The following is a 72089-nucleotide window of genomic DNA, read 5'->3' on the forward strand; positions in this document are numbered from 1 at the left end:
AATTAGTGAAATGCTTGGAATTAGCTGGGATTTACATACACCGTGGAGGCCACAATCTAGTGGAAAGGTAGAAAGGAAGAATCAAACATTAAAAGGACAAATTAAAAAGATATGCCAGGAAGCTCAAATCCAATGGCCACAGGCATTGCCCCTTGCTTTATTGAGAATTCGTATAAAACCTAGAGAAGGGTTGTCTGTAAGTCCCTATGAAATTCTGTACGGTAAGCCATATACTGCACCAACGAAGGGAATGGGAAGTGCAGATTTACACCTCCAAGGAGATCAAGATGTTTATAGTTATATAATTTCTTTAAGCAGATTACTCACAGCCTTACGTGCCGCGATCATCTGGAATCGCCCTTTGCCGTTGGAGAATCAACCAGGAGACCAAGCGTATGTTCGAAATTGGCAAACGGAGCCTTTAAAGGAACAGTGGCATGGACTTTATTTGGTGCTATTGATAACATTTACCGCTGTGAAAGTAGCAGGAATTGATAATTGGATTCATTATACCAGAGTGAAGAAGGTACCATCACAATGGGGGGTAAAAATGATCACTCCTACAAAACTGAGATTTACATCTTGGTAATACTATGCTGGGTAGGATTAAGTAATGGTTTCGCTCAAATAATACATACATATGCTACTGTACATATAGAAGAACGAATGGATGTAAATTTGACTTGTGATTTTGTTGGAGATATGAGAAGTTCAATCCAAGACATTAGTTGCTATTGGCAGAAGAATGAGTCCAAATTGTCAAGTGGGTTTACAATCCGATGGGATAGTGATACACGAAGGGGTACTATGATTTTATCATTGCGAAATGTAAGTAAGACAGATGTAGGAAACTACACCTGTATTGTTTGGATTAAAGAGAGTTTTGATTATGGAAAAAGGGCATTAGAGGTTACTGCAAAATCAGAACCTATGCAGAAAAGAAACAGAGCCAGGAGAGAGTTAAAAGATTTGGAAAAAGACGAAATGCAACCAATACAAATAATCCAGGCGCCACAACAGGAAACACAAGAAAATCCAATGCAAAAGAAAGTTAGCTGAAAAACACCCAGTCTAGAACTGTACAAAAGTATACACTTGTGACACCCCGAAAGTGAAGTTACCTTTCCACCTGTGGTCCTTGCATTAAGGACAGGTTGTGCCTGTAGAGGAATTAAATACTCAATGAGTGAACCTGTAATACAATTCGGAGTGAGAATAGATTGTAGAACTACGATCGGGAGCACAGGAAATTTAGTTTGGGTTACCAGTGATGGACAATGGACGACTCACCTCCCCTTGGATGGGTTGGTGACTGAAATAACTTTAGGGTTACCAACTCTCTGCCCAATTTGGAAGAAAGCGCCATTTAAGGGTAGATTAGAAAATTTATGGATAATGAAGAGAGAAATAAAGGATGATGATGATTGGCAAGAACCATCATCCGGTGTGAAGTTAGGTTGGGCTTTAGAATCATTGTTTGCTCCAATTAGTACTTATCGGAATAGAGAAATGTTGTACCGGTTGTTAGGACAAACGGAAAGGCTAGCAAGAGTGACTAAAGAAGGATTTAAGGAAATAAACTTACAATTACAGGCAACCACAAAAATGACCCTGCAAAATAGAATGGCATTAGATATGCTGTTGCTAAAAGAACATGGAGTATGTGGTTATTTACGAGATAAGATTGATCATTGTTGTGTACATATTCCGAATGTTACAGCCGCGGTAGAACGTGATTTGTCTCAGCTAACGCAAATTGAACATGCAACTGAGGAAGAAAGAGAAGAAAGTGCCCATAATTGGGTTGCTGCTTTAGCAAAGTCATTTGGATTGAACATCTCTGGTTGGGTAGCATCTTTAATTCAATGGTGTATAATAATTATAATTATTATGTTAGCTATTATGGGAGTGTTGCGTTTGATTCAAAATATTGTTAATAAGGAACGGCAACACTTGGGGAAAATTTTAAAAGCTCTTACCAGGAAGAATCATGAACTTCCCCCGAGATATGAAGACATTGGAAATAATTCATTGCAGCTACAATCACCAGTTTGAGACGGTCCAAAGAATATGGAAATCTGCGGAACTGATGATGAAAATCCTTGCAGTCTGGAAGACTTGAAGTATTTTCAAAGGGGGGAATTGTTACATTATATTGATTAGAATAGGTTATACTTGGTAGACAAGATGAAGGTATAATTGCAGGTGTTGGGTACAGTACAATCTGATGAAGTGGGTACAGTACAATCTGATGAACTGGGTACAGCACAATCTGATGAACTAGGTAAATGATAAGCAAATCTTGGCAACAGTAACTGAAGAAACTATAAATGGGAAACAATCATGTAGCTTAGCAATTCTGTTGATTATGTTACGTAACCGAACACTATAAATATTAACCAAGTTAAACGGGGATTTGGGATTCTCAGCTTTGGACATGAGTCCCTGAGACCCCGGGCCCCGAATAAAGCACCGCATATAACTGCTTTCGTAGTTATGTGTTTCTTTACGGGCAACAGTTTTCTGGCGACCCAGATGGGACTTCGGGAGTAGTGTTGACGGTTCGCTTTCCGATTTTGCTCCGTGCCGGCACCGAGGAATTCTCGGGGAGCCATCGGCTGCGCCCGCTCTGCGCTGCTCCTGACGTCCCAAAGTGGTAAGCCCGAAGGTGCTTTATTGTAATATTTGGTCGGGTGCCTGCCTAATAAGACGTGACGGCGATTCACGCAAGGTTGGGCTAACGAGCTCGAGGTCTGGTCTGTGGAAGCCTAGGCGCTGGCCGTCAGACGGAGCGAAAGCCCCGCAGGTCCAGCACTCACGGACATACGTGGCTGTCTCGTGAGTTTGGTTTGGTCTTTTGTTTCCCATCAGAGGCTATCTTTCCGTTTTCTACCCCGTAGATTTAGTGTGTGTGTGTGGAGTGAATGTGTAAGACCATGGTAATACCGGATAATTCTCCGTTAGGATGTTTATTAAAGCATTGGAAAAGTGCGGGATATTTTCAGAGTATGAGTAAAAGTCGATTTATAGATTATTGTACGAATTGGTGGCCACAATATGAGTATGATGGACCCCGGTGGCCTGAACACGGAAGTTTAGATCCGGGTGTTATAGGTCCATTAATGAGATATTGTTAAGAACTTGAAAAATGGGATGAAGTACCATATGTTGATCTATTTTATGATATACGTAATCATCCAGATATGCAGAGAGAATGTGGAATGTTGTTGGTACATCCCGAAAAAAAGATAAAACAAAATGTGAAGGATGTGTAGGTAATAAGAAGCGTATGACTTGTTTGGCAATACAAAATTCAATAAGAGAGCCAGAGGATGTATCACTTTTAGCATCACCGACGGCCCCTGTGATGTCCGATATAGATGCAGGGGACGATAGTGATACTGATAGTATTAAGGCGGTAAAACCGTCAGAATCAATTAATACTGGAGCGATCCAGATTAAGTTAACACCGAAGGGTTCGCCAGGGCATTCATCATGCCCAAGACAAGCGCAACGAACCCCAATTGCACAGAGAACAAGACAAGGGAGGAAGGAACAAGAGCAAAACAGTAAAGTATTATTAGCCCCTTTACGAGAGGCAATTTCGGGGACTGATAAAGTATATGGGAAAGTTCCTTTTTCCCCAGGAGATTTAGTAATTTGGAAGCAATCAGCTGGAAAGTGTACAATAATAGGGAAAAAAAACAAAAAAACAACAAACCACAAAGAGAAATCAGGCAGGATTATTAGCAATGTTACAACGAGTAAATCAAGGAATAAGAGGCAGAAGTAGAGGACGAGGTCGAGGAGGATACAGGGTAGGAGGCATGCGGGGAATACCTCAAAATCAGCTAGGGATAAATCAGTGTGCGTTTTGCAGACAACAGGGACATTGGAAAAATGAGTGCCCAGTGAAAATGAATTTGGCCCAGCAGACTTCAGTAGGAGGAACACCAATGGCAGAAACAATGATGTTAGGACATTTGGGGCAACATAGTAGCTGACTAAGTGATGGATTAAAAGTGACAACAGAAATTGATGGGGAAGAGAAACAATTATTGGTAGATACTGGGGCAACTTATTCTGTTTTAAATACTTGTTTAGGAAAGATAGGAGATACGATGATAACTGTGGTAGGAGCTACAGGAAAAACAGAGCAACGGCCCTTTCTGCGGCCATTGCATCTAAATTTTAGGGGTAAAGAATTAGATCATGAATTTCTCTATGTACCGGATTGTCCTACATCTTTGTTAGGACGAGATTTATTGTCAAGATTTAATGCTAAAATAATATTTGAAAATGGAAAAGCTAAGTTGCAGATACCTGAGGAAGAAATAGCTAGAATATTTATAGTAAAAGAAATAGCTAATACAACAATACCAATAGAGGTAGAAAACGCTGTAGTACCATGGGTATGGGAGACACAAGTACCGGGATTAGCGAAAGCAGCAAAACCTGTCATAGTAGAATTGAAAGAAGGTGTCCAACCGGTAAGAGTTAGACAATATCCTATACAGTTAGAAGCTAGGAAAGGGGTAGCACCATTAATTGCAAAATTTTTGATGCACAATGTGTTAGAAGAATGTGAATCTGAATATAATACACCAATATTTCCTATAAGAAAACCTAACGGAGATTATAGGTTAGTTCAAGATTTAAGAGCTGTAAACGAAATAGTTAAAGATATACATCCAGTAGTAGCAAATCCTTATACATTGTTAACATCTGTGGCAGAACAATTTAGATACTTTTCTGTAATTGATTTAAAAGATGCTTTCTTCTGCATCCCATTGGCATTACAAAGTAGGAAATTATTTGCGTTTGAATGGGAAAATCCGGATACAGGACGAAAACGACAGCTGACCTGGACCAGGTTACCACAAGGCTTCAAAAACAGTCCTACAATATTTGGGAATCAGCTGGCACGAGAACTGGAGGATTGGAAGGAGCAAGGATATTTTCAATTACCATCAAAAGCATACTTATTGTTGCAATATGTGGATGACATTTTCGTGGCGACAGAAAGGTATGAAAACTGCATTACTGTTACAGTTGCGTGATTAAATTTACTGGGACAGAGCGGTTATCGAGTTTCTAAGGAAAAAGCCCAAATTGCCCGGGAAAAAGTGATATATCTGGGATGTGAAATTTCCCAAGGACAAAGACGGTTGGGGGTGAATAGAATACAAGCGATTTGTGCCATCCCTGAACCTAGAAATTTGCACGAGTTACGAACTTTTCTAGGAATGACAGGGTGGTGCAGACTCTGGATTTTGAATTATGGACTGTTAGCCAAACCACTGTATGCAGCTTTAAAAGAGCCACAATTAGTTTGGAGTTTAGAGTGTAAAAGGGCTTTTCAAGACTTAAAACAGGCTCTGCAAGAAGCCCCAGCATTAGGATTGCCTGATTTGACAAAAACATTTCAACTCTTTGTACATGAGCGGCAACGACTAGCGCTTGGAGTTTTAACTCAACGAATTGGATCATGGAAGAGACCGGTGGGCTATTTTTCCAAGCAGTTGGATATGGTAAGTGCCGGATGGCCTTCTTGCCTCCGAGCAGTGGCTGCTACTGTAATGTTAGTCCAAGAAGCTAGAAAATTGACATTGGGAACAAAAATGGAAGTATTTGTGCCCCACATGGTGATTGCAGTTTTGGAACAAAAGGGGGGTCATTGGTTGTCATCCAGTAGAATGTTGAAATATCAAGCAATATTGAGAGAACAGGATGATATATTTTTAAAGATAACAACATGTTTGAATCCCGCTGAATTTTTAGGTAGCAAAATAGAGGAAGGCGAGCTGGAACATGATCGTATTGAGGTGATCGAACAAACTTACGCCAGTAGGGTAGATCTGAAAGATATTCCCCTTGTAAATCCTGATTGGACATTATTTACAGACGGTAGCAGCTTTGTTGAGAATGGAACACGATATTCTGGATACGCTGTGGTTACTAAGCTTGAAGTAATTGAAGCAAAGGCATTAATGCCAGGAACGTCAGCGCAAAAGGCAGAACTGGTCGCTCTAATTCGGGCTTTAATACCGAGTACGGATAAGAGGGTGAATATTTGGGCAGATTCTAAATACGCTTTTGGAATAATACATATACATGGAGCTTTATGGAAGGAAAGAGGATTGTTGACGGCTCAAGGTAGTATTATTAAATATCGAACCGAGATCTTACAGTTATTAGAGGCTGTGGTACTACCTCAGCAAGTGGCTGTAATGCATTGTCGAGGACATCAGAGGGATGACAGCGATGTGGCACAAGGAAACATGAAGGCAGACCAGGCAGCCAAAATTGCTGCACGGCAAGTATGGACTGAATTAGCTCTAATACCTACTAAGGTAAGCCCGATTACTGCTCATCTCTCTGTAAATCCCTTTTATACCCGAGAAGATGAAAAATTAGCCGATTTGGTAAAGGCACAGAAGAATTCACATGGATGGTATGTAACAGGTAATGGACAAGTAGTAGTGCCTGCTACAATTATGAAACGAATAATACAAACTGAACATAATAAATGCCATTGGGGAGCAGAAGCATTGGTGCAGTTTTTAAAGCGGAGCATTATATCTGCACAAATGTTAACAATAGCAAAAGGGGTGAATGCGAAGTGTCCAGTATGTTTAAAGAATAATCCGGTAATACGAAAACAAATTCCAATGGGAACTTTGAAAGTGGGAATAGAACCAGGTGACTATTGGCAAGTGGATTTTGCAGAATTACCTAAATCAAAAGGGTTTAAGTATTTATTGGTATACGTATGTACCTTTTCAGGGTGGCTAGAAGCATTTCCCTGTAGAACGAATCAAGCTAGAGAAGTAGTAAAAACTTTGTTAAAAGAGATCATACCTAGATTTGGGGTACCTTTAGGAATTTCTTCAGATCGAGGCCCACACTTTATAGCTAAAATAGTACAGGAAATTAGTGAAATGCTTGGAATTAGCTGGGATTTACATACACCGTGGAGGCCACAATCTAGTGGAAAGGTAGAAAGGAAGAATCAAACATTAAAAGGACAAATTAAAAAGATATGCCAGGAAGCTCAAATCCAATGGCCACAGGCATTGCCCCTTGCTTTATTGAGAATTCGTATAAAACCTAGAGAAGGGTTGTCTGTAAGTCCCTATGAAATTCTGTACGGTAAGCCATATACTGCACCAACGAAGGGAATGGGAAGTGCAGATTTACACCTCCAAGGAGATCAAGATGTTTATAGTTATATAATTTCTTTAAGCAGATTACTCACAGCCTTACGTGCCGCGATCATCTGGAATCGCCCTTTGCCGTTGGAGAATCAACCAGGAGACCAAGCGTATGTTCGAAATTGGCAAACGGAGCCTTTAAAGGAACAGTGGCATGGACTTTATTTGGTGCTATTGATAACATTTACCGCTGTGAAAGTAGCAGGAATTGATAATTGGATTCATTATACCAGAGTGAAGAAGGTACCATCACAATGGGGGGTAAAAATGATCACTCCTACAAAACTGAGATTTACATCTTGGTAATACTATGCTGGGTAGGATTAAGTAATGGTTTCGCTCAAATAATACATACATATGCTACTGTACATATAGAAGAACGAATGGATGTAAATTTGACTTGTGATTTTGTTGGAGATATGAGAAGTTCAATCCAAGACATTAGTTGCTATTGGCAGAAGAATGAGTCCAAATTGTCAAGTGGGTTTACAATCCGATGGGATAGTGATACACGAAGGGGTACTATGATTTTATCATTGCGAAATGTAAGTAAGACAGATGTAGGAAACTACACCTGTATTGTTTGGATTAAAGAGAGTTTTGATTATGGAAAAAGGGCATTAGAGGTTACTGCAAAATCAGAACCTATGCAGAAAAGAAACAGAGCCAGGAGAGAGTTAAAAGATTTGGAAAAAGACGAAATGCAACCAATACAAATAATCCAGGCGCCACAACAGGAAACACAAGAAAATCCAATGCAAAAGAAAGTTAGCTGAAAAACACCCAGTCTAGAACTGTACAAAAGTATACACTTGTGACACCCCGAAAGTGAAGTTACCTTTCCACCTGTGGTCCTTGCATTAAGGACAGGTTGTGCCTGTAGAGGAATTAAATACTCAATGAGTGAACCTGTAATACAATTCGGAGTGAGAATAGATTGTAGAACTACGATCGGGAGCACAGGAAATTTAGTTTGGGTTACCAGTGATGGACAATGGACGACTCACCTCCCCTTGGATGGGTTGGTGACTGAAATAACTTTAGGGTTACCAACTCTCTGCCCAATTTGGAAGAAAGCGCCATTTAAGGGTAGATTAGAAAATTTATGGATAATGAAGAGAGAAATAAAGGATGATGATGATTGGCAAGAACCATCATCCGGTGTGAAGTTAGGTTGGGCTTTAGAATCATTGTTTGCTCCAATTAGTACTTATCGGAATAGAGAAATGTTGTACCGGTTGTTAGGACAAACGGAAAGGCTAGCAAGAGTGACTAAAGAAGGATTTAAGGAAATAAACTTACAATTACAGGCAACCACAAAAATGACCCTGCAAAATAGAATGGCATTAGATATGCTGTTGCTAAAAGAACATGGAGTATGTGGTTATTTACGAGATAAGATTGATCATTGTTGTGTACATATTCCGAATGTTACAGCCGCGGTAGAACGTGATTTGTCTCAGCTAACGCAAATTGAACATGCAACTGAGGAAGAAAGAGAAGAAAGTGCCCATAATTGGGTTGCTGCTTTAGCAAAGTCATTTGGATTGAACATCTCTGGTTGGGTAGCATCTTTAATTCAATGGTGTATAATAATTATAATTATTATGTTAGCTATTATGGGAGTGTTGCGTTTGATTCAAAATATTGTTAATAAGGAACGGCAACACTTGGGGAAAATTTTAAAAGCTCTTACCAGGAAGAATCATGAACTTCCCCCGAGATATGAAGACATTGGAAATAATTCATTGCAGCTACAATCACCAGTTTGAGACGGTCCAAAGAATATGGAAATCTGCGGAACTGATGATGAAAATCCTTGCAGTCTGGAAGACTTGAAGTATTTTCAAAGGGGGGAATTGTTACATTATATTGATTAGAATAGGTTATACTTGGTAGACAAGATGAAGGTATAATTGCAGGTGTTGGGTACAGTACAATCTGATGAAGTGGGTACAGTACAATCTGATGAACTGGGTACAGCACAATCTGATGAACTAGGTAAATGATAAGCAAATCTTGGCAACAGTAACTGAAGAAACTATAAATGGGAAACAATCATGTAGCTTAGCAATTCTGTTGATTATGTTACGTAACCGAACACTATAAATATTAACCAAGTTAAACGGGGATTTGGGATTCTCAGCTTTGGACATGAGTCCCTGAGACCCCGGGCCCCGAATAAAGCACCGCATATAACTGCTTTCGTAGTTATGTGTTTCTTTACGGGCAACAGTTTTCTGGCGACCCAGATGGGACTTCGGGAGTAGTGTTGACGGTTCGCTTTCCGATTTTGCTCCGTGCCGGCACCGAGGAATTCTCGGGGAGCCATCGGCTGCGCCCGCTCTGCGCTGCTCCTGACGTCCCAAAGTGGTAAGCCCGAAGGTGCTTTATTGTAATATTTGGTCGGGTGCCTGCCTAATAAGACGTGACGGCGATTCACGCAAGGTTGGGCTAACGAGCTCGAGGTCTGGTCTGTGGAAGCCTAGGCGCTGGCCGTCAGACGGAGCGAAAGCCCCGCAGGTCCAGCACTCACGGACATACGTGGCTGTCTCGTGAGTTTGGTTTGGTCTTTTGTTTCCCATCAGAGGCTATCTTTCCGTTTTCTACCCCGTAGATTTAGTGTGTGTGTGTGTGTGGAGTGAGTGTGTAAGACCATGGTAATACCGGATAATTCTCCGTTAGGATGTTTATTAAAGCATTGGAAAAGTGCGGGATATTTTCAGAGTATGAGTAAAAGTCGATTTATAGATTATTGTACGAATTGGTGGCCACAATATGAGTATGATGGACCCCGGTGGCCTGAACACGGAAGTTTAGATCCGGGTGTTATAGGTCCATTAATGAGATATTGTTAAGAACTTGAAAAATGGGATGAAGTACCATATGTTGATCTATTTTATGATATACGTAATCATCCAGATATGCAGAGAGAATGTGGAATGTTGTTGGTACATCCCGAAAAAAAGATAAAACAAAATGTGAAGGATGTGTAGGTAATAAGAAGCGTATGACTTGTTTGGCAATACAAAATTCAATAAGAGAGCCAGAGGAGGTATCACTTTTAGCATCACCGACGGCCCCTGTGATGTCCGATATGGATGCAGGGGACGATAGTGATACTGATAGTATTAAGGCGGTAAAACCGTCAGAATCAATTAATACTGGAGCGATCCAGATTAAGTTAACACCGAAGGGTTCGCCAGGGCATTCATCATGCCCAAGACAAGCGCAACGAACCCCAATTGCACAGAGAACAAGACAAGGGAGGAAGGAACAAGAGCAAAACAGTAAAGTATTATTAGCCCCTTTACGAGAGGCAATTTCGGGGACTGATAAAGTATATGGGAAAGTTCCTTTTTCCCCAGGAGATTTAGTAATTTGGAAGCAATCAGCTGGAAAGTGTACAATAATAGGGAAAAAAAACAAAAAAACAACAAACCACAAAGAGAAATCAGGCAGGATTATTAGCAATGTTACAACGAGTAAATCAAGGAATAAGAGGCAGAAGTAGAGGACGAGGTCGAGGAGGATACAGGGTAGGAGGCATGCGGGGAATACCTCAAAATCAGCTAGGGATAAATCAGTGTGCGTTTTGCAGACAACAGGGACATTGGAAAAATGAGTGCCCAGTGAAAATGAATTTGGCCCAGCAGACTTCAGTAGGAGGAACACCAATGGCAGAAACAATGATGTTAGGACATTTGGGGCAACATAGTAGCTGACTAAGTGATGGATTAAAAGTGACAACAGAAATTGATGGGGAAGAGAAACAATTATTGGTAGATACTGGGGCAACTTATTCTGTTTTAAATACTTGTTTAGGAAAGATAGGAGATACGATGATAACTGTGGTAGGAGCTACAGGAAAAACAGAGCAACGGCCCTTTCTGCGGCCATTGCATCTAAATTTTAGGGGTAAAGAATTAGATCATGAATTTCTCTATGTACCGGATTGTCCTACATCTTTGTTAGGACGAGATTTATTGTCAAGATTTAATGCTAAAATAATATTTGAAAATGGAAAAGCTAAGTTGCAGATACCTGAGGAAGAAATAGCTAGAATATTTATAGTAAAAGAAATAGCTAATACAACAATACCAATAGAGGTAGAAAACGCTGTAGTACCATGGGTATGGGAGACACAAGTACCGGGATTAGCGAAAGCAGCAAAACCTGTCATAGTAGAATTGAAAGAAGGTGTCCAACCGGTAAGAGTTAGACAATATCCTATACAGTTAGAAGCTAGGAAAGGGGTAGCACCATTAATTGCAAAATTTTTGATGCACAATGTGTTAGAAGAATGTGAATCTGAATATAATACACCAATATTTCCTATAAGAAAACCTAACGGAGATTATAGGTTAGTTCAAGATTTAAGAGCTGTAAACGAAATAGTTAAAGATATACATCCAGTAGTAGCAAATCCTTATACATTGTTAACATCTGTGGCAGAACAATTTAGATACTTTTCTGTAATTGATTTAAAAGATGCTTTCTTCTGCATCCCATTGGCATTACAAAGTAGGAAATTATTTGCGTTTGAATGGGAAAATCCGGATACAGGACGAAAACGACAGCTGACCTGGACCAGGTTACCACAAGGCTTCAAAAACAGTCCTACAATATTTGGGAATCAGCTGGCACGAGAACTGGAGGATTGGAAGGAGCAAGGATATTTTCAATTACCATCAAAAGCATACTTATTGTTGCAATATGTGGATGACATTTTCGTGGCGACAGAAAGGTATGAAAACTGCATTACTGTTACAGTTGCGTGATTAAATTTACTGGGACAGAGCGGTTATCGAGTTTCTAAGGAAAAAGCCCAAATTGCCCGGGAAAAAGTGATATATCTGGGATGTGAAATTTCCCAAGGACAAAGACGGTTGGGGGTGAATAGAATACAAGCGATTTGTGCCATCCCTGAACCTAGAAATTTGCACGAGTTACGAACTTTTCTAGGAATGACAGGGTGGTGCAGACTCTGGATTTTGAATTATGGACTGTTAGCCAAACCACTGTATGCAGCTTTAAAAGAGCCACAATTAGTTTGGAGTTTAGAGTGTAAAAGGGCTTTTCAAGACTTAAAACAGGCTCTGCAAGAAGCCCCAGCATTAGGATTGCCTGATTTGACAAAAACATTTCAACTCTTTGTACATGAGCGGCAACGACTAGCGCTTGGAGTTTTAACTCAACGAATTGGATCATGGAAGAGACCGGTGGGCTATTTTTCCAAGCAGTTGGATATGGTAAGTGCCGGATGGCCTTCTTGCCTCCGAGCAGTGGCTGCTACTGTAACGTTAGTCCAAGAAGCTAGAAAATTGACATTGGGAACAAAAATGGAAGTATTTGTGCCCCACATGGTGATTGCAGTTTTGGAACAAAAGGGGGGTCATTGGTTGTCATCCAGTAGAATGTTGAAATATCAGGCAATATTGAGAGAACAGGATGATATATTTTTAAAGATAACAACATGTTTGAATCCCGCTGAATTTTTAGGTAGCAAAATAGAGGAAGGCGAGCTGGAACATGATTGTATTGAGGTGATCGAACAAACTTACGCCAGTAGGGTAGATCTGAAAGATATTCCCCTTGTAAATCCTGACTGGACATTATTTACAGACGGTAGCAGCTTTGTTGAGAATGGAACACGATATTCTGGATATGCTGTGGTTACTAAGCTTGAAGTAATTGAAGCAAAGGCATTAATGCCAGGAACGTCAGCGCAAAAGGCAGAACTGGTCGCTCTAATTCGGGCTTTAATACCGAGTACGGATAAGAGAGTGAATATTTGGACAGATTCTAAATACGCTTTTGGAATAATACATATACATGGAGCTTTATGGAAGGAAAGAGGATTGTTGACGGCTCAAGGTAGTATTATTAAATATCGAACCGAGATCTTACAGTTATTAGAGGCTGTGGTACTACCTCAGCAAGTGGCTGTAATGCATTGTCGAGGACATCAGAGGGATGACAGCGATGTGGCACAAGGAAACATGAAGGCAGACCAGGCAGCCAAAATTGCTGCACGGCAAGTATGGACTGAATTAGCTCTAATACCTACTAAGGTAAGCCCGATTACTGCTCATCTCTCTGTAAATCCCTTTTATACCCGAGAAGATGAAAAATTAGCCGATTTGGTAAAGGCACAGAAGAATTCACATGGATGGTATGTAACAGGTAATGGACAAGTAGTAGTGCCTGCTACAATTATGAAACGAATAATACAAACTGAACATAATAAATGCCATTGGGGAGCAGAAGCATTGGTGCAGTTTTTAAAGCGGAGCATTATATCTGCACAAATGTTAACAATAGCAAAAGGGGTGAATGCGAAGTGTCCAGTATGTTTAAAGAATAATCCGGTAATACGAAAACAAATTCCAATGGGAACTTTGAAAGTGGGAATAGAACCAGGTGACTATTGGCAAGTGGATTTTGCAGAATTACCTAAATCAAAAGGGTTTAAGTATTTATTGGTATACGTATGTACCTTTTCAGGGTGGCTAGAAGCATTTCCCTGTAGAACGAATCAAGCTAGAGAAGTAGTAAAAACTTTGTTAAAAGAGATCATACCTAGATTTGGGGTACCTTTAGGAATTTCTTCAGATCGAGGCCCACACTTTATAGCTAAAATAGTACAGGAAATTAGTGAAATGCTTGGAATTAGCTGGGATTTACATACACCGTGGAGGCCACAATCTAGTGGAAAGGTAGAAAGGATGAATCAAACATTAAAAGGACAAATTAAAAAGATATGCCAGGAAGCTCAAATCCAATGGCCACAGGCATTGCCCCTTGCTTTATTGAGAATTCGTATAAAACCTAGAGAAGGGTTGTCTGTAAGTCCCTATGAAATTCTGTACGGTAAGCCATATACTGCACCAACGAAGGGAACGGGAAGTGCAGATTTACACCTCCAAGGAGATCAAGATGTTTATAGTTATATAATTTCTTTAAGCAGATTACTCACAGCCTTACGTGCCGCGATCATCTGGAATCGCCCTTTGCCGTTGGAGAATCAACCAGGAGACCAAGCGTATGTTCGAAACTGGCAAACGGAGCCTTTAAAGGAACAGTGGCATGGACTTTATTTGGTGCTATTGATAACATTTACCGCTGTGAAAGTAGCAGGAATTGATAATTGGATTCATTATACCAGAGTGAAGAAGGTACCATCACAATGGGGGGTAAAAATGATCACTCCTACAAAACTGAGATTTACATCTTGGTAATACTATGCTGGGTAGGATTAAGTAATGGTTTCGCTCAAATAATACATACGTATGCTACTGTACATATAGAAGAACGAATGGATGTAAATTTGACTTGTGATTTTGTTGGAGATATGAGAAGTTCAATCCAAGACATTAGTTGCTATTGGCAGAAGAATGAGTCCAAATTGTCAACTGGGTTTACAATCCGATGGGATAGTGATACACGAAGGGGTACTATGATTTTATCATTGCGAAATGTAAGTAAGACAGATGTAGGAAACTACACCTGTATTGTTTGGATTAAAGAGAGTTTTGATTATGGAAAAAGGGCATTAGAGGTTACTGCAAAATCAGAACCTATGCAGAAAAGAAACAGAGCCAGGAGAGAGTTAAAAGATTTGGAAAAAGACGAAATGCAACCAATACAAATAATCCAGGCGCCACAACAGGAAACACAAGAAAATCTAATGCAAAAGAAAGTTAGCTGAAAAACACCCAGTCTAGAACTGTACAAAAGTATACACTTGTGACACCCCGAAAGTGAAGTTACCTTTCCACCTGTGGTCCTTGCATTAAGGACAGGTTGTGCCTGTAGAGGAATTAAATACTCAATGAGTGAACCTGTAATACAATTCGGAGTGAGAATAGATTGTAGAACTACGATCGGGAGCACAGGAAATTTAGTTTGGGTTACCAGTGATGGACAATGGACGACTCACCTCCCCTTGGATGGGTTGGTGACTGAAATAACTTTAGGGTTACCAACTCTCTGCCCAATTTGGAAGAAAGCGCCATTTAAGGGTAGATTAGAAAATTTATGGATAATGAAGAGAGAAATAAAGGATGATGATGATTGGCAAGAACCATCATCCGGTGTGAAGTTAGGTTGGGCTTTAGAATCATTGTTTGCTCCAATTAGTGCTTATCGGAATAGAGAAATGTTGTACCGGTTGTTAGGACAAACGGAAAGGCTAGCAAGAGTGACTAAAGAAGGATTTAAGGAAATAAACTTACAATTACAGGCAACCACAAAAATGACCCTGCAAAATAGAATGGCATTAGATATGCTGTTGCTAAAAGAACATGGAGTATGTGGTTATTTACGAGATAAGATTGATCATTGTTGTGTACATATTCCGAATGTTACAGCCGCGGTAGAACGTGATTTGTCTCAGCTAACGCAAATTGAACATGCAACTGAGGAAGAAAGAGAAGAAAGTGCCCATAATTGGGTTGCTGCTTTAGCAAAGTCATTTGGATTGAACATCTCTGGTTGGGTAGCATCTTTAATTCAATGGTGTATAATAATTATAATTATTATGTTAGCTATTATGGGAGTGTTGCGTTTGATTCAAAATATTGTTAATAAGGAACGGCAACACTTGGGGAAAATTTTAAAAGCTGTTACCAGGAAGAATCATGAACTTCCCCCGAGATATGAAGACATTGGAAATAATTCATTGCAGCTACAATCACCAGTTTGAGACGGTCCAAAGAATATGGAAATCTGCGGAACTGATGATGAAAATCCTTGCAGTCTGGAAGACTTGAAGTATTTTCAAAGGGGGGAATTGTTACATTATATTGATTAGAATAGGTTATACTTGGTAGACAAGATGAAGGTATAATTGCAGGTGTTGGGTACAGTACAATCTGATGAAGTGGGTACAGTACAATCTGATGAACTGGGTACAGCACAATCTGATGAACTAGGTAAATGATAAGCAAATCTTGGCAACAGTAACTGAAGAAACTATAAATGGGAAACAATCATGTAGCTTAGCAATTCTGTTGATTATGTTACGTAACCGAACACTATAAATATTAACCAAGTTAAACGGGGATTTGGGATTCTCAGCTTTGGACATGAGTCCCTGAGACCCCGGGCCCCGAATAAAGCACCGCATATAACTGCTTTCGTAGTTATGTGTTTCTTTACGGGCAACAGTTTTCTGGCGACCCAGATGGGACTTCGGGAGTAGTGTTGACGGTTCGCTTTCCGATTTTGCTCCGTGCCGGCACCGAGGAATTCTCGGGGAGCCATCGGCTGCGCCCGCTCTGCGCTGCTGCTGACGTCCCAAAGTGGTAAGCCCGAAGGTGCTTTATTGTAATATTTGGTCGGGTGCCTGCCTAATAAGACGTGACGGCGATTCACGCAAGGTTGGGCTAACGAGCTCGAGGTCTGGTCTGTGGAAGCCTAGGCGCTGGCCGTCAGACGGAGCGAAAGCCCCGCAGGTCCAGCACTCACGGACATACGTGGCTGTCTCGTGAGTTTGGTTTGGTCTTTTGTTTCCCATCAGAGGCTATCTTTCCGTTTTCTACCCCGTAGATTTAGTGTGTGTGTGTGTGTGGAGTGAGTGTGTAAGACCATGGTAATACCGGATAATTCTCCGTTAGGATGTTTATTAAAGCATTGGAAAAGTGCGGGATATTTTCAGAGTATGAGTAAAAGTCGATTTATAGGTTATTGTACGAATTGGTGGCCACAATATGAGTATGATGGACCCCGGTGGCCTGAACACGGAAGTTTAGATCCGGGTGTTATAGGTCCATTAATGAGATATTGTTAAGAACTTGAAAAATGGGATGAAGTACCATATGTTGATCTATTTTATGATATACGTAATCATCCAGATATGCAGAGAGAATGTGGAATGTTGTTGGTACATCCCGAAAAAAAGATAAAACAAAATGTGAAGGATGTGTAGGTAATAAGAAGCGTATGACTTGTTTGGCAATACAAAATTCAATAAGAGAGCCAGAGGAGGTATCACTTTTAGCATCACCGACGGCCCCTGTGATGTCCGATATAGATGCAGGGGACGATAGTGATACTGATAGTATTAAGGCGGTAAAACCGTCAGAATCAATTAATACTGGAGCGATCCAGATTAAGTTAACACCGAAGGGTTCGCCAGGGCATTCATCATGCCCAAGACAAGCGCAACGAACCCCAATTGCACAGAGAACAAGACAAGGGAGGAAGGAACAAGAGCAAAACAGTAAAGTATTATTAGCCCCTTTACGAGAGGCAATTTCGGGGACTGATAAAGTATATGGGAAAGTTCCTTTTTCCCCAGGAGATTTAGTAATTTGGAAGCAATCAGCTGGAAAGTGTACAATAATAGGGAAAAAAAACAAAAAAACAACAAACCACAAAGAGAAATCAGGCAGGATTATTAGCAATGTTACAACGAGTAAATCAAGGAATAAGAGGCAGAAGTAGAGGACGAGGTCGAGGAGGATACAGGGTAGGAGGCATGCGGGGAATACCTCAAAATCAGCTAGGGATAAATCAGTGTGCGTTTTGCAGACAACAGGGACATTGGAAAAATGAGTGCCCAGTGAAAATGAATTTGGCCCAGCAGACTTCAGTAGGAGGAACACCAATGGCAGAAACAATGATGTTAGGACATTTGGGGCAACATAGTAGCTGACTAAGTGATGGATTAAAAGTGACAACAGAAATTGATGGGGAAGAGAAACAATTATTGGTAGATACTGGGGCAACTTATTCTGTTTTAAATACTTGTTTAGGAAAGATAGGAGATACGATGATAACTGTGGTAGGAGCTACAGGAAAAACAGAGCAACGGCCCTTTCTGCGGCCATTGCATCTAAATTTTAGGGGTAAAGAATTAGATCATGAATTTCTCTATGTACCGGATTGTCCTACATCTTTGTTAGGACGAGATTTATTGTCAAGATTTAATGCTAAAATAATATTTGAAAATGGAAAAGCTAAGTTGCAGATACCTGAGGAAGAAATAGCTAGAATATTTATAGTAAAAGAAATAGCTAATACAACAATACCAATAGAGGTAGAAAACGCTGTAGTACCATGGGTATGGGAGACACAAGTACCGGGATTAGCGAAAGCAGCAAAACCTGTCATAGTAGAATTGAAAGAAGGTGTCCAACCGGTAAGAGTTAGACAATATCCTATACAGTTAGAAGCTAGGAAAGGGGTAGCACCATTAATTGCAAAATTTTTGATGCACAATGTGTTAGAAGAATGTGAATCTGAATATAATACACCAATATTTCCTATAAGAAAACCTAACGGAGATTATAGGTTAGTTCAAGATTTAAGAGCTGTAAACGAAATAGTTAAAGATATACATCCAGTAGTAGCAAATCCTTATACATTGTTAACATCTGTGGCAGAACAATTTAGATACTTTTCTGTAATTGATTTAAAAGATGCTTTCTTCTGCATCCCATTGGCATTACAAAGTAGGAAATTATTTGCGTTTGAATGGGAAAATCCGGATACAGGACGAAAACGACAGCTGACCTGGACCAGGTTACCACAAGGCTTCAAAAACAGTCCTACAATATTTGGGAATCAGCTGGCACGAGAACTGGAGGATTGGAAGGAGCAAGGATATTTTCAATTACCATCAAAAGCATACTTATTGTTGCAATATGTGGATGACATTTTCGTGGCGACAGAAAGGTATGAAAACTGCATTACTGTTACAGTTGCGTGATTAAATTTACTGGGACAGAGCGGTTATCGAGTTTCTAAGGAAAAAGCCCAAATTGCCCGGGAAAAAGTGATATATCTGGGATGTGAAATTTCCCAAGGACAAAGACGGTTGGGGGTGAATAGAATACAAGCGATTTGTGCCATCCCTGAACCTAGAAATTTGCACGAGTTACGAACTTTTCTAGGAATGACAGGGTGGTGCAGACTCTGGATTTTGAATTATGGACTGTTAGCCAAACCACTGTATGCAGCTTTAAAAGAGCCACAATTAGTTTGGAGTTTAGAGTGTAAAAGGGCTTTTCAAGACTTAAAACAGGCTCTGCAAGAAGCCCCAGCATTAGGATTGCCTGATTTGACAAAAACATTTCAACTCTTTGTACATGAGCGGCAACGACTAGCGCTTGGAGTTTTAACTCAACGAATTGGATCATGGAAGAGACCGGTGGGCTATTTTTCCAAGCAGTTGGATATGGTAAGTGCCGGATGGCCTTCTTGCCTCCGAGCAGTGGCTGCTACTGTAATGTTAGTCCAAGAAGCTAGAAAATTGACATTGGGAACAAAAATGGAAGTATTTGTGCCCCACATGGTGATTGCAGTTTTGGAACAAAAGGGGGGTCATTGGTTGTCATCCAGTAGAATGTTGAAATATCAAGCAATATTGAGAGAACAGGATGATATATTTTTAAAGATAACAACATGTTTGAATCCCGCTGAATTTTTAGGTAGCAAAATAGAGGAAGGCGAGCTGGAACATGATTGTATTGAGGTGATCGAACAAACTTACGCCAGTAGGGTAGATCTGAAAGATATTCCCCTTGTAAATCCTGACTGGACATTATTTACAGACGGTAGCAGCTTTGTTGAGAATGGAACGCGATATTCTGGATATGCTGTGGTTACTAAGCTTGAAGTAATTGAAGCAAAGGCATTAATGCCAGGAACGTCAGCGCAAAAGGCAGAACTGGTCGCTCTAATTCGGGCTTTAATACCGAGTACGGATAAGAGGGTGAATATTTGGGCAGATTCTAAATACGCTTTTGGAATAATACATATACATGGAGCTTTATGGAAGGAAAGAGGATTGTTGACGGCTCAAGGTAGTATTACTAAATATCGAACCGAGATCTTACAGTTATTAGAGGCTGTGGTACTACCTCAGCAAGTGGCTGTAATGCATTGTCGAGGACATCAGAGGGATGACAGCGATGTGGCACAAGGAAACATGAAGGCAGACCAGGCAGCCAAAATTGCTGCACGGCAAGTATGGACTGAATTAGCTCTAATACCTACTAAGGTAAGCCCGATTACTGCTCATCTCTCTGTAAATCCCTTTTATACCCAAGAAGATGAAAAATTAGCCGATTTGGTAAAGGCACAGAAGAATTCACATGGATGGTATGTAACAGGTAATGGACAAGTAGTAGTGCCTGCTACAATTATGAAACGAATAATACAAACTGAACATAATAAATGCCATTGGGGAGCAGAAGCATTGGTGCAGTTTTTAAAGCGGAGCATTATATCTGCACAAATGTTAACAATAGCAAAAGGGGTGAATGCGAAGTGTCCAGTATGTTTAAAGAATAATCCGGTAATACGAAAACAAATTCAAATGGGAACTTTGAAAGTGGGAATAGAACCAGGTGACTATTGGCAAGTGGATTTTGCAGAATTACCTAAATCAAAAGGGTTTAAGTATTTATTGGTATACGTATGTACCTTTTCAGGGTGGCTAGAAGCATTTCCCTGTAGAACGAATCAAGCTAGAGAAGTAGTAAAAACTTTGTTAAAAGAGATCATACCTAGATTTGGGGTACCTTTAGGAATTTCTTCAGATCGAGGCCCACACTTTATAGCTAAAATAGTACAGGAAATTAGTGAAATGCTTGGAATTAGCTGGGATTTACATACACCGTGGAGGCCACAATCTAGTGGAAAGGTAGAAAGGAAGAATCAAACATTAAAAGGACAAATTAAAAAGATATGCCAGGAAGCTCAAATCCAATGGCCACAGGCATTGCCCCTTGCTTTATTGAGAATTCGTATAAAACCTAGAGAAGGGTTGTCTGTAAGTCCCTATGAAATTCTGTACGGTAAGCCATATACTGCACCAACGAAGGGAATGGGAAGTGCAGATTTACACCTCCAAGGAGATCAAGATGTTTATAGTTATATAATTTCTTTAAGCAGATTACTCACAGCCTTACGTGCCGCGATCATCTGGAATCGCCCTTTGCCGTTGGAGAATCAACCAGGAGACCAAGCGTATGTTCGAAATTGGCAAACGGAGCCTTTAAAGGAACAGTGGCATGGACTTTATTTGGTGCTATTGATAACATTTACCGCTGTGAAAGTAGCAGGAATTGATAATTGGATTCATTATACCAGAGTGAAGAAGGTACCATCACAATGGGGGGTAAAAATGATCACTCCTACAAAACTGAGATTTACATCTTGGTAATACTATGCTGGGTAGGATTAAGTAATGGTTTCGCTCAAATAATACATACGTATGCTACTGTACATATAGAAGAACGAATGGATGTAAATTTGACTTGTGATTTTGTTGGAGATATGAGAAGTTCAATCCAAGACATTAGTTGCTATTGGCAGAAGAATGAGTCCAAATTGTCAACTGGGTTTACAATCCGATGGGATAGTGATACACGAAGGGGTACTATGATTTTATCATTGCGAAATGTAAGTAAGACAGATGTAGGAAACTACACCTGTATTGTTTGGATTAAAGAGAGTTTTGATTATGGAAAAAGGGCATTAGAGGTTACTGCAAAATCAGAACCTATGCAGAAAAGAAACAGAGCCAGGAGAGAGTTAAAAGATTTGGAAAAAGACGAAATGCAACCAATACAAATAATCCAGGCGCCACAACAGGAAACACAAGAAAATCTAATGCAAAAGAAAGTTAGCTGAAAAACACCCAGTCTAGAACTGTACAAAAGTATACACTTGTGACACCCCGAAAGTGAAGTTACCTTTCCACCTGTGGTCCTTGCATTAAGGACAGGTTGTGCCTGTAGAGGAATTAAATACTCAATGAGTGAACCTGTAATACAATTCGGAGTGAGAATAGATTGTAGAACTACGATCAGGAGCACAGGAAATTTAGTTTGGGTTACCAGTGATGGACAATGGACGACTCACCTCCCCTTGGATGGGTTGGTGACTGAAATAACTTTAGGGTTACCAACTCTCTGCCCAATTTGGAAGAAAGCGCCATTTAAGGGTAGATTAGAAAATTTATGGATAATGAAGAGAGAAATAAAGGATGATGATGATTGGCAAGAACCATCATCCGGTGTGAAGTTAGGTTGGGCTTTAGAATCATTGTTTGCTCCAATTAGTGCTTATCGGAATAGAGAAATGTTGTACCGGTTGTTAGGACAAACGGAAAGGCTAGCAAGAGTGACTAAAGAAGGATTTAAGGAAATAAACTTACAATTACAGGCAACCACAAAAATGACCCTGCAAAATAGAATGGCATTAGATATGCTGTTGCTAAAAGAACATGGAGTATGTGGTTATTTACGAGATAAGATTGATCATTGTTGTGTACATATTCCGAATGTTACAGCCGCGGTAGAACGTGATTTGTCTCAGCTAACGCAAATTGAACATGCAACTGAGGAAGAAAGAGAAGAAAGTGCCCATAATTGGGTTGCTGCTTTAGCAAAGTCATTTGGATTGAACATCTCTGGTTGGGTAGCATCTTTAATTCAATGGTGTATAATAATTATAATTATTATGTTAGCTATTATGGGAGTGTTGCGTTTGATTCAAAATATTGTTAATAAGGAACGGCAACACTTGGGGAAAATTTTAAAAGCTGTTACCAGGAAGAATCATGAACTTCCCCCGAGATATGAAGACATTGGAAATAATTCATTGCAGCTACAATCACCAGTTTGAGACGGTCCAAAGAATATGGAAATCTGCGGAACTGATGATGAAAATCCTTGCAGTCTGGAAGACTTGAAGTATTTTCAAAGGGGGGAATTGTTACATTATATTGATTAGAATAGGTTATACTTGGTAGACAAGATGAAGGTATAATTGCAGGTGTTGGGTACAGTACAATCTGATGAAGTGGGTACAGTACAATCTGATGAACTGGGTACAGCACAATCTGATGAACTAGGTAAATGATAAGCAAATCTTGGCAACAGTAACTGAAGAAACTATAAATGGGAAACAATCATGTAGCTTAGCAATTCTGTTGATTATGTTACGTAACCGAACACTATAAATATTAACCAAGTTAAACGGGGATTTGGGATTCTCAGCTTTGGACATGAGTCCCTGAGACCCCGGGCCCCGAATAAAGCACCGCATATAACTGCTTTCGTAGTTATGTGTTTCTTTACGGGCAACAGTTTTCTGGCGACCCAGATGGGACTTCGGGAGTAGTGTTGACGGTTCGCTTTCCGATTTTGCTCCGTGCCGGCACCGAGGAATTCTCGGGGAGCCATCGGCTGCGCCCGCTCTGCGCTGCTCCTGACGTCCCAAAGTGGTAAGCCCGAAGGTGCTTTATTGTAATATTTGGTCGGGTGCCTGCCTAATAAGACGTGACGGCGATTCACGCAAGGTTGGGCTAACGAGCTCGAGGTCTGGTCTGTGGAAGCCTAGGCGCTGGCCGTCAGACGGAGCGAAAGCCCCGCAGGTCCAGCACTCACGGACATACGTGGCTGTCTCGTGAGTTTGGTTTGGTCTTTTGTTTCCCATCAGAGGCTATCTTTCCGTTTTCTACCCCGTAGATTTAGTGTGTGTGTGTGGAGTGAGTGTGTAAGACCATGGTAATACCGGATAATTCTCCGTTAGGATGTTTATTAAAGCATTGGAAAAGTGCGGGATATTTTCAGAGTATGAGTAAAAGTCGATTTATAGATTATTGTACGAATTGGTGGCCACAATATGAGTATGATGGACCCCGGTGGCCTGAACACGGAAGTTTAGATCCGGGTGTTATAGGTCCATTAATGAGATATTGTTAAGAACTTGAAAAATGGGATGAAGTACCATATGTTGATCTATTTTATGATATACGTAATCATCCAGATATGCAGAGAGAATGTGGAATGTTGTTGGTACATCCCGAAAAAAAGATAAAACAAAACGTGAAGGATGTGTAGGTAATAAGAAGCGTATGACTTGTTTGGCAATACAAAATTCAATAAGAGAGCCAGAGGAGGTATCACTTTTAGCATCACCGACGGCCCCTGTGATGTCCGATATAGATGCAGGGGACGATAGTGATACTGATAGTATTAAGGCGGTAAAACCGTCAGAATCAATTAATACTGGAGCGATCCAGATTAAGTTAACACCGAAGGGTTCGCCAGGGCATTCATCATGCCCAAGACAAGCGCAACGAACCCCAATTGCACAGAGAACAAGACAAGGGAGGAAGGAACAAGAGCAAAACAGTAAAGTATTATTAGCCCCTTTACGAGAGGCAATTTCGGGGACTGATAAAGTATATGGGAAAGTTCCTTTTTCCCCAGGAGATTTAGTAATTTGGAAGCAATCAGCTGGAAAGTGTACAATAATAGGGAAAAAAAACAAAAAAACAACAAACCACAAAGAGAAATCAGGCAGGATTATTAGCAATGTTACAACGAGTAAATCAAGGAATAAGAGGCAGAAGTAGAGGACGAGGTCGAGGAGGATACAGGGTAGGAGGCATGCGGGGAATACCTCAAAATCAGCTAGGGATAAATCAGTGTGCGTTTTGCAGACAACAGGGACATTGGAAAAATGAGTGCCCAGTGAAAATGAATTTGGCCCAGCAGACTTCAGTAGGAGGAACACCAATGGCAGAAACAATGATGTTAGGACATTTGGGGCAACATAGTAGCTGACTAAGTGATGGATTAAAAGTGACAACAGAAATTGATGGGGAAGAGAAACAATTATTGGTAGATACTGGGGCAACTTATTCTGTTTTAAATACTTGTTTAGGAAAGATAGGAGATACGATGATAACTGTGGTAGGAGCTACAGGAAAAACAGAGCAACGGCCCTTTCTGCGGCCATTGCATCTAAATTTTAGGGGTAAAGAATTAGATCATGAATTTCTCTATGTACCGGATTGTCCTACATCTTTGTTAGGACGAGATTTATTGTCAAGATTTAATGCTAAAATAATATTTGAAAATGGAAAAGCTAAGTTGCAGATACCTGAGGAAGAAATAGCTAGAATATTTATAGTAAAAGAAATAGCTAATACAACAATACCAATAGAGGTAGAAAACGCTGTAGTACCATGGGTATGGGAGACACAAGTACCGGGATTAGCGAAAGCAGCAAAACCTGTCATAGTAGAATTGAAAGAAGGTGTCCAACCGGTAAGAGTTAGACAATATCCTATACAGTTAGAAGCTAGGAAAGGGGTAGCACCATTAATTGCAAAATTTTTGATGCACAATGTGTTAGAAGAATGTGAATCTGAATATAATACACCAATATTTCCTATAAGAAAACCTAACGGAGATTATAGGTTAGTTCAAGATTTAAGAGCTGTAAACGAAATAGTTAAAGATATACATCCAGTAGTAGCAAATCCTTATACATTGTTAACATCTGTGGCAGAACAATTTAGATACTTTTCTGTAATTGATTTAAAAGATGCTTTCTTCTGCATCCCATTGGCATTACAAAGTAGGAAATTATTTGCGTTTGAATGGGAAAATCCGGATACAGGACGAAAACGACAGCTGACCTGGACCAGGTTACCACAAGGCTTCAAAAACAGTCCTACAATATTTGGGAATCAGCTGGCACGAGAACTGGAGGATTGGAAGGAGCAAGGATATTTTCAATTACCATCAAAAGCATACTTATTGTTGCAATATGTGGATGACATTTTCGTGGCGACAGAAAGGTATGAAAACTGCATTACTGTTACAGTTGCGTGATTAAATTTACTGGGACAGAGCGGTTATCGAGTTTCTAAGGAAAAAGCCCAAATTGCCCGGGAAAAAGTGATATATCTGGGATGTGAAATTTCCCAAGGACAAAGACGGTTGGGGGTGAATAGAATACAAGCGATTTGTGCCATCCCTGAACCTAGAAATTTGCACGAGTTACGAACTTTTCTAGGAATGACAGGGTGGTGCAGACTCTGGATTTTGAATTATGGACTGTTAGCCAAACCACTGTATGCAGCTTTAAAAGAGCCACAATTAGTTTGGAGTTTAGAGTGTAAAAGGGCTTTTCAAGACTTAAAACAGGCTCTGCAAGAAGCCCCAGCATTAGGATTGCCTGATTTGACAAAAACATTTCAACTCTTTGTACATGAGCGGCAACGACTAGCGCTTGGAGTTTTAACTCAACGAATTGGATCATGGAAGAGACCGGTGGGCTATTTTTCCAAGCAGTTGGATATGGTAAGTGCCGGATGGCCTTCTTGCCTCCGAGCAGTGGCTGCTACTGTAATGTTAGTCCAAGAAGCTAGAAAATTGACATTGGGAACAAAAATGGAAGTATTTGTGCCCCACATGGTGATTGCAGTTTTGGAACAAAAGGGGGGTCATTGGTTGTCATCCAGTAGAATGTTGAAATATCAAGCAATATTGAGAGAACAGGATGATATATTTTTAAAGATAACAACATGTTTGAATCCCGCTGAATTTTTAGGTAGCAAAATAGAGGAAGGCGAGCTGGAACATGATTGTATTGAGGTGATCGAACAAACTTACGCCAGTAGGGTAGATCTGAAAGATATTCCCCTTGTAAATCCTGACTGGACATTATTTACAGACGGTAGCAGCTTTGTTGAGAATGGAACGCGATATTCTGGATATGCTGTGGTTACTAAGCTTGAAGTAATTGAAGCAAAGGCATTAATGCCAGGAACGTCAGCGCAAAAGGCAGAACTGGTCGCTCTAATTCGGGCTTTAATACCGAGTACGGATAAGAGAGTGAATATTTGGACAGATTCTAAATACGCTTTTGGAATAATACATATACATGGAGCTTTATGGAAGGAAAGAGGATTGTTGACGGCTCAAGGTAGTATTATTAAATATCGAACCGAGATCTTACAGTTATTAGAGGCTGTGGTACTACCTCAGCAAGTGGCTGTAATGCATTGTCGAGGACATCAGAGGGATGACAGCGATGTGGCACAAGGAAACATGAAGGCAGACCAGGCAGCCAAAATTGCTGCACGGCAAGTATGGACTGAATTAGCTCTAATACCTACTAAGGTAAGCCCGATTACTGCTCATCTCTCTGTAAATCCCTTTTATACCCAAGAAGATGAAAAATTAGCCGATTTGGTAAAGGCACAGAAGAATTCACATGGATGGTATGTAACAGGTAATGGACAAGTAGTAGTGCCTGCTACAATTATGAAACGAATAATACAAACTGAACATAATAAATGCCATTGGGGAGCAGAAGCATTGGTGCAGTTTTTAAAGCGGAGCATTATATCTGCACAAATGTTAACAATAGCAAAAGGGGTGAATGCGAAGTGTCCAGTATGTTTAAAGAATAATCCGGTAATACGAAAACAAATTCCAATGGGAACTTTGAAAGTGGGAATAGAACCAGGTGACTATTGGCAAGTGGATTTTGCAGAATTACCTAAATCAAAAGGGTTTAAGTATTTATTGGTATACGTATGTACCTTTTCAGGGTGGCTAGAAGCATTTCCCTGTAGAACGAATCAAGCTAGAGAAGTAGTAAAAACTTTGTTAAAAGAGATCATACCTAGATTTGGGGTACCTTTAGGAATTTCTTCAGATCGAGGCCCACACTTTATAGCTAAAATAGTACAGGAAATTAGTGAAATGCTTGGAATTAGCTGGGATTTACATACACCGTGGAGGCCACAATCTAGTGGAAAGGTAGAAAGGAAGAATCAAACATTAAAAGGACAAATTAAAAAGATATGCCAGGAAGCTCAAATCCAATGGCCACAGGCATTGCCCCTTGCTTTATTGAGAATTCGTATAAAACCTAGAGAAGGGTTGTCTGTAAGTCCCTATGAAATTCTGTACGGTAAGCCATATACTGCACCAACGAAGGGAATGGGAAGTGCAGATTTACACCTCCAAGGAGATCAAGATGTTTATAGTTATATAATTTCTTTAAGCAGATTACTCACAGCCTTACGTGCCGCGATCATCTGGAATCGCCCTTTGCCGTTGGAGAATCAACCAGGAGACCAAGCGTATGTTTGAAATTGGCAAACGGAGCCTTTAAAGGAACAGTGGCATGGACTTTATTTGGTGCTATTGATAACATTTACCGCTGTGAAAGTAGCAGGAATTGATAATTGGATTCATTATACCAGAGTGAAGAAGGTACCATCACAATGGGGGGTAAAAATGATCACTCCTACAAAACTGAGATTTACATCTTGGTAATACTATGCTGGGTAGGATTAAGTAATGGTTTCGCTCAAATAATACATACATATGCTACTGTACATATAGAAGAACGAATGGATGTAAATTTGACTTGTGATTTTGTTGGAGATATGAGAAGTTCAATCCAAGACATTAGTTGCTATTGGCAGAAGAATGAGTCCAAATTGTCAACTGGGTTTACAATCCGATGGGATAGTGATACACGAAGGGGTACTATGATTTTATCATTGCGAAATGTAAGTAAGACAGATGTAGGAAACTACACCTGTATTGTTTGGATTAAAGAGAGTTTTGATTATGGAAAAAGGGCATTAGAGGTTACTGCAAAATCAGAACCTATGCAGAAAAGAAACAGAGCCAGGAGAGAGTTAAAAGATTTGGAAAAAGACGAAATGCAACCAATACAAATAATCCAGGCGCCACAACAGGAAACACAAGAAAATCCAATGCAAAAGAAAGTTAGCTGAAAAACACCCAGTCTAGAACTGTACAAAAGTATACGCTTGTGACACCCCGAAAGTGAAGTTACCTTTCCACCTGTGGTCCTTGCATTAAGGACAGGTTGTGCCTGTAGAGGAATTAAATACTCCATGAGTGAACCTGTAATACAATTCGGAGTGAGAATAGATTGTAGAACTACGATCAGGAGCACAGGAAATTTAGTTTGGGTTACAAGTGATGGACAATGGACGACTCACCTCCCCTTGGATGGGTTGGTGACTGAAATAACTTTAGGGTTACCAACTCTCTGCCCAATTTGGAAGAAAGCGCCATTTAAGGGTAGATTAGAAAATTTATGGATAATGAAGAGAGAAATAAAGGATGATGATGATTGGCAAGAACCATCATCCGGTGTGAAGTTAGGTTGGGCTTTAGAATCATTGTTTGCTCCAATTAGTGCTTATCGGAATAGAGAAATGTTGTACCGGTTGTTAGGACAAACGGAAAGGCTAGCAAGAGTGACTAAAGAAGGATTTAAGGAAATAAACTTACAATTACAGGCAACCACAAAAATGACCCTGCAAAATAGAATGGCATTAGATATGCTGTTGCTAAAAGAACATGGAGTATGTGGTTATTTACGAGATAAGATTGATCATTGTTGTGTACATATTCCGAATGTTACAGCCGCGGTAGAACGTGATTTGTCTCAGCTAACGCAAATTGAACATGCAACTGAGGAAGAAAGAGAAGAAAGTGCCCATAATTGGGTGGCTGCTTTAGCAAAGTCATTTGGATTGAACATCTCTGGTTGGGTAGCATCTTTAATTCAATGGTGTATAATAATTATAATTATTATGTTAGCTATTATGGGAGTGTTGCGTTTGATTCAAAATATTGTTAATAAGGAACGGCAACACTTGGGGAAAATTTTAAAAGCTGTTACCAGGAAGAATCATGAACTTCCCCCGAGATATGAAGACATTGGAAATAATTCATTGCAGCTACAATCACCAGTTTGAGACGGTCCAAAGAATATGGAAATCTGCGGAACTGATGATGAAAATCCTTGCAGTCTGGAAGACTTGAAGTATTTTCAAAGGGGGGAATTGTTACATTATATTGATTAGAATAGGTTATACTTGGTAGACAAGATGAAGGTATAATTGCAGGTGTTGGGTACAGTACAATCTGATGAAGTGGGTACAGTACAATCTGATGAACTGGGTACAGCACAATCTGATGAACTAGGTAAATGATAAGCAAATCTTGGCAACAGTAACTGAAGAAACTATAAATGGGAAACAATCATGTAGCTTAGCAATTCTGTTGATTATGTTACGTAACCGAACACTATAAATATTAACCAAGTTAAACGGGGATTTGGGATTCTCAGCTTTGGACATGAGTCCCTGAGACCCCGGGCCCCGAATAAAGCACCGCATATAACTGCTTTCGTAGTTATGTGTTTCTTTACGGGCAACAGTTTTCTGGCGACCCAGATGGGACTTCGGGAGTAGTGTTGACGGTTCGCTTTCCGATTTTGCTCCGTGCCGGCACCGAGGAATTCTCGGGGAGCCATCGGCTGCGCCCGCTCTGCGCTGCTGCTGACGTCCCAAAGTGGTAAGCCCGAAGGTGCTTTATTGTAATATTTGGTCGGGTGCCTGCCTAATAAGACGTGACGGCGATTCACGCAAGGTTGGGCTAACGAGCTCGAGGTCTGGTCTGTGGAAGCCTAGGCGCTGGCCGTCAGACGGAGCGAAAGCCCCGCAGGTCCAGCACTCACGGACATACGTGGCTGTCTCGTGAGTTTGGTTTGGTCTTTTGTTTCCCATCAGAGGCTATCTTTCCGTTTTCTACCCCGTAGATTTAGTGTGTGTGTGTGGAGTGAGTGTGTAAGACCATGGTAATACCGGATAATTCTCCGTTAGGATGTTTATTAAAGCATTGGAAAAGTGCGGGATATTTTCAGAGTATGAGTAAAAGTCGATTTATAGGTTATTGTACGAATTGGTGGCCACAATATGAGTATGATGGACCCCGGTGGCCTGAACACGGAAGTTTAGATCCGGGTGTTATAGGTCCATTAATGAGATATTGTTAAGAACTTGAAAAATGGGATGAAGTACCATATGTTGATCTATTTTATGATATACGTAATCATCCAGATATGCAGAGAGAATGTGGAATGTTGTTGGTACATCCCGAAAAAAAGATAAAACAAAATGTGAAGGATGTGTAGGTAATAAGAAGCGTATGACTTGTTTGGCAATACAAAATTCAATAAGAGAGCCAGAGGATGTATCACTTTTAGCATCACCGACGGCCCCTGTGATGTCCAATATAGATGCAGGGGACGATAGTGATACTGATAGTATTAAGGCGGTAAAACCGTCAGAATCAATTAATACTGGAGCGATCCAGATTAAGTTAACACCGAAGGGTTCGCCAGGGCATTCATCATGCCCAAGACAAGCGCAACGAACCCCAATTGCACAGAGAACAAGACAAGGGAGGAAGGAACAAGAGCAAAACAGTAAAGTATTATTAGCCCCTTTACGAGAGGCAATTTCGGGGACTGATAAAGTATATGGGAAAGTTCCTTTTTCCCCAGGAGATTTAGTAATTTGGAAGCAATCAGCTGGAAAGTGTACAATAATAGGGAGAAAAAAAAAAACCACAAAGAGAAATCAGGCAGGATTATTAGCAATGTTACAACGAGTAAATCAAGGAATAAGAGGCAGAAGTAGAGGACGAGGTCGAGGAGGATACAGGGTAGGAGGCATGCGGGGAATACCTCAAAATCAGCTAGGGATAAATCAGTGTGCGTTTTGCAGACAACAGGGACATTGGAAAAATGAGTGCCCAGTGAAAATGAATTTGGCCCAGCAGACTTCAGTAGGAGGAACACCAATGGCAGAAACAATGATGTTAGGACATTTGGGGCAACATAGTAGCTGACTAAGTGATGGATTAAAAGTGACAACAGAAATTGATGGGGAAGAGAAACAATTATTGGTAGATACTGGGGCAACTTATTCTGTTTTAAATACTTGTTTAGGAAAGATAGGAGATACGATGATAACTGTGGTAGGAGCTACAGGAAAAACAGAGCAACGGCCCTTTCTGCGGCCATTGCATCTAAATTTTAGGGGTAAAGAATTAGATCATGAATTTCTCTATGTACCGGATTGTCCTACATCTTTGTTAGGACGAGATTTATTGTCAAGATTTAATGCTAAAATAATATTTGAAAATGGAAAAGCTAAGTTGCAGATACCTGAGGAAGAAATAGCTAGAATATTTATAGTAAAAGAAATAGCTAATACAACAATACCAATAGAGGTAGAAAACGCTGTAGTACCATGGGTATGGGAGACACAAGTACCGGGATTAGCGAAAGCAGCAAAACCTGTCATAGTAGAATTGAAAGAAGGTGTCCAACCGGTAAGAGTTAGACAATATCCTATACAGTTAGAAGCTAGGAAAGGGGTAGCACCATTAATTGCAAAATTTTTGATGCACAATGTGTTAGAAGAATGTGAATCTGAATATAATACACCAATATTTCCTATAAGAAAACCTAACGGAGATTATAGGTTAGTTCAAGATTTAAGAGCTGTAAACGAAATAGTTAAAGATATACATCCAGTAGTAGCAAATCCTTATACATTGTTAACATCTGTGGCAGAACAATTTAGATACTTTTCTGTAATTGATTTAAAAGATGCTTTCTTCTGCATCCCATTGGCATTACAAAGTAGGAAATTATTTGCGTTTGAATGGGAAAATCCGGATACAGGACGAAAACGACAGCTGACCTGGACCAGGTTACCACAAGGCTTCAAAAACAGTCCTACAATATTTGGGAATCAGCTGGCACGAGAACTGGAGGATTGGAAGGAGCAAGGATATTTTCAATTACCATCAAAAGCATACTTATTGTTGCAATATGTGGATGACATTTTCGTGGCGACAGAAAGGTATGAAAACTGCATTACTGTTACAGTTGCGTGATTAAATTTACTGGGACAGAGCGGTTATCGAGTTTCTAAGGAAAAAGCCCAAATTGCCCGGGAAAAAGTGATATATCTGGGATGTGAAATTTCCCAAGGACAAAGACGGTTGGGGGTGAATAGAATACAAGCGATTTGTGCCATCCCTGAACCTAGAAATTTGCACGAGTTACGAACTTTTCTAGGAATGACAGGGTGGTGCAGACTCTGGATTTTGAATTATGGACTGTTAGCCAAACCACTGTATGCAGCTTTAAAAGAGCCACAATTAGTTTGGAGTTTAGAGTGTAAAAGGGCTTTTCAAGACTTAAAACAGGCTCTGCAAGAAGCCCCAGCATTAGGATTGCCTGATTTGACAAAAACATTTCAACTCTTTGTACATGAGCGGCAACGACTAGCGCTTGGAGTTTTAACTCAACGAATTGGATCATGGAAGAGACCGGTGGGCTATTTTTCCAAGCAGTTGGATATGGTAAGTGCCGGATGGCCTTCTTGCCTCCGAGCAGTGGCTGCTACTGTAACGTTAGTCCAAGAAGCTAGAAAATTGACATTGGGAACAAAAATGGAAGTATTTGTGCCCCACGTGGTGATTGCAGTTTTGGAACAAAAGGGGGGTCATTGGTTGTCATCCAGTAGAATGTTGAAATATCAAGCAATATTGAGAGAACAGGATGATATATTTTTAAAGATAACAACATGTTTGAATCCCGCTGAATTTTTAGGTAGCAAAATAGAGGAAGGCGAGCTGGAACATGATTGTATTGAGGTGATCGAACAAACTTACGCCAGTAGGGTAGATCTGAAAGATATTCCCCTTGTAAATCCTGACTGGACATTATTTACAGACGGTAGCAGCTTTGTTGAGAATGGAACGCGATATTCTGGATATGCTGTGGTTACTAAGCTTGAAGTAATTGAAGCAAAGGCATTAATGCCAGGAACGTCAGCGCAAAAGGCAGAACTGGTCGCTCTAATTCGGGCTTTAATACCGAGTACGGATAAGAGGGTGAATATTTGGGCAGATTCTAAATACGCTTTTGGAATAATACATATACATGGAGCTTTATGGAAGGAAAGAGGATTGTTGACGGCTCAAGGTAGTATTACTAAATATCGAACCGAGATCTTACAGTTATTAGAGGCTGTGGTACTACCTCAGCAAGTGGCTGTAATGCATTGTCGAGGACATCAGAGGGATGACAGCGATGTGGCACAAGGAAACATGAAGGCAGACCAGGCAGCCAAAATTGCTGCACGGCAAGTATGGACTGAATTAGCTCTAATACCTACTAAGGTAAGCCCGATTACTGCTCATCTCTCTGTAAATCCCTTTTATACCCAAGAAGATGAAAAATTAGCCGATTTGGTAAAGGCACAGAAGAATTCACATGGATGGTATGTAACAGGTAATGGACAAGTAGTAGTGCCTGCTACAATTATGAAACGAATAATACAAACTGAACATAATAAATGCCATTGGGGAGCAGAAGCATTGGTGCAGTTTTTAAAGCGGAGCATTATATCTGCACAAATGTTAACAATAGCAAAAGGGGTGAATGCGAAGTGTCCAGTATGTTTAAAGAATAATCCGGTAATACGAAAACAAATTCAAATGGGAACTTTGAAAGTGGGAATAGAACCAGGTGACTATTGGCAAGTGGATTTTGCAGAATTACCTAAATCAAAAGGGTTTAAGTATTTATTGGTATACGTATGTACCTTTTCAGGGTGGCTAGAAGCATTTCCCTGTAGAACGAATCAAGCTAGAGAAGTAGTAAAAACTTTGTTAAAAGAGATCATACCTAGATTTGGGGTACCTTTAGGAATTTCTTCAGATCGAGGCCCACACTTTATAGCTAAAATAGTACAGGAAATTAGTGAAATGCTTGGAATTAGCTGGGATTTACATACACCGTGGAGGCCACAATCTAGTGGAAAGGTAGAAAGGAAGAATCAAACATTAAAAGGACAAATTAAAAAGATATGCCAGGAAGCTCAAATCCAATGGCCACAGGCATTGCCCCTTGCTTTATTGAGAATTCGTATAAAACCTAGAGAAGGGTTGTCTGTAAGTCCCTATGAAATTCTGTACGGTAAGCCATATACTGCACCAACGAAGGGAATGGGAAGTGCAGATTTACACCTCCAAGGAGATCAAGATGTTTATAGTTATATAATTTCTTTAAGCAGATTACTCACAGCCTTACGTGCCGCGATCATCTGGAATCGCCCTTTGCCGTTGGAGAATCAACCAGGAGACCAAGCGTATGTTCGAAATTGGCAAACGGAGCCTTTAAAGGAACAGTGGCATGGACTTTATTTGGTGCTATTGATAACATTTACCGCTGTGAAAGTAGCAGGAATTGATAATTGGATTCATTATACCAGAGTGAAGAAGGTACCATCACAATGGGGGGTAAAAATGATCACTCCTACAAAACTGAGATTTACATCTTGGTAATACTATGCTGGGTAGGATTAAGTAATGGTTTCGCTCAAATAATACATACATATGCTACTGTACATATAGAAGAACGAATGGATGTAAATTTGACTTGTGATTTTGTTGGAGATATGAGAAGTTCAATCCAAGACATTAGTTGCTATTGGCAGAAGAATGAGTCCAAATTGTCAAGTGGGTTTACAATCCGATGGGATAGTGATACACGAAGGGGTACTATGATTTTATCATTGCGAAATGTAAGTAAGACAGATGTAGGAAACTACACCTGTATTGTTTGGATTAAAGAGAGTTTTGATTATGGAAAAAGGGCATTAGAGGTTACTGCAAAATCAGAACCTATGCAGAAAAGAAACAGAGCCAGGAGAGAGTTAAAAGATTTGGAAAAAGACGAAATGCAACCAATACAAATAATCCAGGCGCCACAACAGGAAACACAAGAAAATCCAATGCAAAAGAAAGTTAGCTGAAAAACACCCAGTCTAGAACTGTACAAAAGTATACACTTGTGACACCCCGAAAGTGAAGTTACCTTTCCACCTGTGGTCCTTGCATTAAGGACAGGTTGTGCCTGTAGAGGAATTAAATACTCAATGAGTGAACCTGTAATACAATTCGGAGTGGGAATAGATTGTAGAACTACGATCAGGAGCACAGGAAATTTAGTTTGGGTTACAAGTGATGGACAATGGACGACTCACCTCCCCTTGGATGGGTTGGTGACTGAAATAACTTTAGGGTTACCAACTCTCTGCCCAATTTGGAAGAAAGCGCCATTTAAGGGTAGATTAGAAAATTTATGGATAATGAAGAGAGAAATAAAGGATGATGATGATTGGCAAGAACCATCATCCGGTGTGAAGTTAGGTTGGGCTTTAGAATCATTGTTTGCTCCAATTAGTACTTATCGGAATAGAGAAATGTTGTACCGGTTGTTAGGACAAACGGAAAGGCTAGCAAGAGTGACTAAAGAAGGATTTAAGGAAATAAACTTACAATTACAGGCAACCACAAAAATGACCCTGCAAAATAGAATGGCATTAGATATGCTGTTGCTAAAAGAACATGGAGTATGTGGTTATTTACGAGATAAGATTGATCATTGTTGTGTACATATTCCGAATGTTACAGCCGCGGTAGAACGTGATTTGTCTCAGCTAACGCAAATTGAACATGCAACTGAGGAAGAAAGAGAAGAAAGTGCCCATAATTGGGTTGCTGCTTTAGCAAAGTCATTTGGATTGAACATCTCTGGTTGGGTAGCATCTTTAATTCAATGGTGTATAATAATTATAATTATTATGTTAGCTATTATGGGAGTGTTGCGTTTGATTCAAAATATTGTTAATAAGGAACGGCAACACTTGGGGAAAATTTTAAAAGCTGTTACCAGGAAGAATCATGAACTTCCCCCGAGATATGAAGACATTGGAAATAATTCATTGCAGCTACAATCACCAGTTTGAGACGGTCCAAAGAATATGGAAATCTGCGGAACTGATGATGAAAATCCTTGCAGTCTGGAAGACTTGAAGTATTTTCAAAGGGGGGAATTGTTACATTATATTGATTAGAATAGGTTATACTTGGTAGACAAGATGAAGGTATAATTGCAGGTGTTGGGTACAGTACAATCTGATGAAGTGGGTACAGTACAATCTGATGAACTGGGTACAGCACAATCTGATGAACTAGGTAAATGATAAGCAAATCTTGGCAACAGTAACTGAAGAAACTATAAATGGGAAACAATCATGTAGCTTAGCAATTCTGTTGATTATGTTACGTAACCGAACACTATAAATATTAACCAAGTTAAACGGGGATTTGGGATTCTCAGCTTTGGACATGAGTCCCTGAGACCCCGGGCCCTGAATAAAGCACCGCATATAACTGCTTTCGTAGTTATGTGTTTCTTTACGGGCAACAGTTTTCTGGCGACCCAGATGGGACTTCGGGAGTAGTGTTGACGGTTCGCTTTCCGATTTTGCTCCGTGCCGGCACCGAGGAATTCTCGGGGAGCCATCGGCTGCGCCCGCTCTGCGCTGCTCCTGACGTCCCAAAGTGGTAAGCCCGAAGGTGCTTTATTGTAATATTTGGTCGGGTGCCTGCCTAATAAGACGTGACGGCGATTCACGCAAGGTTGGGCTAACGAGCTCGAGGTCTGGTCTGTGGAAGCCTAGGCGCTGGCCGTCAGACGGAGCGAAAGCCCCGCAGGTCCAGCACTCACGGACATACGTGGCTGTCTCGTGAGTTTGGTTTGGTCTTTTGTTTCCCATCAGAGGCTATCTTTCCGTTTTCTACCCCGTAGATTTAGTGTGTGTGTGTGGAGTGAGTGTGTAAGACCATGGTAATACCGGATAATTCTCCGTTAGGATGTTTATTAAAGCATTGGAAAAGTGCGGGATATTTTCAGAGTATGAGTAAAAGTCGATTTATAGGTTATTGTACGAATTGGTGGCCACAATATGAGTATGATGGACCCCGGTGGCCTGAACACGGAAGTTTAGATCCGGGTGTTATAGGTCCATTAATGAGATATTGTTAAGAACTTGAAAAATGGGATGAAGTACCATATGTTGATCTATTTTATGATATACGTAATCATCCAGATATGCAGAGAGAATGTGGAATGTTGTTGGTACATCCCGAAAAAAAGATAAAACAAAATGTGAAGGATGTGTAGGTAATAAGAAGCGTATGACTTGTTTGGCAATACAAAATTCAATAAGAGAGCCAGAGGATGTATCACTTTTAGCATCACCGACGGCCCCTGTGATGTCCAATATAGATGCAGGGGACGATAGTGATACTGATAGTATTAAGGCGGTAAAACCGTCAGAATCAATTAATACTGGAGCGATCCAGATTAAGTTAACACCGAAGGGTTCGCCAGGGCATTCATCATGCCCAAGACAAGCGCAACGAACCCCAATTGCACAGAGAACAAGACAAGGGAGGAAGGAACAAGAGCAAAACAGTAAAGTATTATTAGCCCCTTTACGAGAGGCAATTTCGGGGACTGATAAAGTATATGGGAAAGTTCCTTTTTCCCCAGGAGATTTAGTAATTTGGAAGCAATCAGCTGGAAAGTGTACAATAATAGGGAGAAAAAAAAAAACCACAAAGAGAAATCAGGCAGGATTATTAGCAATGTTACAACGAGTAAATCAAGGAATAAGAGGCAGAAGTAGAGGACGAGGTCGAGGAGGATACAGGGTAGGAGGCATGCGGGGAATACCTCAAAATCAGCTAGGGATAAATCAGTGTGCGTTTTGCAGACAACAGGGACATTGGAAAAATGAGTGCCCAGTGAAAATGAATTTGGCCCAGCAGACTTCAGTAGGAGGAACACCAATGGCAGAAACAATGATGTTAGGACATTTGGGGCAACATAGTAGCTGACTAAGTGATGGATTAAAAGTGACAACAGAAATTGATGGGGAAGAGAAACAATTATTGGTAGATGCTGGGGCAACTTATTCTGTTTTAAATACTTGTTTAGGAAAGATAGGAGATACGATGATAACTGTGGTAGGAGCTACAGGAAAAACAGAGCAACGGCCCTTTCTGCGGCCATTGCATCTAAATTTTAGGGGTAAAGAATTAGATCATGAATTTCTCTATGTACCGGATTGTCCTACATCTTTGTTAGGACGAGATTTATTGTCAAGATTTAATGCTAAAATAATATTTGAAAATGGAAAAGCTAAGTTGCAGATACCTGAGGAAGAAATAGCTAGAATATTTATAGTAAAAGAAATAGCTAATACAACAATACCAATAGAGGTAGAAAACGCTGTAGTACCATGGGTATGGGAGACACAAGTACCGGGATTAGCGAAAGCAGCAAAACCTGTCATAGTAGAATTGAAAGAAGGTGTCCAACCGGTAAGAGTTAGACAATATCCTATACAGTTAGAAGCTAGGAAAGGGGTAGCACCATTAATTGCAAAATTTTTGATGCACAATGTGTTAGAAGAATGTGAATCTGAATATAATACACCAATATTTCCTATAAGAAAACCTAACGGAGATTATAGGTTAGTTCAAGATTTAAGAGCTGTAAACGAAATAGTTAAAGATATACATCCAGTAGTAGCAAATCCTTATACATTGTTAACATCTGTGGCAGAACAATTTAGATACTTTTCTGTAATTGATTTAAAAGATGCTTTCTTCTGCATCCCATTGGCATTACAAAGTAGGAAATTATTTGCGTTTGAATGGGAAAATCCGGATACAGGACGAAAACGACAGCTGACCTGGACCAGGTTACCACAAGGCTTCAAAAACAGTCCTACAATATTTGGGAATCAGCTGGCACGAGAACTGGAGGATTGGAAGGAGCAAGGATATTTTCAATTACCATCAAAAGCATACTTATTGTTGCAATATGTGGATGACATTTTCGTGGCGACAGAAAGGTATGAAAACTGCATTACTGTTACAGTTGCGTGATTAAATTTACTGGGACAGAGCGGTTATCGAGTTTCTAAGGAAAAAGCCCAAATTGCCCGGGAAAAAGTGATATATCTGGGATGTGAAATTTCCCAAGGACAAAGACGGTTGGGGGTGAATAGAATACAAGCGATTTGTGCCATCCCTGAACCTAGAAATTTGCACGAGTTACGAACTTTTCTAGGAATGACAGGGTGGTGCAGACTCTGGATTTTGAATTATGGACTGTTAGCCAAACCACTGTATGCAGCTTTAAAAGAGCCACAATTAGTTTGGAGTTTAGAGTGTAAAAGGGCTTTTCAAGACTTAAAACAGGCTCTGCAAGAAGCCCCAGCATTAGGATTGCCTGATTTGACAAAAACATTTCAACTCTTTGTACATGAGCGGCAACGACTAGCGCTTGGAGTTTTAACTCAACGAATTGGATCATGGAAGAGACCGGTGGGCTATTTTTCCAAGCAGTTGGATATGGTAAGTGCCGGATGGCCTTCTTGCCTCCGAGCAGTGGCTGCTACTGTAATGTTAGTCCAAGAAGCTAGAAAATTGACATTGGGAACAAAAATGGAAGTATTTGTGCCCCACATGGTGATTGCAGTTTTGGAACAAAAGGGGGGTCATTGGTTGTCATCCAGTAGAATGTTGAAATATCAAGCAATATTGAGAGAACAGGATGATATATTTTTAAAGATAACAACATGTTTGAATCCCGCTGAATTTTTAGGTAGCAAAATAGAGGAAGGCGAGCTGGAACATGATTGTATTGAGGTGATCGAACAAACTTACGCCAGTAGGGTAGATCTGAAAGATATTCCCCTTGTAAATCCTGATTGGACATTATTTACAGATGGTAGCAGCTTTGTTGAGAATGGAACACGATATTCTGGATATGCTGTGGTTACTAAGCTTGAAGTAATTGAAGCAAAGGCATTAATGCCAGGAACGTCAGCGCAAAAGGCAGAACTGGTCGCTCTAATTCGGGCTTTAATACCGAGTACGGATAAGAGGGTGAATATTTGGGCAGATTCTAAATACGCTTTTGGAATAATACATATACATGGAGCTTTATGGAAGGAAAGAGGATTGTTGACGGCTCAAGGTAGTATTACTAAATATCGAACCGAGATCTTACAGTTATTAGAGGCTGTGGTACTACCTCAGCAAGTGGCTGTAATGCATTGTCGAGGACATCAGAGGGATGACAGCGATGTGGCACAAGGAAACATGAAGGCAGACCAGGCAGCCAAAATTGCTGCACGGCAAGTATGGACTGAATTAGCTCTAATACCTACTAAGGTAAGCCCGATTACTGCTCATCTCTCTGTAAATCCCTTTTATACCCAAGAAGATGAAAAATTAGCCGATTTGGTAAAGGCACAGAAGAATTCACATGGATGGTATGTAACAGGTAATGGACAAGTAGTAGTGCCTGCTACAATTATGAAACGAATAATACAAACTGAACATAATAAATGCCATTGGGGAGCAGAAGCATTGGTGCAGTTTTTAAAGCGGAGCATTATATCTGCACAAATGTTAACAATAGCAAAAGGGGTGAATGCGAAGTGTCCAGTATGTTTAAAGAATAATCCGGTAATACGAAAACAAATTCAAATGGGAACTTTGAAAGTGGGAATAGAACCAGGTGACTATTGGCAAGTGGATTTTGCAGAATTACCTAAATCAAAAGGGTTTAAGTATTTATTGGTATACGTATGTACCTTTTCAGGGTGGCTAGAAGCATTTCCCTGTAGAACGAATCAAGCTAGAGAAGTAGTAAAAACTTTGTTAAAAGAGATCATACCTAGATTTGGGGTACCTTTAGGAATTTCTTCAGATCGAGGCCCACACTTTATAGCTAAAATAGTACAGGAAATTAGTGAAATGCTTGGAATTAGCTGGGATTTACATACACCGTGGAGGCCGCAATCTAGTGGAAAGGTAGAAAGGATGAATCAAACATTAAAAGGACAAATTAAAAAGATATGCCAGGAAGCTCAAATCCAATGGCCACAGGCATTGCCCCTTGCTTTATTGAGAATTCGTATAAAACCTAGAGAAGGGTTGTCTGTAAGTCCCTATGAAATTCTGTACGGTAAGCCATATACTGCACCAACGAAGGGAATGGGAAGTGCAGATTTACACCTCCAAGGAGATCAAGATGTTTATAGTTATATAATTTCTTTAAGCAGATTACTCACAGCCTTACGTGCCGCGATCATCTGGAATCGCCCTTTGCCGTTGGAGAATCAACCAGGAGACCAAGCGTATGTTCGAAATTGGCAAACGGAGCCTTTAAAGGAACAGTGGCATGGACTTTATTTGGTGCTATTGATAACATTTACCGCTGTGAAAGTAGCAGGAATTGATAATTGGATTCATTATACCAGAGTGAAGAAGGTACCATCACAATGGGGGGTAAAAATGATCACTCCTACAAAACTGAGATTTACATCTTGGTAATACTATGCTGGGTAGGATTAAGTAATGGTTTCGCTCAAATAATACATACATATGCTACTGTACATATAGAAGAACGAATGGATGTAAATTTGACTTGTGATTTTGTTGGAGATATGAGAAGTTCAATCCAAGACATTAGTTGCTATTGGCAGAAGAATGAGTCCAAATTGTCAAGTGGGTTTACAATCCGATGGGATAGTGATACACGAAGGGGTACTATGATTTTATCATTGCGAAATGTAAGTAAGACAGATGTAGGAAACTACACCTGTATTGTTTGGATTAAAGAGAGTTTTGATTATGGAAAAAGGGCATTAGAGGTTACTGCAAAATCAGAACCTATGCAGAAAAGAAACAGAGCCAGGAGAGAGTTAAAAGATTTGGAAAAAGACGAAATGCAACCAATACAAATAATCCAGGCGCCACAACAGGAAACACAAGAAAATCCAATGCAAAAGAAAGTTAGCTGAAAAACACCCAGTCTAGAACTGTACAAAAGTATACACTTGTGACACCCCGAAAGTGAAGTTACCTTTCCACCTGTGGTCCTTGCATTAAGGACAGGTTGTGCCTGTAGAGGAATTAAATACTCAATGAGTGAACCTGTAATACAATTCGGAGTGGGAATAGATTGTAGAACTACGATCAGGAGCACAGGAAATTTAGTTTGGGTTACAAGTGATGGACAATGGACGACTCACCTCCCCTTGGATGGGTTGGTGACTGAAATAACTTTAGGGTTACCAACTCTCTGCCCAATTTGGAAGAAAGCGCCATTTAAGGGTAGATTAGAAAATTTATGGATAATGAAGAGAGAAATAAAGGATGATGATGATTGGCAAGAACCATCATCCGGTGTGAAGTTAGGTTGGGCTTTAGAATCATTGTTTGCTCCAATTAGTACTTATCGGAATAGAGAAATGTTGTACCGGTTGTTAGGACAAACGGAAAGGCTAGCAAGAGTGACTAAAGAAGGATTTAAGGAAATAAACTTACAATTACAGGCAACCACAAAAATGACCCTGCAAAATAGAATGGCATTAGATATGCTGTTGCTAAAAGAACATGGAGTATGTGGTTATTTACGAGATAAGATTGATCATTGTTGTGTACATATTCCGAATGTTACAGCCGCGGTAGAACGTGATTTGTCTCAGCTAACGCAAATTGAACATGCAACTGAGGAAGAAAGAGAAGAAAGTGCCCATAATTGGGTTGCTGCTTTAGCAAAGTCATTTGGATTGAACATCTCTGGTTGGGTAGCATCTTTAATTCAATGGTGTATAATAATTATAATTATTATGTTAGCTATTATGGGAGTGTTGCGTTTGATTCAAAATATTGTTAATAAGGAACGGCAACACTTGGGGAAAATTTTAAAAGCTGTTACCAGGAAGAATCATGAACTTCCCCCGAGATATGAAGACATTGGAAATAATTCATTGCAGCTACAATCACCAGTTTGAGACGGTCCAAAGAATATGGAAATCTGCGGAACTGATGATGAAAATCCTTGCAGTCTGGAAGACTTGAAGTATTTTCAAAGGGGGGAATTGTTACATTATATTGATTAGAATAGGTTATACTTGGTAGACAAGATGAAGGTATAATTGCAGGTGTTGGGTACAGTACAATCTGATGAACTGGGTACAGTACAATCTGATGAACTGGGTACAGTACAATCTGATGAACTAGGTACAGCACAATCTGATGAACTAGGTAAATGATAAGCAAATCTTGGCAACAGTAACTGAAGAAACTATAAATGGGAAACAATCATGTAGCTTAGCAATTCTGTTGATTATGTTACGTAACCGAACACTATAAATATTAACCAAGTTAAACGGGGATTTGGGATTCTCAGCTTTGGACATGAGTCCCTGAGACCCCGGGCCCCGAATAAAGCACCGCATATAACTGCTTTCGTAGTTATGTGTTTCTTTACGGGCAACAGTTTTCTGGCGACCCAGATGGGACTTCGGGAGTAGTGTTGACGGTTCGCTTTCCGATTTTGCTCCGTGCCGGCACCGAGGAATTCTCGGGGAGCCATCGGCTGCGCCCGCTCTGCGCTGCTCCTGACGTCCCAAAGTGGTAAGCCCGAAGGTGCTTTATTGTAATATTTGGTCGGGTGCCTGCCTAATAAGACGTGACGGCGATTCACGCAAGGTTGGGCTAACGAGCTCGAGGTCTGGTCTGTGGAAGCCTAGGCGCTGGCCGTCAGACGGAGCGAAAGCCCCGCAGGTCCAGCACTCACGGACATACGTGGCTGTCTCGTGAGTTTGGTTTGGTCTTTTGTTTCCCATCAGAGGCTATCTTTCCGTTTTCTACCCCGTAGATTTAGTGTGTGTGTGTGTGTGGAGTGAATGTGTAAGACCATGGTAATACCGGATAATTCTCCGTTAGGATGTTTATTAAAGCATTGGAAAAGTGCGGGATATTTTCAGAGTATGAGTAAAAGTCGATTTATAGATTATTGTACGAATTGGTGGCCACAATATGAGTATGATGGACCCCGGTGGCCTGAACACGGAAGTTTAGATCCGGGTGTTATAGGTCCATTAATGAGATATTGTTAAGAACTTGAAAAATGGGATGAAGTACCATATGTTGATCTATTTTATGATATACGTAATCATCCAGATATGCAGAGAGAATGTGGAATGTTGTTGGTACATCCCGAAAAAAAGATAAAACAAAATGTGAAGGATGTGTAGGTAATAAGAAGCGTATGACTTGTTTGGCAATACAAAATTCAATAAGAGAGCCAGAGGAGGTATCACTTTTAGCATCACCGACGGCCCCTGTGATGTCCGATATAGATGCAGGGGACGATAGTGATACTGATAGTATTAAGGCGGTAAAACCGTCAGAATCAATTAATACTGGAGCGATCCAGATTAAGTTAACACCGAAGGGTTCGCCAGGGCATTCATCATGCCCAAGACAAGCGCAACGAACCCCAATTGCACAGAGAACAAGACAAGGGAGGAAGGAACAAGAGCAAAACAGTAAAGTATTATTAGCCCCTTTACGAGAGGCAATTTCGGGGACTGATAAAGTATATGGGAAAGTTCCTTTTTCCCCAGGAGATTTAGTAATTTGGAAGCAATCAGCTGGAAAGTGTACAATAATAGGGAAAAAAAAAAAACCCACAAAGAGAAATCAGGCAGGATTATTAGCAATGTTACAACGAGTAAATCAAGGAATAAGAGGCAGAAGTAGAGGACGAGGTCGAGGAGGATACAGGGTAGGAGGCATGCGGGGAATACCTCAAAATCAGCTAGGGATAAATCAGTGTGCGTTTTGCAGACAACAGGGACATTGGAAAAATGAGTGCCCAGTGAAAATGAATTTGGCCCAGCAGACTTCAGTAGGAGGAACACCAATGGCAGAAACAATGATGTTAGGACATTTGGGGCAACATAGTAGCTGACTAAGTGATGGATTAAAAGTGACAACAGAAATTGATGGGGAAGAGAAACAATTATTGGTAGATACTGGGGCAACTTATTCTGTTTTAAATACTTGTTTAGGAAAGATAGGAGATACGATGATAACTGTGGTAGGAGCTACAGGAAAAACAGAGCAACGGCCCTTTCTGCGGCCATTGCATCTAAATTTTAGGGGTAAAGAATTAGATCATGAATTTCTCTATGTACCGGATTGTCCTACATCTTTGTTAGGACAAGATTTATTGTCAAGATTTAATGCTAAAATAATATTTGAAAATGGAAAAGCTAAGTTGCAGATACCTGAGGAAGAAATAGCTAGAATATTTATAGTAAAAGAAATAGCTAATACAACAATACCAATAGAGGTAGAAAACGCTGTAGTACCATGGGTATGGGAGACACAAGTACCGGGATTAGCGAAAGCAGCAAAACCTGTCATAGTAGAATTGAAAGAAGGTGTCCAACCGGTAAGAGTTAGACAATATCCTATACAGTTAGAAGCTAGGAAAGGGGTAGCACCATTAATTGCAAAATTTTTGATGCACAATGTGTTAGAAGAATGTGAATCTGAATATAATACACCAATATTTCCTATAAGAAAACCTAACGGAGATTATAGGTTAGTTCAAGATTTAAGAGCTGTAAACGAAATAGTTAAAGATATACATCCAGTAGTAGCAAATCCTTATACATTGTTAACATCTGTGGCAGAACAATTTAGATACTTTTCTGTAATTGATTTAAAAGATGCTTTCTTCTGCATCCCATTGGCATTACAAAGTAGGAAATTATTTGCGTTTGAATGGGAAAATCCGGATACAGGACGAAAACGACAGCTGACCTGGACCAGGTTACCACAAGGCTTCAAAAACAGTCCTACAATATTTGGGAATCAGCTGGCACGAGAACTGGAGGATTGGAAGGAGCAAGGATATTTTCAATTACCATCAAAAGCATACTTATTGTTGCAATATGTGGATGACATTTTCGTGGCGACAGAAAGGTATGAAAACTGCATTACTGTTACAGTTGCGTGATTAAATTTACTGGGACAGAGCGGTTATCGAGTTTCTAAGGAAAAAGCCCAAATTGCCCGGGAAAAAGTGATATATCTGGGATGTGAAATTTCCCAAGGACAAAGACGGTTGGGGGTGAATAGAATACAAGCGATTTGTGCCATCCCTGAACCTAGAAATTTGCACGAGTTACGAACTTTTCTAGGAATGACAGGGTGGTGCAGACTCTGGATTTTGAATTATGGACTGTTAGCCAAACCACTGTATGCAGCTTTAAAAGAGCCACAATTAGTTTGGAGTTTAGAGTGTAAAAGGGCTTTTCAAGACTTAAAACAGGCTCTGCAAGAAGCCCCAGCATTAGGATTGCCTGATTTGACAAAAACATTTCAACTCTTTGTACATGAGCGGCAACGACTAGCGCTTGGAGTTTTAACTCAACGAATTGGATCATGGAAGAGACCGGTGGGCTATTTTTCCAAGCAGTTGGATATGGTAAGTGCCGGATGGCCTTCTTGCCTCCGAGCAGTGGCTGCTACTGTAATGTTAGTCCAAGAAGCTAGAAAATTGACATTGGGAACAAAAATGGAAGTATTTGTGCCCCACATGGTGATTGCAGTTTTGGAACAAAAGGGGGGTCATTGGTTGTCATCCAGTAGAATGTTGAAATATCAAGCAATATTGAGAGAACAGGATGATATATTTTTAAAGATAACAACATGTTTGAATCCCGCTGAATTTTTAGGTAGCAAAATAGAGGAAGGCGAGCTGGAACATGATTGTATTGAGGTGATCGAACAAACTTACGCCAGTAGGGTAGATCTGAAAGATATTCCCCTTGTAAATCCTGACTGGACATTATTTACAGACGGTAGCAGCTTTGTTGAGAATGGAACACGATATTCTGGATATGCTGTGGTTACTAAGCTTGAAGTAATTGAAGCAAAGGCATTAATGCCAGGAACGTCAGCGCAAAAGGCAGAACTGGTCGCTCTAATTCGGGCTTTAATACCGAGTACGGATAAGAGGGTGAATATTTGGGCAGATTCTAAATACGCTTTTGGAATAATACATATACATGGAGCTTTATGGAAGGAAAGAGGATTGTTGACGGCTCAAGGTAGTATTACTAAATATCGAACCGAGATCTTACAGTTATTAGAGGCTGTGGTACTACCTCAGCAAGTGGCTGTAATGCATTGTCGAGGACATCAGAGGGATGACAGCGATGTGGCACAAGGAAACATGAAGGCAGACCAGGCAGCCAAAATTGCTGCACGGCAAGTATGGACTGAATTAGCTCTAATACCTACTAAGGTAAGCCCGATTACTGCTCATCTCTCTGTAAATCCCTTTTATACCCGAGAAGATGAAAAATTAGCCGATTTGGTAAAGGCACAGAAGAATTCACATGGATGGTATGTAACAGGTAATGGACAAGTAGTAGTGCCTGCTACAATTATGAAACGAATAATACAAACTGAACATAATAAATGCCATTGGGGAGCAGAAGCATTGGTGCAGTTTTTAAAGCGGAGCATTATATCTGCACAAATGTTAACAATAGCAAAAGGGGTGAATGCGAAGTGTCCAGTATGTTTAAAGAATAATCCGGTAATACGAAAACAAATTCAAATGGGAACTTTGAAAGTGGGAATAGAACCAGGTGACTATTGGCAAGTGGATTTTGCAGAATTACCTAAATCAAAAGGGTTTAAGTATTTATTGGTATACGTATGTACCTTTTCAGGGTGGCTAGAAGCATTTCCCTGTAGAACGAATCAAGCTAGAGAAGTAGTAAAAACTTTGTTAAAAGAGATCATACCTAGATTTGGGGTACCTTTAGGAATTTCTTCAGATCGAGGCCCACACTTTATAGCTAAAATAGTACAGGAAATTAGTGAAATGCTTGGAATTAGCTGGGATTTACATACACCGTGGAGGCCACAATCTAGTGGAAAGGTAGAAAGGAAGAATCAAACATTAAAAGGACAAATTAAAAAGATATGCCAGGAAGCTCAAATCCAATGGCCACAGGCATTGCCCCTTGCTTTATTGAGAATTCGTATAAAACCTAGAGAAGGGTTGTCTGTAAGTCCCTATGAAATTCTGTACGGTAAGCCATATACTGCACCAACGAAGGGAATGGGAAGTGCAGATTTACACCTCCAAGGAGATCAAGATGTTTATAGTTATATAATTTCTTTAAGCAGATTACTCACAGCCTTACGTGCCGCGATCATCTGGAATCGCCCTTTGCCGTTGGAGAATCAACCAGGAGACCAAGCGTATGTTCGAAATTGGCAAACGGAGCCTTTAAAGGAACAGTGGCATGGACTTTATTTGGTGCTATTGATAACATTTACCGCTGTGAAAGTAGCAGGAATTGATAATTGGATTCATTATACCAGAGTGAAGAAGGTACCATCACAATGGGGGGTAAAAATGATCACTCCTACAAAACTGAGATTTACATCTTGGTAATACTATGCTGGGTAGGATTAAGTAATGGTTTCGCTCAAATAATACATACATATGCTACTGTACATATAGAAGAACGAATGGATGTAAATTTGACTTGTGATTTTGTTGGAGATATGAGAAGTTCAATCCAAGACATTAGTTGCTATTGGCAGAAGAATGAGTCCAAATTGTCAACTGGGTTTACAATCCGATGGGATAGTGATACACGAAGGGGTACTATGATTTTATCATTGCGAAATGTAAGTAAGACAGATGTAGGAAACTACACCTGTATTGTTTGGATTAAAGAGAGTTTTGATTATGGAAAAAGGGCATTAGAGGTTACTGCAAAATCAGAACCTATGCAGAAAAGAAACAGAGCCAGGAGAGAGTTAAAAGATTTGGAAAAAGATGAAATGCAACCAATACAAATAATCCAGGCGCCACAACAGGAAACACAAGAAAATCCAATGCAAAAGAAAGTTAGCTGAAAAACACCCAGTCTAGAACTGTACAAAAGTATACACTTGTGACACCCCGAAAGTGAAGTTACCTTTCCACCTGTGGTCCTTGCATTAAGGACAGGTTGTGCCTGTAGAGGAATTAAATACTCAATGAGTGAACCTGTAATACAATTCGGAGTGGGAATAGATTGTAGAACTACGATCAGGAGCACAGGAAATTTAGTTTGGGTTACCAGTGATGGACAATGGACGACTCACCTCCCCTTGGATGGGTTGGTGACTGAAATAACTTTAGGGTTACCAACTCTCTGCCCAATTTGGAAGAAAGCGCCATTTAAGGGTAGATTAGAAAATTTATGGATAATGAAGAGAGAAATAAAGGATGATGATGATTGGCAAGAACCATCATCCGGTGTGAAGTTAGGTTGGGCTTTAGAATCATTGTTTGCTCCAATTAGTACTTATCGGAATAGAGAAATGTTGTACCGGTTGTTAGGACAAACGGAAAGGCTAGCAAGAGTGACTAAAGAAGGATTTAAGGAAATAAACTTACAATTACAGGCAACCACAAAAATGACCCTGCAAAATAGAATGGCATTAGATATGCTGTTGCTAAAAGAACATGGAGTATGTGGTTATTTACGAGATAAGATTGATCATTGTTGTGTACATATTCCGAATGTTACAGCCGCGGTAGAACGTGATTTGTCTCAGCTAACGCAAATTGAACGTGCAACTGAGGAAGAAAGAGAAGAAAGTGCCCATAATTGGGTGGCTGCTTTAGCAAAGTCATTTGGATTGAACATCTCTGGTTGGGTAGCATCTTTAATTCAATGGTGTATAATAATTATAATTATTATGTTAGCTATTATGGGAGTGTTGCGTTTGATTCAAAATATTGTTAATAAGGAACGGCAACACTTGGGGAAAATTTTAAAAGCTGTTACCAGGAAGAATCATGAACTTCCCCCGAGATATGAAGACATTGGAAATAATTCATTGCAGCTACAATCACCAGTTTGAGACGGTCCAAAGAATATGGAAATCTGCGGAACTGATGATGAAAATCCTTGCAGTCTGGAAGACTTGAAGTATTTTCAAAGGGGGGAATTGTTACATTATATTGATTAGAATAGGTTATACTTGGTAGACAAGATGAAGGTATAATTGCAGGTGTTGGGTACAGCACAATCTGATGAACTAGGTAAATGATAAGCAAATCTTGGCAACAGTAACTGAAGAAACTATAAATGGGAAACAATCATGTAGCTTAGCAATTCTGTTGATTATGTTACGTAACCGAACACTATAAATATTAACCAAGTTAAACGGGGATTTGGGATTCTCAGCTTTGGACATGAGTCCCTGAGACCCCGGGCCCTGAATAAAGCACCGCATATAACTGCTTTCGTAGTTATGTGTTTCTTTACGGGCAACACACGGGAAAGAGAAAAAGAACGCGTGTAAATCGAAGTGTTTTGTTGGAAGCGAAATGCAATTTTCTGTCTTTGTTACAGAGGCGGAACCGACAATAGCAAATGCTGACAAAGAGCAAAGCCGGACGAGCGAGCGGTTTTTTGCGCTTACTCCCGAAGGGGCGGGCTGAAAGGAGGAAGCAAAAATGCAGCAGCGGACCCTCGATCTCCCCAGAAGCTGCGACAGTAGGAGGCGTTCTGGCCCGGGTAACCAAGGTAACTCTTGATGCGGAACGTTCGTTCTTTCGGCCTCCCTCCCGGAGGCAGCGCTGAGGACTAAGCGACCCGTTGCTGCCCTGCGCCTCTTGTTAACCGTAGCTGCCTTAGTTTTGCTTCGGTCGTTTGTATTTTGTTTTGTTATCGTACACGCGTACGTAGAAAAGGAAAGATAGGATATTTAATTTTTAGATTCGTTGCCACGGCTGAAGCTGAAGAGACAGAGAAACGTAAGCGAGCCGAAGTAATAAAATTAAAGGGAACCGAGCGAGAGCCGTCTCCGTCGCCCCGAAAGGGAAAGCCCGTTCCTCCCGGTGAGGAAGGTTCGCCGGTAATAGCGATCGGAATAACAGATGAGCGACATCTAACGGAAGGTGCGTACGCGTTACGGAAAGGACGCTGCGTCCATCCGTTTCCGTGCGCGTGACTCTCTGCATCTGTGAAGCGTCGTGCTTTAAGAGCTCCAAGACGGCAAATTCCCGTCTTCGGGGAACGGCGGTCAGGTGGCCAGCGAGAGAGGGAGAGGCAAGCGTGCGAATTGTAAAACGAAGAGGTGGCTTTCAGGAAGGCTCATTTAGCGCGACCCCAGGTTAATTGCCTGGCAATGGTATGTGGGGCAGCAGGAAGACGGCAGCTCGAAGAAAAGGTAAAGCCTTGCGGAATTAGGACTCCTTCCTTCTCGTGTAGTAGATCCGCTTTTGTGCTTAGAAACAACTTTGGATTGTTAATTTCTGCTGAGCTTTGAATACGTCACGTCACGGACTCTTAGGCGACACGGGGGAGTTCAGCTGCGCAGCCTGCCAGAGGAACGTCGCCCACGAGGCCTCGCTAGCCTTGAGGAGCTGTAGGCGCCGATGCACGTGGCTCGTTCTGTCGGGCGCGCAGAGGTTTGCTTTGGCTGCCGAAATTTCAGCTTGGCTTTGCGCCCTGTAGCGGTGGTATTTTTGTATTTCTAAATTGTGTTAATGCTAGGCGTTCGGCACATCGGGGAACGACTGTGTGCTGCCGTGAAGAACTGCAGGCTCCCGCCCTCAGCCCTTTCTCGGCAAGTTATCGGGTGTCGAGAGCGGCCGGGAGACTCCGAATGCCGGCGGAAAGGTTCTCTGCCCGCTCCTGACGAGGAGCCTTCGGCCGCGGGAAGGTCGGCGGCGTCCTTCCCGGACTCGTGAGTAATAAGCCGCGGTTCGCGGGCCGGCAGGGCAGGGGAGGGGAGGGGAGGGGGGGGGAATAGCGCCTGGTAGCCCGGCGGCTCCGGCGTCGCCGTTGCTAGCGGGGCCCCGAGGTCCATGTGAAGCCTCAGCTGCCTGTCGGGAGCTTTGTTTTGGTGTGTTTACCTGGCAAAAGCAGCGAGGGAGGCCTCAAAGAAGAATTTTCGTGCCTAGGTGGGTAAGCTGCGACCCCAGCTGTCTTTGCCTTGCTTTGCCGCTTAGTGTCGTAACGGCGACTTGGGAGCCCGCGATAAAAACCGTTCCGGGGCCGAAGGGAGGCCCTGCGTTTGCCCCGCTTGGGAAACCGTCGTTAAAGCTTGGGGGGGGCCGAGCTCCGAAAGGAGACTCTGCCGGTGACCTCGGTGGTCCGATTCGTTTGCAGGCTGACGTTCCGAGGGCCGGCGAGCGGAAGAGGAGCAGCTCAGCCCGTTCGGTTGATTTCGGCGATCCTGTTTTAAGGAAGCGCGTAAGTGCAGACGGGGTCTGGGAGGCTTTTCGCCCGAGACGGGAAAGAGCGAGGAAGACTGGAGAGCGTGGAAAAACTAGGTGCCGCGGGTACTGAAGCTGTTAAGGGCTGAGAGAATTTGGGCTTAAGCATCTGAAAGGGGCTGCTAACGCGCAAGGAGCGGTAAAATACCATCGCTGGACAGCAGGCTCCTTTCCGGCCCTCCGTCCCCCTCTGCAGCCTTCTCGTTCTGTTTGTTTCTGTTCCTCTTTTCTGGCTGGGCTGTGCAGCGATCCCGGAAGGACGTGTCTTTTGAGGTGTGCCTTTGCGAAGGTGGTTCGGCTGCCTGGGGGGATGGATCAAAGCCTTTGAGGCTCCCTCCGATCTGTTTCATTTCCTTTTGAATTTCTTCCTTTCTTTGCTTTCTCCTAGGGCGTCTGTCAGCTAACGAGTAAAGAAGATGGAACGGCCTGTCCGCAGAGGAGAACTGACGCACGGTAAACGTGAATACGCTAGACCTCCGCTACGCCACGGGCGTTTGTTTACGTCCGTGCGTTCAAATCTCTAGTTGCGCATTCGGGACGCGGCATCTGCCCGCTATCCGACTCCTCCGTGTAGCGTAGAAGGCGCTGTACAGCTGCCGGTCTCTACGGGAGGTTGTTAGTGAGAAGAAGAACGGTGTATTCCAGCTCGCGACCGCCAAACGGGCTCCTTTAGGTCCGCTTTCAGACTTGGGGCCTACTTCATCGGTCCGCTTGGACGTGGTTTCTTGGGGGGAACGCTAGTGCTTTCCCTGTGCTTTTCCTGCGTCGAAACCGGTAGTTTATAGGCCAGAGCGGTTATGCCGTACCTTCCTTTGAGAGGCGTTTCGTCCGCGTCTCGGGCTTCGGGGAAAATCAATTGGACGGAATTGCCGAAGGCGCGCCTTGAAATAGGCGGTAAATCTAGAAGCGTGTCTGAATCGCGAGGGGCTCGTAACTTGGTCTTTGTCCTCAACGTCTGCTTTTCTTTCGCTCTTATTGCAGGCTTCCCTCCAACGATCGGCGTCGCTGCGGCGTCTCGTGTTTCACGGGCAGCGGTCTCTGCTCAGTAAGGACGTGAGAACTCCTGCGCTCCCGGAGAGCCCAGGATCCCTGCTCCGGGCTGGTCATTTTAGGCCTTTGTGCGGAGCGTTCTTTCTAGCTACGCGCCCCGCGTGAGCCTCTCCTTCGGCCGTTTTCCCAAAGCGGCGGAAACGCTTCTGGGAAACGCCGTCGTTTCCGAAACGTTTCGCCGTGTCCTTGCCGGTAGGGGATACCGTGAGAGCGGGCAGAGGCGGCCGACGTCTGTGCGAGGAAAGAAGCGTGGCGCAAAGAAGGGACCTCTTTGGCCCGCCTGGTCCGCTTTAGAGAGTTTTCTTTTGGACCCGAAGATCGGGTCTGCGAGTGCCGCGCTCAGCGCACGCGTTTGTTCCCCCCCCCCCCCCGTTCTTTTAGCAAGACCGTGCGTGTCCTCGAGCTGTTTGTCCCGAGGGGGGAGTCGCTGCGGGAATTGCTGGGGAGGCCCTGACGGCGGGACGTGAAAAAGACGCCTTTGACCGCGTGCGTGCGGCCGAAGGAACGTCAGCCCAAGAATCCGAATAAGACATGCCGCGTGCCAGCATCTCGTACCGTTTAATAATAAAACCCGAGCAGTCTGTCAAGCAAATAGCGCGGCTTGCTTTGGGCTGTTTATTTTGTTTAACGATCAGTAAAGGCGAGAGGTCGAAAGTTCTAAAGAAGAACGGCTGCTTCTTGGAACGCTTGCAAATTGTCCCGTTAAGTAGGTGGGTGGTTTTTTTGTTTTCGTTTTGTTTTTTTAAGTGCAGCCTCTGACTCTTTTTTGTCTGTGGAGTATTTTGCAACGATGTTCAAAGGAAAGCGCTGTTACGGAAGCCTCTAGGAGCAGCGGCTCGAGCACGACACGCGGCGACGCTGCGCCTCGCAGCAGGCGCTGTAAGTAAGGGCAGATGAGCCGAGGCGAGGGTGGTGAAATGTCTGCAAAGGGCGGGCGGGGGGGCTCTGCAGCGGTGTGCGCGTGCCGGGGGCGGCCGCGCGCCCTGCTGCCCTCGGGGCGTCAAAAAAGCAGTACGGCACGGAAAGGGGGGCGCGCAGGCGCACGGCGGCCGGCCGCGCGCCCTGCTGCCCTCGGGGCGTCAAAAAAGCGGTACGGCACGATAAAGGGGGGCGCGCATGCGCACTGGGTTCCGCCGTGCTCACTGCTGCCACCCTGTGTCCAAAAATCGGTACTGCACCCTGTGGGGGGGGGCTCGCGTGCGCACTGGGTTCCGCCGTGCTCACTGCTGCCACCCTGTGTCCAAAAATCGGTACTGCACCCTGTGGGGGGGGCGCGCACGCGCAGAGCGTTCCGCCGCGCTCACTGCTGCCACCCTGTGTCCAAAAAGCGGTACTGCACCCGGTGGGGGGGGCGCGCATGCGCAGACAGCCGGCGCGCACATGCTCAGTGCCGGTCGCCATGTTTGCTGCTGCTCTCCGCCGTTTCGGTAACGGGTAAGCGAATGGAGCGTGCTCGTTGCCCCTTCCCGGTGCTCTTGGAGCGGCCACGGGCTCGGGCAGCCTCGGGGCGCTCGCTGGGAGTCCCGGGCTGCCGCGGCGGGCTGCGGTTCGCACGCGTGAGCCGCCCGGCTGCAGCGCCGCGGCGCGAGCATGCCATTGCGGGTCTCGCCTCCCTTCGTGCTCCCCCCCGCCCCTCGGGCTCCCCGGCTCCCCCCCGCCCCTCGGGATTCCCCGCTCCACCCGCCCCTCGCGCTCCCCCCCCGCTCCTCGGGCTCCCCCTGCTCCCCTCGCGCTCCCCCCCACCCCCGCGCTCCCCCCCGCTTCTCGGGCTCCCCTCGGGCTCCGCCCCGCCCCTCGGGCTCCCCCTGCTCCCCTCGCGCTCCCCCTGCTCCCCTCGCGCTCCCCCCCACCCCTGCGCTCCGCCCCGCCCCTCGCGCTCCCCTCGCGCTCCGCCCCGCCCCTCGGGCTCCCCCTGCTCCCCTCGCGCTCCCCCCTGCTTCTCAGGCTCCTCTCACGCTCCCCCCCGCTCCTCGGGCCCCCCCAGCTCCCCTCGCGCTCTGCCCCGCCCCTCGCACTCCCCCTGCTCCCCTCGCGCTCCCCCCCGCTTCTCGGGCTCCCCCCTGCTTCTCAGGCTCCTCTCGGGCTCCCCTTGCTCCCCTCGCGCTCCGCCCCGCCCCTCGCGCTCCCCCTGGTCCCCTCGCGCTCCCCCCCGCCCCCGCGCTCCCCCCCGCTTCTCGGGCTCCCCTCGTGCTCCCCCCCGCTCCTCGGGCCCCCCTGCTCCCCTCACGCTCCCCCCCGCCTCTCGCGCTCCCCTCGCACTCCGCCCCGCCCCTCGGGCTCCCCTCGCTCCCCCCCGCCCCTCGGGCTCCCTCTGCTCCCCTCCCGCTCCCCTCGCTCCCCCCCCCCCGCGCTGTCCGAGCCGGCACGTGCGCGGTGCTCAAGCGTCACTGCCGCCGCAGTCCGTTGGCGAGCGGCGCATGCGCGGCGGCGGGGAAGCAAGATGGCGGCGAGCAGGGAGGGCGTTTTCGCTTGGCGGCGGCGGCGGCGGGTGAGTGCGGAGGTGGCGTGGAGTGAAGGATGTGGGGCCCCCGGGTGAGGCGAACGCATAGGTTCGGGGGGCGTCGGGCTGCATCCTGCCCGCTGCGGCCGTCGCTGCGTGGAGGCGGCGGTGCGGGGCGAGTGGGGGGGCGGGCTGGGACCCGGCGCCGCGCCGGGAGCGCGGGTGTGACTTTGCGTTTTGCGTGCGCGGCGTTTAGGGCGCCAGTTCGTTGGCAGCGCGGGCCGGGGCACGCGCTCGCCCCTGCGGAGGCGGCGCGGCGGAGCGGAGCGGGGGGGCAGGCGGGCCCCGGAGCAGGGTTGCGGCGCGACGTCGGCCCTGTAGTGTTTCCAAACGGCTTACCCCGTAACGTACGATGCAAAGCGGTGTATTAAGACCTTTCCTTTGAGGGAAAGAAGGAAAAAGAAAGAAAGAAAGAGGGGAAAGAAAAAAAAAAAAACACGGGAAAGAGGAAAAGAACGCGTGTAAATCGAAGTGTTTTGTTGGAAGCGAAATGCAATTTTCTGTCTTTGTTACAGAGGCGGAACCGACAATAGCAAATGCTGACAAAGAGCAAAGCCGGACGAGCGAGCGGTTTTTTGCGCTTACTCCCGAAGGGGCGGGCTGAAAGGAGGAAGCAAAAATGCAGCAGCGGACCCTCGATCTCCCCAGAAGCTGCGACAGTAGGAGGCGTTCTGGCCCGGGTAACCAAGGTAACTCTTGATGCGGAACGTTCGTTCTTTCGGCCTCCCTCCCGGAGGCAGCGCTGAGGACTAAGCGACCCGTTGCTGCCCTGCGCCTCTTGTTAACCGTAGCTGCCTTAGTTTTGCTTCGGTCGTTTGTATTTTGTTTTGTTATCGTACACGCGTACGTAGAAAAGGAAAGATAGGATATTTAATTTTTAGATTCGTTGCCACGGCTGAAGCTGAAGAGACAGAAAAACGTAAGCGAGCCGAAGTAATAAAATTAAAGGGAACCGAGCGAGAGCCGTCTCCGTTGCCCCGAAAGGGAAAGCCCGTTCCTCCCGGTGAGGAAGGTTCGCCGGTAATAGCGATCGGAATAACAGATGAGCGACATCTAACGGAAGGTGCGTACGCGTTACGGAAAGGACGCTGCGTCCATCCGTTTCCGTGCGCGTGACTCTCTGCATCTGTGAAGCGTCGTGCTTTAAGAGCTCCAAGACGGCAAATTCCCGTCTTCGGGGAACGGCGGTCAGGTGGCCAGCGAGAGAGGGAGAGGCAAGCGTGCGAATTGTAAAACGAAGAGGTGGCTTTCAGGAAGGCTCATTTAGCGCGACCCCAGGTTAATTGCCTGGCAATGGTCTTTGGGGCAGCAGGAAGACGGCAGCTCGAAGAAAAGGTAAAGCCTTGCGGAATTAGGACTCCTTCCTTCTCGTGTAGTAGATCCGCTTTTGTGCTTAGAAACAACTTTGGATTGTTAATTTCTGCTGAGCTTTGAATACGTCACGTCACGGACTCTTAGGCGACACGGGGGAGTTCAGCTGCGCAGCCTGCCAGAGGAACGTCGCCCACGAGGCCTCGCTAGCCTTGAGGAGCTGTAGGCGCCGATGCACGTGGCTCGTTCTGTCGGGCGCGCAGAGGTTTGCTTTGGCTGCCGAAATTTCAGCTTGGCTTTGCGCCCTGTAGCGGTGGTATTTTTGTATTTCTAAATTGTGTTAATGCTAGGCGTTCGGCACATCGGGGAACGACTGTGTGCTGCCGTGAAGAACTGCAGGCTCCCGCCCTCAGCCCTTTCTGGGCAAGTTATCGGGTGTCGAGAGCGGCCGGGAGACTCCGAATGCCGGCGGAAAGGTTCTCTGCCCGCTCCTGACGAGGAGCCTTCGGCCGCGGGAAGGTCGGCGGCGTCCTTCCCGGACTCGTGAGTAATAAGCCGCGGTTCGCGGGCCGGCAGGGGAGGGGAGGGGAGGGGAGGGGAGGGGGGGGGAATAGCGCCTGGTAGCCCGGCGGCTCCGGCGTCGCCGTTGCTAGCGGGGCCCCGAGGTCCATGTGAAGCCTCAGCTGCCTGTCGGGAGCTTTGTTTTGGTGTGTTTACCTGGCAAAAGCAGCGAGGGAGGCCTCAAAGAAGAATTTTCGTGCCTAGGTGGGTAAGCTGCGACCCCAGCTGTCTTTGCCTTGCTTTGCCGCTTAGTGTCGTAACGGCGACTTGGGAGCCCGCGATAAAAACCGTTCCGGGGCCGAAGGGAGGCCCTGCGTTTGCCCCGCTTGGGAAACCGTCGTTAAAGCTTGGGGGGGGCCGAGCTCCGAAAGGAGACTCTGCCGGTGACCTCGGTGGTCCGATTCGTTTGCAGGCTGACGTTCCGAGGGCCGGCGAGCGGAAGAGGAGCAGCTCAGCCCGTTCGGTTGATTTCGGCGATCCTGTTTTAAGGAAGCGCGTAAGTGCAGACGGGGTCTGGGAGGCTTTTCGCCCGAGACGGGAAAGAGCGAGGAAGACTGGAGAGCGTGGAAAAACTAGGTGCCGCGGGTACTGAAGCTGTTAAGGGCTGAGAGAATTTGGGCTTAAGCATCTGAAAGGGGCTGCTAACGCGCAAGGAGCGGTAAAATACCATCGCTGGACAGCAGGCTCCTTTCCGGCCCTCCGTCCCCCTCTGCAGCCTTCTCGTTCTGTTTGTTTCTGTTCCTCTTTTCTGGCTGGGCTGTGCAGCGATCCCGGAAGGACGTGTCTTTTGAGGTGTGCCTTTGCGAAGGTGGTTCGGCTGCCTGGGGGGATGGATCAAAGCCTTTGAGGCTCCCTCCGATCTGTTTCATTTCCTTTTGAATTTCTTCCTTTCTTTGCTTTCTCCTAGGGCGTCTGTCAGCTAACGAGTAAAGAAGATGGAACGGCCTGTCCGCAGAGGAGAACTGACGCACGGTAAACGTGAATACGCTAGACCTCCGCTACGCCACGGGCGTTTGTTTACGTCCGTGCGTTCAAATCTCTAGTTGCGCATTCGGGACGCGGCATCTGCCCGCTATCCGACTCCTCCGTGTAGCGTAGAAGGCGCTGTACAGCTGCCGGTCTCTACGGGAGGTTGTTAGTGAGAAGGAGAACGGTGTATTCCAGCTCGCGACCGCCAAACGGGCTCCTTTAGGTCCGCTTTCAGACTTGGGGCCTACTTCATCGGTCCGCTTGGACGTGGTTTCTTGGGGGGAACGCTAGTGCTTTCCCTGTGCTTTTCCTGCGTCGAAACCGGTAGTTTATAGGCCAGAGCGGTTATGCCGTACCTTCCTTTGAGAGGCGTTTCGTCCGCGTCTCGGGCTTCGGGGAAAATCAATTGGACGGAATTGCCGAAGGCGCGCCTTGAAATAGGCGGTAAATCTAGAAGCGTGTCTGAATCGCGAGGGGCTCGTAACTTGGTCTTTGTCCTCAACGTCTGCTTTTCTTTCGCTCTTATTGCAGGCTTCCCTCCAACGATCGGCGTCGCTGCGGCGTCTCGTGTTTCACGGGCAGCGGTCTCTGCTCAGTAAGGACGTGAGAACTCCTGCGCTCCCGGAGAGCCCAGGATCCCTGCTCCGGGCTGGTCATTTTAGGCCTTTGTGCGGAGCGTTCTTTCTAGCTACGCGCCCCGCGTGAGCCTCTCCTTCGGCCGTTTTCCCAAGGCGGCGGAAACGCTTCTGGGAAACGCCGTCGTTTCCGAAACGTTTCGCCGTGTCCTTGCCGGTAGGGGATACCGTGAGAGCGGGCAGAGGCGGCCGACGTCTGTGCGAGGAAAGAAGCGTGGCGCAAAGAAGGGACCTCTTTGGCCCGCCTGGTCCGCTTTAGAGAGTTTTCTTTTGGACCCGAAGATCGGGTCTGCGAGTGCCGCGCTCAGCGCACGCGTTTGTTCCCCCCCCCCCCCCGTTCTTTTAGCAAGACCGTGCGTGTCCTCGAGCTGTTTGTCCCGAGGGGGGAGTCGCTGCGGGAATTGCTGGGGAGGCCCTGACGGCGGGACGTGAAAAAGACGCCTTTGACCGCGTGCGTGCGGCCGAAGGAACGTCAGCCCAAGAATCCGAAGAAGACATGCCGCGTGCCAGCATCTCGTACCGTTTAATAATAAAAACCGAGCAGTCTGTCAAGCAAATAGCGCGGCTTGCTTTGGGCTGTTTATTTTGTTTAACGATCAGTAAAGGCGAGAGGTCGAAAGTTCTAAAGAAGAACGGCTGCTTCTTGGAACGCTTGCAAATTGTCCTGTTAAGTAGGTGGGTGGTTTTTTTGTTTTCGTTTTGTTTTTTTAAGTGCAGCCTCTGACTCTTTTTTGTCTGTGGAGTATTTTGCAACGATGTTCAAAGGAAAGCGCTGTTACTGGAGCCTCTAGGAGCAGCGGCTCGAGCACGACACGCGGCGACGCTGCGCCTCGCAGCAGGCGCTGTAAGTAAGGGCAGATGAGCCGAGGCGAGGGTGGTGAAATGTCTGCAAAGGGCGGGCGGGGGGGCTCTGCAGCGGTGTGCGCGTGCCGGGGGCGGCCGCGCGCCCTGCTGCCCTCGGGGCGTCAAAAAAGCAGTACGGCACGGAAAGGGGGGCGCGCAGGCGCACGGCGGCCGGCCGCGCGCGCTGCTGCCCTCGGGGCGTCAAAAAAGCGGTACGGCACGATAAAGGGGGGCGCGCATGCGCACTGGGTTCCGCCGTGCTCACTGCTGCCACCCTGTGTCCAAAAATCGGTACTGCACCCTGTGGGGGGGGCTCGCGTGCGCACTGGGTTCCGCCGTGCTCACTGCTGCCACCCTGTGTCCAAAAATCGGTACTGCACCCTGTGGGGGGACTCGCGTGCGCACTGGGTTCCGCCGTGCTCACTGCTGCCACCCTGTGTCCAAAAATCGGTACTGCACCCTGTGGGGGGGGCGCGCACGCGCAGAGCGTTCCGGCGCGCTCACTGCTGCCACCCTGTGTCCAAAAAGCGGTACTGCACCCGGTGGGGGGGGCGCGCATGCGCAGACAGCCGGCGCGCACATGCTCAGTGCCGGTCGCCATGTTTGCTGCTGCTCTCCGCCGTTTCGGTAACGGGTAAGCGAATGGAGCGTGCTCGTTGCCCCTTCCCGGTGCTCTTGGAGCGGCCACGGGCTCGGGCAGCCTCGGGGCGCTCGCTGGGAGTCCCGGGCTGCCGCGGCGGGCTGCGGTTCGCACGCGTGAGCCGCCCGGCTGCAGCGCCGCGGCGCGAGCATGCCATTGCGGGTCTCGCCTCCCTTCGTGCTCCCCCCCGCCCCTCGGGCTCCCCGGCTCCCCCCCGCCCCTCGGGATTCCCCGCTCCACCCGCCCCTCGCGCTCCCCCCCCGCTCCTCGGGCTCCCCCTGCTCCCCTCGCGCTCCCCCCCACCCCCGCGCTCCCCCCCGCTTCTCGGGCTCCCCTCGGGCTCCGCCCCGCCCCTCGGGCTCCCCCTGCTCCCCTCGCGCTCCCCCTGCTCCCCTCGCGCTCCCCCTGCTCCCCTCGCGCTCCGCCCCGCCCCTCGCGCTCCCCTCGCGCTCCGCCCCGCCCCTCGGGCTCCCCCTGCTCCCCTCGCGCTCCCCCCTGCTTCTCAGGCTCCTCTCACGCTCCCCCCCGCTCCTCGGGCCCCCCCAGCTCCCCTCGCGCTCTGCCCCGCCCCTCGCACTCCCCCTGCTCCCCTCGCGCTCCCCCCCGCTTCTCGGGCTCCCCCCTGCTTCTCAGGCTCCTCTCGGGCTCCCCTTGCTCCCCTCGCGCTCCGCCCCGCCCCTCGCGCTCCCCCTGGTCCCCTCGCGCTCCCCCCCGCCCCCGCGCTCCCCCCCGCTTCTCGGGCTCCCCTCGTGCTCCCCCCCGCTCCTCGGGCCCCCCTGCTCCCCTCACGCTCCCCCCCGCCTCTCGCGCTCCCCTCGCACTCCGCCCCGCCCCTCGGGCTCCCCTCGCTCCCCCCCGCCCCTCGGGCTCCCTCTGCTCCCCTCCCGCTCCCCTCGCTCCCCCCCCCCCGCGCTGTCCGAGCCGGCACGTGCGCGGTGCTCAAGCGTCACTGCCGCCGCAGTCCGTTGGCGAGCGGCGCATGCGCGGCGGCGGGGAAGCAAGATGGCGGCGAGCAGGGAGGGCGTTTTCGCTTGGCGGCGGCGGCGGTGGGTGAGTGCGGAGGTGGCGTGGAGTGAAGGATGTGGGGCCCCCGGGTGAGGCGAACGCATAGGTTCGGGGGGCGTCGGGCTGCATCCTGCCCGCTGCGGCCGTCGCTGCGTGGAGGCGGCGGTGCGGGGCGAGTGGGGGTGCGGGGCGAGTGGGGGGGCGGGCTGGGACCCGGCGCCGCGCCGGGAGCGCGGGTGTGACTTTGCGTTTTGCGTGCGCGGCGTTTAGGGCGCCAGTTCGTTGGCAGCGCGGGCCGGGGCACGCGCTCGCCCCTGCGGAGGCGGCGCGGCGGAGCGGAGCGGGGGGGCAGGCGGGCCCCGGAGCAGGGTTGCGGCGCGGCGTCGGCCCTGTAGTGTTTCCAAACGGCTTACCCCGTAACGTACGATGCAAAGCGGTGTATTAAGACCTTTCCTTTGAGGGAAAGAAGGAAAAAGAAAGAAAGAAAGAGGGGAAAGAAAAAAAAAAAAAACACGGGAAAGAGAAAAAGAACGCGTGTAAATCGAAGTGTTTTGTTGGAAGCGAAATGCAATTTTCTGTCTTTGTTACAGAGGCGGAACCGACAATAGCAAATGCTGACAAAGAGCAAAGCCGGACGAGCGAGCGGTTTTTTGCGCTTACTCCCGAAGGGGCGGGCTGAAAGGAGGAAGCAAAAATGCAGCAGCGGACCCTCGATCTCCCCAGAAGCTGCGACAGTAGGAGGCGTTCTGGCCCGGGTAACCAAGGTAACTCTTGATGCGGAACGTTCGTTCTTTCGGCCTCCCTCCCGGAGGCAGCGCTGAGGACTAAGCGACCCGTTGCTGCCCTGCGCCTCTTGTTAACCGTAGCTGCCTTAGTTTTGCTTCGGTCGTTTGTATTTTGTTTTGTTATCGTACACGCGTACGTAGAAAAGGAAAGATAGGATATTTAATTTTTAGATTCGTTGCCACGGCTGAAGCTGAAGAGACAGAGAAACGTAAGCGAGCCGAAGTAATAAAATTAAAGGGAACCGAGCGAGAGCCGTCTCCGTCGCCCCGAAAGGGAAAGCCCGTTCCTCCCGGTGAGGAAGGTTCGCCGGTAATAGCGATCGGAATAACAGATGAGCGACATCTAACGGAAGGTGCGTACGCGTTACGGAAAGGACGCTGCGTCCATCCGTTTCCGTGCGCGTGACTCTCTGCATCTGTGAAGCGTCGTGCTTTAAGAGCTCCAAGACGGCAAATTCCCGTCTTCGGGGAACGGCGGTCAGGTGGCCAGCGAGAGAGGGAGAGGCAAGCGTGCGAATTGTAAAACGAAGAGGTGGCTTTCAGGAAGGCTCATTTAGCGCGACCCCAGGTTAATTGCCTGGCAATGGTATGTGGGGCAGCAGGAAGACGGCAGCTCGAAGAAAAGGTAAAGCCTTGCGGAATTAGGACTCCTTCCTTCTCGTGTAGTAGATCCGCTTTTGTGCTTAGAAACAACTTTGGATTGTTAATTTCTGCTGAGCTTTGAATACGTCACGTCACGGACTCTTAGGCGACACGGGGGAGTTCAGCTGCGCAGCCTGCCAGAGGAACGTCGCCCACGAGGCCTCGCTAGCCTTGAGGAGCTGTAGGCGCCGATGCACGTGGCTCGTTCTGTCGGGCGCGCAGAGGTTTGCTTTGGCTGCCGAAATTTCAGCTTGGCTTTGCGCCCTGTAGCGGTGGTATTTTTGTATTTCTAAATTGTGTTAATGCTAGGCGTTCGGCACATCGGGGAACGACTGTGTGCTGCCGTGAAGAACTGCAGGCTCCCGCCCTCAGCCCTTTCTCGGCAAGTTATCGGGTGTCGAGAGCGGCCGGGAGACTCCGAATGCCGGCGGAAAGGTTCTCTGCCCGCTCCTGACGAGGAGCCTTCGGCCGCGGGAAGGTCGGCGGCGTCCTTCCCGGACTCGTGAGTAATAAGCCGCGGTTCGCGGGCCGGCAGGGCAGGGGAGGGGAGGGGAGGGGAGGGGGGGGGAATAGCGCCTGGTAGCCCGGCGGCTCCGGCGTCGCCGTTGCTAGCGGGGCCCCGAGGTCCATGTGAAGCCTCAGCTGCCTGTCGGGAGCTTTGTTTTGGTGTGTTTACCTGGCAAAAGCAGCGAGGGAGGCCTCAAAGAAGAATTTTCGTGCCTAGGTGGGTAAGCTGCGACCCCAGCTGTCTTTGCCTTGCTTTGCCGCTTAGTGTCGTAACGGCGACTTGGGAGCCCGCGATAAAAACCGTTCCGGGGCCGAAGGGAGGCCCTGCGTTTGCCCCGCTTGGGAAACCGTCGTTAAAGCTTGGGGGGGGCCGAGCTCCGAAAGGAGACTCTGCCGGTGACCTCGGTGGTCCGATTCGTTTGCAGGCTGACGTTCCGAGGGCCGGCGAGCGGAAGAGGAGCAGCTCAGCCCGTTCGGTTGATTTCGGCGATCCTGTTTTAAGGAAGCGCGTAAGTGCAGACGGGGTCTGGGAGGCTTTTCGCCCGAGACGGGAAAGAGCGAGGAAGACTGGAGAGCGTGGAAAAACTAGGTGCCGCGGGTACTGAAGCTGTTAAGGGCTGAGAGAATTTGGGCTTAAGCATCTGAAAGGGGCTGCTAACGCGCAAGGAGCGGTAAAATACCATCGCTGGACAGCAGGCTCCTTTCCGGCCCTCCGTCCCCCTCTGCAGCCTTCTCGTTCTGTTTGTTTCTGTTCCTCTTTTCTGGCTGGGCTGTGCAGCGATCCCGGAAGGACGTGTCTTTTGAGGTGTGCCTTTGCGAAGGTGGTTCGGCTGCCTGGGGGGATGGATCAAAGCCTTTGAGGCTCCCTCCGATCTGTTTCATTTCCTTTTGAATTTCTTCCTTTCTTTGCTTTCTCCTAGGGCGTCTGTCAGCTAACGAGTAAAGAAGATGGAACGGCCTGTCCGCAGAGGAGAACTGACGCACGGTAAACGTGAATACGCTAGACCTCCGCTACGCCACGGGCGTTTGTTTACGTCCGTGCGTTCAAATCTCTAGTTGCGCATTCGGGACGCGGCATCTGCCCGCTATCCGACTCCTCCGTGTAGCGTAGAAGGCGCTGTACAGCTGCCGGTCTCTACGGGAGGTTGTTAGTGAGAAGGAGAACGGTGTATTCCAGCTCGCGACCGCCAAACGGGCTCCTTTAGGTCCGCTTTCAGACTTGGGGCCTACTTCATCGGTCCGCTTGGACGTGGTTTCTTGGGGGGAACGCTAGTGCTTTCCCTGTGCTTTTCCTGCGTCGAAACCGGTAGTTTATAGGCCAGAGCGGTTATGCCGTACCTTCCTTTGAGAGGCGTTTCGTCCGCGTCTCGGGCTTCGGGGAAAATCAATTGGACGGAATTGCCGAAGGCGCGCCTTGAAATAGGCGGTAAATCTAGAAGCGTGTCTGAATCGCGAGGGGCTCGTAACTTGGTCTTTGTCCTCAACGTCTGCTTTTCTTTCGCTCTTATTGCAGGCTTCCCTCCAACGATCGGCGTCGCTGCGGCGTCTCGTGTTTCACGGGCAGCGGTCTCTGCTCAGTAAGGACGTGAGAACTCCTGCGCTCCCGGAGAGCCCGGGATCCCTGCTCCGGGCTGGTCATTTTAGGCCTTTGTGCGGAGCGTTCTTTCTAGCTACGCGCCCCGCGTGAGCCTCTCCTTCGGCCGTTTTCCCAAGGCGGCGGAAACGCTTCTGGGAAACGCCGTCGTTTCCGAAACGTTTCGCCGTGTCCTTGCCGGTAGGGGATACCGTGAGAGCGGGCAGAGGCGGCCGACGTCTGTGCGAGGAAAGAAGCGTGGCGCAAAGAAGGGACCTCTTTGGCCCGCCTGGTCCGCTTTAGAGAGTTTTCTTTTGGACCCGAAGATCGGGTCTGCGAGTGCCGCGCTCAGCGCACGCGTTTGTTCCCCCCCCCCCCCCCGTTCTTTTAGCAAGACCGTGCGTGTCCTCGAGCTGTTTGTCCCGAGGGGGGAGTCGCTGCGGGAATTGCTGGGGAGGCCCTGACGGCGGGACGTGAAAAAGACGCCTTTGACCGCGTGCGTGCGGCCGAAGGAACGTCAGCCCAAGAATCCGAAGAAGACATGCCGCGTGCCAGCATCTCGTACCGTTTAATAATAAAACCCGAGCAGTCTGTCAAGCAAATAGCGCGGCTTGCTTTGGGCTGTTTATTTTGTTTAACGATCAGTAAAGGCGAGAGGTCGAAAGTTCTAAAGAAGAACGGCTGCTTCTTGGAACGCTTGCAAATTGTCCCGTTAAGTAGGTGGGTGGTTTTTTTGTTTTCGTTTTGTTTTTTTAAGTGCAGCCTCTGACTCTTTTTTGTCTGTGGAGTATTTTGCAACGATGTTCAAAGGAAAGCGCTGTTACGGAAGCCTCTAGGAGCAGCGGCTCGAGCACGACACGCGGCGACGCTGCGCCTCGCAGCAGGCGCTGTAAGTAAGGGCAGATGAGCCGAGGCGAGGGTGGTGAAATGTCTGCAAAGGGCGGGCGGGGGGGCTCTGCAGCGGTGTGCGCGTGCCGGGGGCGGCCGCGCGCCCTGCTGCCCTCGGGGCGTCAAAAAAGCAGTACGGCACGGAAAGGGGGGCGCGCAGGCGCACGGCGGCCGGCCGCGCGCCCTGCTGCCCTCGGGGCGTCAAAAAAGCGGTACGGCACGATAAAGGGGGGCGCGCATGCGCACTGGGTTCCGCCGTGCTCACTGCTGCCACCCTGTGTCCAAAAATCGGTACTGCACCCTGTGGGGGGGGCTCGCGTGCGCACTGGGTTCCGCCGTGCTCACTGCTGCCACCCTGTGTCCAAAAATCGGTACTGCACCCTGTGGGGGGGGCGCGCACGCGCAGAGCGTTCCGCCGCGCTCACTGCTGCCACCCTGTGTCCAAAAAGCGGTACTGCACCCGGTGGGGGGGGGCGCATGCGCAGACAGCCGGCGCGCACATGCTCAGTGCCGGTCGCCATGTTTGCTGCTGCTCTCCGCCGTTTCGGTAACGGGTAAGCGAATGGAGCGTGCTCGTTGCCCCTTCCCGGTGCTCTTGGAGCGGCCACGGGCTCGGGCAGCCTCGGGGCGCTCGCTGGGAGTCCCGGGCTGCCGCGGCGGGCTGCGGTTCGCACGCGTGAGCCGCCCGGCTGCAGCGCCGCGGCGCGAGCATGCCATTGCGGGTCTCGCCTCCCTTCGTGCTCCCCCCCGCCCCTCGGGCTCCCCGGCTCCCCCCCGCCCCTCGGGATTCCCCGCTCCACCCGCCCCTCGCGCTCCCCCCCCGCTCCTCGGGCTCCCCCTGCTCCCCTCGCGCTCCCCCCCACCCCCGCGCTCCCCCCCGCTTCTCGGGCTCCCCTCGGGCTCCGCCCCGCCCCTCGGGCTCCCCCTGCTCCCCTCGCGCTCCCCCTGCTCCCCTCGCGCTCCCCCTGCTCCCCTCGCGCTCCGCCCCGCCCCTCGCGCTCCCCTCGCGCTCCGCCCCGCCCCTCGGGCTCCCCCTGCTCCCCTCGCGCTCCCCCCTGCTTCTCAGGCTCCTCTCACGCTCCCCCCCGCTCCTCGGGCCCCCCCAGCTCCCCTCGCGCTCTGCCCCGCCCCTCGCACTCCCCCTGCTCCCCTCGCGCTCCCCCCCGCTTCTCGGGCTCCCCCCTGCTTCTCAGGCTCCTCTCGGGCTCCCCTTGCTCCCCTCGCGCTCCGCCCCGCCCCTCGCGCTCCCCCTGGTCCCCTCGCGCTCCCCCCCGCCCCCGCGCTCCCCCCCGCTTCTCGGGCTCCCCTCGTGCTCCCCCCCGCTCCTCGGGCCCCCCTGCTCCCCTCACGCTCCCCCCCGCCTCTCGCGCTCCCCTCGCACTCCGCCCCGCCCCTCGGGCTCCCCTCGCTCCCCCCCGCCCCTCGGGCTCCCTCTGCTCCCCTCCCGCTCCCCTCGCTCCCCCCCCCCCGCGCTGTCCGAGCCGGCACGTGCGCGGTGCTCAAGCGTCACTGCCGCCGCAGTCCGTTGGCGAGCGGCGCATGCGCGGCGGCGGGGAAGCAAGATGGCGGCGAGCAGGGAGGGCGTTTTCGCTTGGCGGCGGCGGCGGCGGGTGAGTGCGGAGGTGGCGTGGAGTGAAGGATGTGGGGCCCCCGGGTGAGGCGAACGCATAGGTTCGGGGGGCGTCGGGCTGCATCCTGCCCGCTGCGGCCGTCGCTGCGTGGAGGCGGCGGTGCGGGGCGAGTGGGGGTGCGGGGCGAGTGGGGGTGCGGGGCGAGTGGGGGGGCGGGCTGGGACCCGGCGCCGCGCCGGGAGCGCGGGTGTGACTTTGCGTTTTGCGTGCGCGGCGTTTAGGGCGCCAGTTCGTTGGCAGCGCGGGCCGGGGCACGCGCTCGCCCCTGCGGAGGCGGCGCGGCGGAGCGGAGCGGGGGGGCAGGCGGGCCCCGGAGCAGGGTTGCGGCGCGGCGTCGGCCCTGTAGTGTTTCCAAACGGCTTACCCCGTAACGTACGATGCAAAGCGGTGTATTAAGACCTTTCCTTTGAGGGAAAGAAGGAAAAAGAAAGAAAGAAAGAGGGGAAAGAAAAAAAAAAAAACCACGGGAAAGAGAAAAAGAACGCGTGTAAATCGAAGTGTTTTGTTGGAAGCGAAATGCAATTTTCTGTCTTTGTTACAGAGGCGGAACCGACAATAGCAAATGCTGACAAAGAGCAAAGCCGGACGAGCGAGCGGTTTTTTGCGCTTACTCCCGAAGGGGCGGGCTGAAAGGAGGAAGCAAAAATGCAGCAGCGGACCCTCGATCTCCCCAGAAGCTGCGACAGTAGGAGGCGTTCTGGCCCGGGTAACCAAGGTAACTCTTGATGCGGAACGTTCGTTCTTTCGGCCTCCCTCCCGGAGGCAGCGCTGAGGACTAAGCGACCCGTTGCTGCCCTGCGCCTCTTGTTAACCGTAGCTGCCTTAGTTTTGCTTCGGTCGTTTGTATTTTGTTTTGTTATCGTACACGCGTACGTAGAAAAGGAAAGATAGGATATTTAATTTTTAGATTCGTTGCCACGGCTGAAGCTGAAGAGACAGAGAAACGTAAGCGAGCCGAAGTAATAAAATTAAAGGGAACCGAGCGAGAGCCGTCTCCGTCGCCCCGAAAGGGAAAGCCCGTTCCTCCCGGTGAGGAAGGTTCGCCGGTAATAGCGATCGGAATAACAGATGAGCGACATCTAACGGAAGGTGCGTACGCGTTACGGAAAGGACGCTGCGTCCATCCGTTTCCGTGCGCGTGACTCTCTGCATCTGTGAAGCGTCGTGCTTTAAGAGCTCCAAGACGGCAAATTCCCGTCTTCGGGGAACGGCGGTCAGGTGGCCAGCGAGAGAGGGAGAGGCAAGCGTGCGAATTGTAAAACGAAGAGGTGGCTTTCAGGAAGGCTCATTTAGCGCGACCCCAGGTTAATTGCCTGGCAATGGTCTTTGGGGCAGCAGGAAGACGGCAGCTCGAAGAAAAGGTAAAGCCTTGCGGAATTAGGACTCCTTCCTTCTCGTGTAGTAGATCCGCTTTTGTGCTTAGAAACAACTTTGGATTGTTAATTTCTGCTGAGCTTTGAATACGTCACGTCACGGACTCTTAGGCGACACGGGGGAGTTCAGCTGCGCAGCCTGCCAGAGGAACGTCGCCCACGAGGCCTCGCTAGCCTTGAGGAGCTGTAGGCGCCGATGCACGTGGCTCGTTCTGTCGGGCGCGCAGAGGTTTGCTTTGGCTGCCGAAATTTCAGCTTGGCTTTGCGCCCTGTAGCGGTGGTATTTTTGTATTTCTAAATTGTGTTAATGCTAGGCGTTCGGCACATCGGGGAACGACTGTGTGCTGCCGTGAAGAACTGCAGGCTCCCGCCCTCAGCCCTTTCTCGGCAAGTTATCGGGTGTCGAGAGCGGCCGGGAGACTCCGAATGCCGGCGGAAAGGTTCTCTGCCCGCTCCTGACGAGGAGCCTTCGGCCGCGGGAAGGTCGGCGGCGTCCTTCCCGGACTCGTGAGTAATAAGCCGCGGTTCGCGGGCCGGCAGGGGAGGGGAGGGGAGGGGAGGGGAGGGGGGGGGGAATAGCGCCTGGTAGCCCGGCGGCTCCGGCGTCGCCGTTGCTAGCGGGGCCCCGAGGTCCATGTGAAGCCTCAGCTGCCTGTCGGGAGCTTTGTTTTGGTGTGTTTACCTGGCAAAAGCAGCGAGGGAGGCCTCAAAGAAGAATTTTCGTGCCTAGGTGGGTAAGCTGCGACCCCAGCTGTCTTTGCCTTGCTTTGCCGCTTAGTGTCGTAACGGCGACTTGGGAGCCCGCGATAAAAACCGTTCCGGGGCCGAAGGGAGGCCCTGCGTTTGCCCCGCTTGGGAAACCGTCGTTAAAGCTTGGGGGGGGCCGAGCTCCGAAAGGAGACTCTGCCGGTGACCTCGGTGGTCCGATTCGTTTGCAGGCTGACGTTCCGAGGGCCGGCGAGCGGAAGAGGAGCAGCTCAGCCCGTTCGGTTGATTTCGGCGATCCTGTTTTAAGGAAGCGCGTAAGTGCAGACGGGGTCTGGGAGGCTTTTCGCCCGAGACGGGAAAGAGCGAGGAAGACTGGAGAGCGTGGAAAAACTAGGTGCCGCGGGTACTGAAGCTGTTAAGGGCTGAGAGAATTTGGGCTTAAGCATCTGAAAGGGGCTGCTAACGCGCAAGGAGCGGTAAAATACCATCGCTGGACAGCAGGCTCCTTTCCGGCCCTCCGTCCCCCTCTGCAGCCTTCTCGTTCTGTTTGTTTCTGTTCCTCTTTTCTGGCTGGGCTGTGCAGCGATCCCGGAAGGACGTGTCTTTTGAGGTGTGCCTTTGCGAAGGTGGTTCGGCTGCCTGGGGGGATGGATCAAAGCCTTTGAGGCTCCCTCCGATCTGTTTCATTTCCTTTTGAATTTCTTCCTTTCTTTGCTTTCTCCTAGGGCGTCTGTCAGCTAACGAGTAAAGAAGATGGAACGGCCTGTCCGCAGAGGAGAACTGACGCACGGTAAACGTGAATACGCTAGACCTCCGCTACGCCACGGGCGTTTGTTTACGTCCGTGCGTTCAAATCTCTAGTTGCGCATTCGGGACGCGGCATCTGCCCGCTATCCGACTCCTCCGTGTAGCGTAGAAGGCGCTGTACAGCTGCCGGTCTCTACGGGAGGTTGTTAGTGAGAAGAAGAACGGTGTATTCCAGCTCGCGACCGCCAAACGGGCTCCTTTAGGTCCGCTTTCAGACTTGGGGCCTACTTCATCGGTCCGCTTGGACGTGGTTTCTTGGGGGGAACGCTAGTGCTTTCCCTGTGCTTTTCCTGCGTCGAAACCGGTAGTTTATAGGCCAGAGCGGTTATGCCGTACCTTCCTTTGAGAGGCGTTTCGTCCGCGTCTCGGGCTTCGGGGAAAATCAATTGGACGGAATTGCCGAAGGCGCGCCTTGAAATAGGCGGTAAATCTAGAAGCGTGTCTGAATCGCGAGGGGCTCGTAACTTGGTCTTTGTCCTCAACGTCTGCTTTTCTTTCGCTCTTATTGCAGGCTTCCCTCCAACGATCGGCGTCGCTGCGGCGTCTCGTGTTTCACGGGCAGCGGTCTCTGCTCAGTAAGGACGTGAGAACTCCTGCGCTCCCGGAGAGCCCAGGATCCCTGCTCCGGGCTGGTCATTTTAGGCCTTTGTGCGGAGCGTTCTTTCTAGCTACGCGCCCCGCGTGAGCCTCTCCTTCGGCCGTTTTCCCAAGGCGGCGG

This window comes from Apteryx mantelli, unplaced genomic scaffold, assembly GCF_036417845.1.
Source record: "Apteryx mantelli isolate bAptMan1 unplaced genomic scaffold, bAptMan1.hap1 HAP1_SCAFFOLD_79, whole genome shotgun sequence".
In the NCBI taxonomy this organism is placed as follows: Eukaryota; Metazoa; Chordata; class Aves; order Apterygiformes; family Apterygidae; genus Apteryx; species Apteryx mantelli.